This window comes from Pipra filicauda, unplaced genomic scaffold (genome assembly GCF_003945595.2).
Source record: "Pipra filicauda isolate LSUMZ 115617 unplaced genomic scaffold, ASM394559v2 scaffold30_size5312502_pilon, whole genome shotgun sequence".
In the NCBI taxonomy this organism is placed as follows: Eukaryota; Metazoa; Chordata; class Aves; order Passeriformes; family Pipridae; genus Pipra; species Pipra filicauda.
In genome coordinates, this window is record NW_024104432.1 from 4,154,400 (window position 1) to 4,226,488 (window position 72,089).

Consider the following 72,089-nt stretch of genomic DNA (forward strand, 5'->3'; position numbering starts at 1 on the left):
ATAGCCCAGACCATATGGCATCATACTCAGCATATAAAGCCAGGGAATAAGAGGGAAAGGGGGACACTTTGATGGTGTTTGCCTTCCGAAGTCACCATTACTTTGATGAAGCCCTGCATTCCTGGGGATGGCTGAACACCTGCCTGCCCATGGGAAGTGGGGAATTAATTCCTTGCTTTTCTTTGCTTGTGTGCACGACTTTTGCTTTATCTATTAAACTGTCTTTATCTCAGTCTACAAGTTTTCTCACTTTTCTGATTTTCTCCCTCATCCCACCATGGGGGAGTGATTGAGAGGTTGTGTGGGTCTTACTTGTCAGCTGAGGTTAAACCATGACACCCCTATAGATATTATTTTATTATAGTTATATGTTTTAATAGTCCAGACAACAGAAGCAAGAAAAGCTATCTTGGTGCTATAAATTGCACAGATTAGCTGTAATGTTATATTTAGTATTGCATAAAATAGATGTGCTAGCTAGTTCACTGAGACAGGGAACATTTTCTCTGTCTGCTTAGTGGACAACAAATCATCAGCCTAGCACTGTGCTTTGTGTTCTTAAAATCCCCCTTTAATTAATTTTTTTTTAACTTGCCCTCTTGTTGTGGACTCCTGTTGCAGATAAAACACATACTCTTGTGATGAGTTAACCATGGTCAAGGGCCAAATTCCCACCCGGCTTCTGATTTATGTCCTCTTCCTCATCACAACAGGGGAGAAAATACTATAAGAAAGCTCATGAGTTGAGATAGAGGGACATTACTTTATTCACAATCATTGGCAAAACAGGCTAAACTTGGGGAGCTTTATCAAGCATTGGAATGCTCTGCCCAGGAAAGTGATTGAGTCACCATCCCCGGAGGTATTTAAAAGACGTGTAGTTGTGGTACTTGCTGACATGGTTTAGTGATGGACTTGATGATCTTAAAGGTCCTTTCCAACCTAAATGATTCTACGATTCTATTCTTGCAAATTAAGCTAGATTTGGGTAGTGAGAAACAAAAAAAACCCCACCACCTTTCCTCTCCCAAGTGAAAACATCACTCCAACCCCACTTCAGGTATCAAAGGGGGAAATGGAGGGGGATAGTCAGTCCATGACAGCTTCTCTTGGCCTCTCACACTTTTATCCTGCTCCAGCACTGACTACCCCCAGGCTGTAGTGTTCCAGGAAAAGATCTTCAGCACAGGCTCTCCATGGGCAGCAATTCCTTCAGGAAATATCTATATGCGCCAATGTGGGCTTTTCCACACTCTGCAAGGGAACATCTGCTCCACCGTGGAGCATCTCTTCTGCCTTCCCTGACCTTGCTTCCTTCTGTTATTCCTCACTCTTTTCCCTCCTCCTCTGCCTGGCAGTGTTTTCTACCTTTTTTTGGTTGAGTTTTTGCAGAGATATCGCCCTTTTTACTGCCAGACTCAGCAGTGTCCTGAGGTGGGTCTGGTGTGGAACTGACTGTGTCCAGTATGAGGTAGCCCCTGAGCTCACCTTACAATGGCTTCCCTGCAGTTCTCCCCAAAAAAACCTTGCCACAGCCACCCAATACAGGTATACAACACTCTTCTGTTGTATTTAAACAATAATAGCTGCACAACTTGTTACAGCTCAGCCTTACTTGTTACATCCTCAGCCTCTTCAGAGTGCTTGCTGCTGCCTCCAACCCTAGTGTTCTATTTAGTGGTTGGGAAGGGCACTGGGACCCTGGAACCTCTAAGGAAGACATTTTGGAAACAGCTGGTATTTCCAGCATTTATTGTTCCCTGCCTGATAGGACATAACACTCATTTGATAACTTTATTTTGTGTCCCAAATCACAGATTCATAGAATTCTTTGAGTTGGAAGGGACCTTACAGACCATCTAGTTCCAACCTCTCTGCCATGGGCAGGGAACTTTTCACTAGACCAGATTACTCAGAGCTCATTCCAGCTGGTCTTGAACACTTCCAGGGATGTTGCATGTGAAAATATCACACTGGATCACATGAAAGTGTCTGGACATGAAAGGCAATGTTTGGGCAGCAGGGAGCTGCAGGGATGTCTGAGACGGGAGGAAGAGGCCGTGAGCTGCCCTGTGCTGTCACAGCTGTTTCCAACCCTTCTGAAAGAGGAGGGAACACCCTCTCTCCCTCCAAAATTTTACAGGAGTGTGTGGTGCAGCTGTAAGAAAGAGCAAGAACTGCCACAGGGAGGAGATGTGTGAAAAACCATGGGTTTGGGTTGTTGTTGTTGTTGGGGGCTGCTTCACATCAGAGGAGGGACCTCCCATGGAGAGTGCTGTGACCTGCATTGACTCACCTCAGGATGGGGATACCTGAGGGATTGTGACACTGGGGGACCTTCTCCCAGGGGCAGAGGTGCCCCTGAGGGACTGCAGCCTGCAGGAGATCATTGTGGGTTGGGTGAGGGACACTGAGGTGCTGTGCTGGAGCAGGAAGAGGCAAGGAGCAAGGTGGAAAGGAGTAAGAAGCAAGGAGCAGCAGGTGGAAATGGTTATTGCTGACCACAACTCCCTGAGCTGCTTCACAGAAGGAGTGGGATGGACTGAGTGTAGAAGGGGTCAGAGTCTGGGGAAGGGTGTCTCCTTAAGTTTTTATTAATCTTTTTCTTTCAATACCTGAATAAGTCATAAGGAGTTTATATTAATTGGTAGCAAGTTGACAGAAATGCTGCAAGTCAGGGCTGTGTTGCCATAATGGAGCCGGGGGGCAACACCAGGACCAGGTATTGCCTGGGGTTGGAGTTTGTTGGGTGCAAACTGTGTGTAAGCAGGGGACAATTCTGTGTTTAGATGAAGGTTGTGAGGGTATTGAAAGTGAAGCTTGTAATGGTTGTATACTCAGACAGTTCCTAAAAATGTGCTTCACAGACGCAAAGGGTGGAATGTGACCTGTGTGGGAGATGTCCACGAGCTGGTCGCAGCCCCTTCCAGAAATCCCACTGGTGCCAAAATACACATGATGAACCCTCTTCATCAAACATCTAGTGGGATTCTCTACATATGAGGTACCACACTCAGGGCTGATCATAAATTTTAAATTCAGAGATGTTATCTGTGGAGTGTGGTGTGGTTTATTTGTTTTTGTGGGGGTTTTAGCATGTGTGGTGTGGTGTGTTTTGTGGCTTTGATTTGGGTTCTTTTGTTGTTGTTGTTGTTGTGGTTTGTTTGCGTTTTTTTTGTGGGTTTTTTTTGGTTTTTGTTTTTGTGTTTTTGGTTTTTGGTTTTTTTTTTTGCCTAGGGGGTTTTGTGTGACTTTTGTTGTTTTTTAGTGGTTGGTTGGTTTGGTGTTGTGTTTGGTTTTTTGGTTGGTTGGTTGTTTTTTTTTTTTTTTTTGTGGGTGGTTTGTTTTTGGTTTTTTTGTTTTTTTGTTTTGTTTTGTTTTGTTTTGGGTTTTTTTTTGGGTTTTTGTTTGGTTTTGGTTTTTGTTTGTTTTTAAATCACTTAGCACAATTGCTGCCACTGACCAGTTTGGGAGCAGCCTGTGCTGTAAAGTGGACAGCTACCTTGCTCTCCCTATGCTTCTCCAGCAGTGGCTTAGATAAGATAATTTGGGATTTACTAGTGGAACCCTGCAAATTGTTGGATGTCACAAGAGCTAACCTGTGTGTTCCTATCTGATTTAGGGTCTTTGCTATCACACAAAAGGGAAAAAAAAGTGCTGTAATTTTGGTTATGAGGTCTGACATGGTCATTTGTGATGCGGTGCTGTATTACCATGATTTGATTTTATAGTGTGACAGTTATTTGAGATTAAAAACTGAATTAGTGTTAGGTTTTTAAAACTAGGGAATCATTGCTAGACTGTTAAATTTAACTTCCTGATAGCCTTGTGCTACAAACTTTCTTACTGCCTAGCTGCATTACATTATTGTTTATCCCTTCAAGCCCTTTTACACCTTATTGAGTGAATTATATTCTCAGTGGGAAACTAAACTGTGTGGGATATAATAAGGCTTCAGGTTTTCATTCTGATCAGTGCAAAAGTAATTTATAATTTACACTAGACACAAGAGGTTCAAAAATTTAGTAGCAATATATTGGAAACTTGCTATATGTCATGCTAAATCCTTTTCCCCTCCTGTGTAGTACTTAAAACAATTTGGTCCTCGACGTTCTGTACTTAGGGCTGTATCTGTGCTGGGTCATGTAGTAATCTGTGAATTTGCAAAATTTTGTACAGCATTTTATTTTATCATCTTAAGAAACCAATTTTCTACCAATAGGGTAATGAAATATGTTTCTTGGTATACAGAGTAGCGAGGGCAAAAATTGTTTTTTATTTTTAAATTTCATACTTCTGAATATAAAATGTGGAACTCAAAATTTGTGTGGTATTTTACAAAGTTTTTATTTCCTGAAAGGCATTAGTAGGATTTTTATTTTTTTTTCTTTATCTCTTTCCATTTTAGATATATATATATATATGCATACACTGGAAATAATTCTTAATTTTCTGAGAGCTAAAGGACTGTCAGAAGATAAAAATGAAGTATTATAAAAGAAACAACCCTAGTCCAACAACTTTTATATGTGGCTCAAATAAAAGTAAGAAAACCCCAACATTTTAATTACCTAATATTTACCTGTATGCCTTCAAAAGCAATGAAGGATGTGTTAGATGACCAAGTGACCAGGAATCTGAATTTTGAGAAATAATGCAACAAAAGTACATATTGCTTGAGTTGGCTTCCAAAGCCTCAAAAAGATGAGGAAGATAATGCACAATTTGTCATCTGCTACAGTAGTTAAAACTAAGGATGGATCAAGGGCATTGCCTTTGTTGCAACAAATGTTTATTACAATGTCATTTTGGGAGAAAAAGCCTTTTGCTTGTGGAAATCTATGAAAAAGAAAGGGTACATATAATTTTCTCTGAAGAAAGACATTTTAAAAATTTTAAATTAGGTATTTTTAATTTAAACGTGTGAAGTATGTACTGTAATTGTAAATATGCTTTGTAAATATGCTCTATAATATATTTAACATAAAATTGTGCTACTTACTATCTATATGAGACCAAACTTATAAGGAGATGTTGGGTCCCTACAACCACTGCCTCAGTTTTTTGGGGTTCTTTTGATACATGGAACATGATGTTTTAATATAACTTAATAGACTGGAATCTTTCCATACACTGCATAAATGTCTTCCTCATCATCAAAAGTGATGTGCAGCAGGCATGTTTATTCAACAAACATCCTTATTGCAAAAGGTTAAATCCTGCCATAAATCTCTTCCCTGAATTCTCTGGAGCAATTTTGCATATCTTGCCCCTTTGTTCTGTGTCCATAAAAAACTAATGCAGATTTATTAGAGAAGTGCTGTTTTTCTAAATCCTGACTATGGTCAGGACATTGTGGAGGCTCTCTCTGAAAATTTAAGCAAGCATTCTGCCTAAATGATGTAATAGATGCTGGCTTTCTGCTCATTCTGAATTGTGCTCAGCTGTGGGACTAGCTGGGGGTTGTGTGTGTGATTGTGTGCATGCTTGCAAGGATGTATTCCTGGAGGGAAAGGAAAGGAGGTTTTTTTACTCTGACCTGCAGTTGCTCCCACAGCCTTGCAGTAGTGCTGTCACCTCCACAGTCTTAAACTCAGCCCCACAGCAAGTCTCCAGCCAGCACAGCTCCCTGTGCCAGATTTGGGCTGCTGACCAATGCTCTGTGCTATGAACAGGGTGAGTGGTTGTGCTGTGGCAAAAGTGTGGGGGTAGGAGGTGATAACAAACCAAGAGATCTGCTTGGGCAGGTCAGAGGTCCCACCTTGTCATCTCACCTTTTGCATTCCCTACATACAACTCCACATCCATGTGCAGTCCTCAGGACCACCTGGATGAAGGGGCAAGAGGAAGCCTGAGCTGTTCTCATTCACATCGGACCTGTGCTGTTTCTGTGAGTATCTGCAAAATGTAGAAGTACAAGATTAGATTTGATTCCTTGACAGTGATTAATATTTTGTGGATGCCCCATCCCTGGAAGTATTCAAGTCTGGTTGGATGGGCCTTTGAGAAACCCGGTCTAGTGGAAGGTGTCCCTGCCCATGACAGGGGTGGGACTGGACAATTTTTAAGGTCCCTTCTGACCCCAACCATTCTGTGATTCTGTGATTCAAGGAGAAAAGTTACTTTGAAGCCTTACTGTGGATCAATGTTGTGGTTTAAGCAGAAATCAGGGCAGTCAACAATCAAGACAAAATTGTTTGTTGTTCTACAACTTACTGAATTTACTCTCTTGCTTCTGCTGGAGTTGAAGAACTGGATAGTTCTGATTCATCTGATGCTTTTCCAGGGTGGCATTTTAACTTCTTTTTAAAGATACAACCTCATTTCTTCAAAGCATTACAGAAGCTGTCAAAATCTGCCATATATTTGGATATTCAAATCCCATTTCCAAGGCTAGTCTGTTGTGGTTTGAGGCATTCTTTGCTCTCAGGCATGATATACTGTCAGCACAGTCACCAGAGTGACTGAAAGCCACAGCACAATGATATAAATGTAATGTTTCTTCAGGCATGGAGTCTAATCGAGTGCTGACTGGGAAAAGCATTGACATAAAGTTGAAGAGCACTGTTGTAAGTTGGATATTTGAGGTTCAGATTCAACTACAATGCTCCAGGAGTTGAAGTTTCCACGGTAGGCTTTTATGCAAGGCAATGCAGTATTTTGAATTGCCTGTGTTCAAAATGTGTCTGTGGAGGGGAACATAATTTGTCCCCTAAGCTTTTGACTGATAAAATTCCTCGAGAGGAAAGAATTACAGCTGAAGATTTCGGTGAGGAAACCTAGATACTGGGGACTTGGGACTTTAATCCAATATAAATTGAAGTTAATGAAGAAACATTGTCTTCCTGAGTGGATATGGAATTACTGATGTATTCTGTTAACTCTGAAAGTTCAGCCTATTTGCTGCTGGTGTTACACCTCGGCGTGTTATGGGCCAGGTTTAGCAGAGATAAGTTGCAGTTCTGCTTGACAGAAAACAGTGGCTCATATGTACCACTGTTGGTTTCTTAAACACTGGTCATTGTATTTCATCTACTTGTTGATTTCTTTCTTTCTTCTTTTTTTTTTTTTTTTTTAATTCCACAGAAGACTGTATTTCTGTGCAGGTTTTGGATTTTTTTTTTTAACTAACATTTCTATAACACAGGGGTTGTGAAGTCTCAAAATGTTTTTGCCTTTCTAGGAAGGAGCAGCTCAGCATACTCTTTTTCTAAATGTTGCAGCTTTTACTTTCCTTCCAATAGGTTATTTATTTAATTAATTATTTTCTGGTACCAGTCTCCATCCTGCTTGTACAGAACAGATTGAAGGCACGAGCTGGGGAAGGAGCTTGAGCCAAACAGTTGCTGGAGCTGATCATTAAGACAAAATTTGCTTTTTTCTGACAATATTTCATTCTTCCTTCTAGAAGTGACAAAGCAAAAAATTCCTATATGTTTAAAATACAAGTATAAGAAGGAAATCTTCTTAAATCTTGGTGTGGTTAATTAATGCTAAATTGTGACACTTATAAGCCTCAGGCCTTGTATCTGTTCCTGGCTGTGGCAGGGGGACTGTCTCATTGTCTGACTTCATTAGACCATAGCACTACTACTCCTTTACTTTTGTGCCTTGGGGAAAAACTCTGTCTTCCACCTTTTAGACAGGTTGTCAAGGCAGAAAATGTCTTTTTATTACTGTATGTGTACAAATGGTATATCTAACAGAACTGGGCTAGAATTTCAGATGAAATCTTGGATCCCAGATAATTCTCCTTTAGAAGGAACATGCTTTTCATAGGGAGTTGGATTTTTTCAGAATAATTCAGATTTTTTCTATTTGTTTTTTTTTCAGATGTACCTGTAAAATCTTCATGTGCATTAGTATATGTTTTACTTTCTGGATGCTTTTTAATAGAAAACCTTAATATCCCCTGCAACTTGTATTATTGCTGTGTTTTTCTAAAATATCATTTCTACTAAAATATGAATGCTCATCTCGGTAATAATTTTCATTTTTCACAAGAAAACAAGGTACACTTGCCATTGAAGTGGGCAGGTTTCAGTGAAAAATAGTTCAAAACTTGGCAACAGTGCAGGCTTTAGAGTTACTTTGCTATTCCAAAAGGTGCATGGATCAGCACGGGCACTCTTGGAAGCCTCCAAATATTATGAGTTCTATTAAATGTTTCATGATGTTATCTCAGTTACCGACTTACTGTTTCTTGTCTTCTCACGTAATTTTTGGTGCACAGTAATTTCATCAAATCTTCTTTGTTACTCTGCAGGGACTCCTAAACTGCAAATTCCTGCGTGGATGTGGCACTTGGGGACACGGTTTGGTGGTGGCCTTGGCAGTGCTGGGGGAACAGCTGGACTTGATCTTAAAAGTCTTTTCCAACACAAACAACTCTGTAATTCTAAGACCAGTGCTGAGATCTGGGAAGGAGGGATGGAAAAGTCATGGCTTCACTTTACCAGTCTGTGCTGTAATTGTTTATTTTCTTAACAATAGCTCTGCCAGGGCTGATGGATTAGGACTGACAGGCTCTCAAACAATCTATCCACCTCTGTGCCCTTACCATTGGAGTATCTGAGCCTAGTCCATTAAGTAAACAATGCCCATGTTCTCTCTCCTTCACTTCCTACTGTATCCAATCTCCCAGGCTGGGGGAATGCTCTGCCTTTTCTAAATGAAAGGATATGAAGGAACTGCTGAACTTGCAGGAAATCGTGGTCAGGCTTTTCATTTGACTCTTTAATGGTGTGAGCTCAGAGGTTGCTTTTATTCCTTCCGCCTTAGAAATTTTTGTTTGATCCACTTGCAACAGAAGTTCTCGCTCCCACCAGCATGACCTGCCCTACACCAGTCAGCCATATCATAATTTCAGAAAAGCCCAGCTTCCCAGAAAAGTAGTCAGAATTGTCCCTTTAAAAGGTTCTGACAATCAGCCCGGGATTCTGGCCAAGGTTCAGTAAGGAAGCAGCTGCACAGAGCAGCATCAGGTACACCTGGTTGTCTGTGCTCCTCCACTGACAAGATAGAATTTGCTGAAAAAAGCACAGTATCTTCAGGACATGAAAATTGTTCCCCTTGTACATAAAGTGGAACTGCTGAAAGGATCTAAAGTGGCTACAGTGGTCTTTGCTCTACCTGGAGAGGAATGACTGGCTACACAGGTAGAAGAGCACCAAACTCAGTGTTACAAATAAAGCATTTCTAATCAAACGAGACAAAGATGAGCTAAAGGACAGATGAAGGTGACAAAACTCCACAGAACTGTGCAGTGGGAAGAGAGATATCTTGACCTGAAATAATAGCTTGTGGAAGATTCAGAGCACATATACCACTGCAGTCCGTGGAGATGTTATGAATTCCGATTTCTTAAAGAGTTTTGGGCAGACTGTAAATGACACAGGCCTAAAAGAGCTTGTGAAAACCTGGTTTATTTCCACATACTCAAATTATGAGAATAGGAAGGAAAGCATGAATTCCCCAGAATGAAATGAAGTCATTTGAAGTATTAGTTTGAATGTATGTGTACATTCCTGAAGTGAACATTATTGTTGTTAAATAGTTCTTAGTAATTGTTCTTCTTGTAAATGCTTTCATTCACCAGCAAGTGACAGTTAAACTGGAAGTGGATGGTGCAACCAAGACAAACCTCAGTAGTGAAGCAGTGTTTTTTCCTGCCTATGTATAATTTATTTGGGTGTTTCAGGTTCAGCCACAGCTCTTAAACAACTAAAAGAAGAGCAAAGGTTATACCAATATAGCAGCAAAATTTCTGAAGGATTTATCTGGTCCACTGCAAAGTGAGTAGAAAAACTTAGGTATTGCATTCAGCTATATGTCTGAAATGTCACTTTAACAACCATAAATATAAAATAAAAACCTAAGAATGTCGATTTGCAAGATTTACTCTTCTGGTATTCAGTGTAAGCAATTGGCATTACTGCTTGTCATCAATCATCCTTTCGATGGGCTAAGCATGGCTAACAAATTAGTTGCTTGTTGCTTATTTGGCTGATATTTTGCTGCTGTGTCAGACTCTATTTGGATATTTAAACTGCAGTTTTTTCCAGGTACTACATCTTTCTCTCTGGATGGTGCTATAATTAGAATGTTTCTTTTGTTTCGTGCAGTTTTCATAATTGTCTGAAGCTCACAGTGTTAGTTAATTTGCCTTGTTTGGGTTTTATGTTGGCTGGTTGAATCTTTAATATTGAATTTGTGGTTTACAGAAGCACAGGCCAAGTTATCAAGTTACCTAGAGAACACCAGCATCTTAATCTCTTTAGATCTGATATAAAGTGAGGTATAGACCATGTACTCAGGAGTGTGAAATCTGAACAGACAAGATGAGACATGGACTCTCAGAGCAGAAGTGACTGGAGTGAGAATAGAGCAGAAATAGTACAATTACTTACCTTCCTATGAGAGGAGAAAGTGGATGAAAGCTGCCTCTTAGAGCTGTTTAAAAAATAAATTAAAAAAAAAAGTGCTACAACTGAGGGATAGTTGCATGTGTATAGATGGACAGGGTGGTAGTGAGTGATTCTAAAGAATTGAGTTTTCTTAGTGGATTTTTGGCACCAATAATTCTTAAATCATGTTTTAGTCATGAAATGACAAAGGCACTCAAGGAACAGCTTTTTGCTGGTGTAGGTATCAGCAAAGGGTTTAATCTTCTCACATTCTGTGAATGCAGATGGTTTTACAATGCTGAGTCTGTGTACCTCCTGGATACACTGACGGGTTATGCTTTGGGTTTTGGGTGTTTTGAGGATCTTTTTCTTTAAGGGCCTGCAAAATATTTCATTTGAGCACATAAACTCTCGTAGCTGCAGAAGAGTCCAAGGAATGTTATAAGAAAGATGGGAATACAGGGCACAGGACTTTGATCTTTGATTCATCCAGATCTGCCTCCAGGGCCAAATCACTTCATCCAGATGCAAAGTGCTGCCACTGACTGTATACAAGTGACAGGAATGCATTTGCTCAGGGAGGAAATCTGTGTTTTGGAGGTTAAAAGTTGAAAATATCCATACAAGCCTAGTGTCTCCTACCATATTTCTCTTCTTCTTATATAAAAAAATAGTCATTTAAATTAAGTTTTGGGTTGATTTTGGTATTTTAGGTGCTCAGATCTTCGGAACAAATCCCTGTATTTTGGGCGTTCAGCATCAGTGTTGTGTCCCTGGCACTGGTGTACAGTTATGGAGTGGTTTACTGATGAAATTGCAATTGTATGTGAAAGGCCCATGAGCTGAGTTAAAAAGGAGGGAAGAGTAACATCCCCAGCTGATTGAAAGGCAGCCCCATATTTGAGGGCTACAGTTTCCCAGTAGCTTGGTTATTTGTGCAGTGGGAAGAATGTCATGCTGTGACAGACTTTTGGGGTTTGAAAGCTTGTTTCCATTCCCATTAGAAGTAATCTGTCAGCATGAATTCTTTATGAGAGTGATTTCTTTTTTGGAGGGGAAAAAGGAAATTATTTGGGATTGACTGAAACATTGTGATAGGTGTAGGTGTAGGTAAATCCTAAGTATCCCTCTTTATACTCTAATCCTAACAACTAAAAAATAAATTCAAAACAAAAATTGAAGTGTTTTGCTTCTGGGAATTTGAAATGGTTCTAATGCATTTAAATGTTACCTGGTTTTTATTTTAAAACAGATTTTTGCTGAAATTTGCACTGATTTGGAAAACCTATGTTTATTAGAGCTTTATTTGTGATAAAAAGTGATTCACTCCCATCTTTTTTTTTTTTTTCTCAACCAGCTTTACATGGAAATTTCTTGATGCTGGATTAGGTGTAGATATCCTTTCTAGAGAGTTTACTGAATATATGTAAACTGTGATAAGACCTGGCAGCTGTATTTCAGCTATAATGTGGTAGAAGATGTTTAAGTGAAACAGAACAAGGCAGGACTATCTCAAGAGCCTGAATTCAAGGGAATATAAGGGACATGAGCACAGTGAAATGCTAAGTCTGTTACCAGAATAATTACAGCTCCTGACCTGTGAGCCTTGCTCACAGACAATCTGCAGAAGTAAGTTGGGTTTTCGTGGGTTTTTTTGTTTATTTGTTTTGTTGTGGGTTTTTTTCAGTAGGGGGAAGTTAGAAGAGAAAGAAGATCCATCCAGACTGCACGAGATAGCAGCCTGCCATCCACCTTTAAAAACAAAACAAAACAAAACAATGCCAAAAAATAACTTGAGGTGACTTATGACTTTGCTGTTGTTAAGAAGCCACAACTGTGACCATGTGCAATTTGTAAACATATTTAAATTACAGCTCAAGCTTTATGAAGTTGATTTACATGTAAATACCATAATTAAGAATTTAAGCAGCTCACAAAATAATTGTATTCAATATTAGAAATGCTCTTGCATTTAAAAAAAAAAACATGTTATTTTGGGAATATTGAAAAGGAAAAGCTGACCACTAACTTTCAGCAATAGTTGTCTACAGTTTTTCTAATCAAAATCCAAGAAAGCAATGCTGAATATGACTACATGTGATTTTATTTACTTGTCTTTACAGTAAGATTTACAATGCATAGAAATCCTTATTTGGTCAAGTAGGAAATACCCCTGTATCTAAATTGAACTTCATAACACCACAGAAAATGAGTAGAAGTGGAGACAGAGCAGTATAATTTCTTCAGTGACAGACAGAAGACAGTGTGTTAAATATTATAAACATAAGTAAGCATAAAATTGTACAAGGTACATATGTGTATTTCAAAAAAACCAAACAAAGCAAAGAGACTTAGGTGTTCCCCAAAGCTAGAAATTTAAATAATCTGCAGAAAAAATTAATTGTCCTGCTCACCTCTTGAATACCAGTTAAACAGCTGACAGGGAGGTGGCAGACTAACCTGTTAGAGAACACATTTGTTGGGAATACACACACACACATACACACACAGCTTTTAATAAAACTGGATCACAGTGCAGCCAACAATGCAAGGATAACAGTGTCATAAAAGCACCACAAAGTAGGAAAATGATTCTGTGGTGTAGGAGTTAAACTGTTGCCTTGTGAGTGTGACAGTGTGCTGTCTGGCTTCTGTTCCAGGGTAATCTGTCCAAGAACTGTTAAATGCCCAGGGGGGAGGAAAACCTGAGATTTGAAACCTGTAAAATTTTCTTCCAGTGCAAATGTATGGACTAAAGAGAAGTGCAGAACTGCTGAGGCTGGGAGAAGCTTCTTGAGGTTGTGTAGTTCCAACCTTCCTGCTCAATGCAAGGTCACCCAGAGCAAGATGCTCAGGGCCACAAGAAGCTGAACTTCGAGTATCTCAAAGGATGAAGACTCCACAAAATCTCTGGGCAAACGTGTTCCAGTCACACTCACAGTAGAAAGTGTGTGGTATTTTTCTCATGATTGAACTTTCAACCAAGTCTTCCAGTGACACCTACAGAAACTGCATTGACATTAAAAGCCAAAAATTTTCCTTTTGGCAATACTCAGAAATGTCTCTTCCTTCCTCTTGTACACCATGGCATGTACAGAGAGGAACCAACTGTACTGTGGATGTATCAGTGGGATTGTTCACTCACCACAGTGACTAAGGTAACTGAGTAATTAGTCAAGATATGAGTCAGGCCTTTCTCATTGCTAAATTAATCAATTTTTACATCTGGGCTGAACTTTTCAGCCAAAAATGCTACGCAGAAAGCTGCAAATTCACATTGATGAAGAAATAACACAACTTTCTTGTCAGTGCTAACAAGTACTTTCCATTAGAAAATTTGACCTTAAAAAAATCTGAGATAAATTGAAGTATTTAATTTAATCACATCTTGACTGCAAGGTTTTCAGCTTTATTAATCTAACTTTTTAATTATATAAAGCTTCTCTTGGTCCTCAAACTTCTAGGAGATATTAGTACAACAAAAAACTCAGATATTTTTGCAAGTACACAACTTTTCTTTACTTTTATTTTAAAATACCTATCTTACTTGCCTTAAAGTCCTGTTATAATACTGATCAATTTGAAGAATCACTTGATATTTTGGACAAATTGGTCAGTATCACTGGTCAAGGTTGTGGTGATGCCTGTTTATCTCAGTCAACGGGGGATGGAAAGATCTGTATGTTGTTGACTAATGAATAATAATTTAGATAGTAGGGATGTTAGGATGTTCTGTGCAAAAAATATTTTGTTTATTTAAATGATTTGTGGCTATTTGCTAAGACAACAGCCAGACCTAAAGGTCAAGAAGTTGAGGCACTCAGCAGGAGCTATGGAGAGTAAACCAAGCCATCAAAAACAGAGATTGTTTGCTTGTGAAGAAAACAAAAATATGGAAGAAGTGTGATCGTGGCTTGGAAAGGTAAGTTAAATAAATGCAGTTAAAGGCAGAGTAAAATTCCTTTTGTTTCTAGATTTGTATTATTCCTTCCTCACGTGGCTGTGATCATTACGAATAAACACCTGGTGGTTACCCCTGGCACTGGGTCTTAGCTGCAGTGTCTCATAATAAACCACATTCTGATGCATGAAAAACAGAAATACAGGGCTCTGATTCTCTACTTATGCTATGCAAAGCATTATATTTCACAGGAAAAGCCCAGAAACACAAATGTGATATGAAGTTTGTGCCTGACTAGTTGATTAAAACAACGCTTTAGTGGCTGCTGCACACTTTGTCCATCCTTAGTATCTTGCAATTGCACAATGAGAGCTTATCCAAATCCAATCTATTTCTAACATTGGCAGCAAGTTTAGTATCACGGGAAAATTATTAGAGACAGTTTAGCTACTGGGGATAAACTTAGTTCTGGCACTTCTTTGTTGTTCACCGTGGTCTAACATACTGCCCTGCAGCTTTCCTGTTTCTAAAAGAGGAAAGCCCTATGGCTGTATCGGGTGTCAGGGGTCACTTAACAGCAGACCATTGGCAGGGAATGCTTTTGTGACCTATAAATTCTCTGGTTTTACATCTAGATTATCACCATTTCCGGAAGTGGCTATTAAAAACTATTACTTGATTGTGACTGATTGAAGCACAACTTCACCTGTACTTTCACTGTACTGGGGGTCTGTACACGTGTAGGGTGTAGGTGGTGAATTTCTGTTTAATAACCATGGTCTTTATCCTTCATATTTAAATGAAATCCCCCCCAATGCACACCAAAACAAGAATGTTTAAATGGCCAGGAAATTTCCATGGAAAAGTACCTACCTGATAATGTAGCGAGAATACAAGGACCCTGTTGTGGTTTAACCCAGCAGGTAGCTAAACACAGGACAGCTGATCTCTCACTCCACCACAGTAGGATGGGAGAGAGAATGGGAATATGGTAAAGCTTGTGAATAGTGATAAAGACAATTTAATAGGGAAAAAAAGAAAGGGAAAATAATGATAAAAGAATATACAAAACAACTCGTAGGATCACAAAACTAGTGACAGAACAAGGTGCAATGGCCTTAACTGGAAGAGGGTAAGTTTAGATTACATATCAGGAACAAATTCTTCCCTGTGAGGGAGGTAAGGACCTGGCACTGGTTGCCCAGAGAAGCTGTGGATGCCCTGTCCCTGGAAATGTTCAAGGCCAGGTTGGATGAGCCTTGGAGCAACCTGGAATAGTGGAATGTGTCCCTGCCCATGGCAGGAGTTTGGAATAAGATGGTCTTTAGGGTCCTTCCAACCCAAACCATTCTGTGATACACAGTACACTTGCTCACCACCCACTGCCCAGCCAGTCCCTGAGCAGTGACTGCCACACCCAGCCAACTTTATACATCTCCTCTCCTGTCTATCCAAGCAGTTCAACCCTTTTTTAGCTATTTGTGGATTAGCCAGAAGCTGCAATTCCCAGGATATCTGAACAAATGGAATCAGTTTGTTTACCCTGTCTAGGCTACTTTATTTCCTGCTAAACTTTTGTGACTCAGGTCTCATCCTTTCCTTGACTCCTGGCTCATTGACAAAACACAGCATCTCATTGTAGGCTTAAAATAAATATTGCAATCCCTATTACTAAGTGCAACTTTCACCACTCAAGCTGTTTCTCCCATGTTGGTTCCTGCAGGTATTTTTTAGCAACCTTCTAAATGGATATTACCCCTGATCTTCACTTTCTGTCTGAACAGGCATCTTCTTCTTTTTTTCTCCTGTTAAGTGACCCCTGACATCTGATAGAACCATAGCCATTCCACTTTTTGATACCCAATACTTGCCACTGGAGAATAAAATCATCAAGTCTCCTATGAAACACCTTTCCCTGAGATACAGTCCCTGAGACAGCTGAATATAGGCTGCTTTCACAGGTAGGCACAAGAAAACCTTTGGAAAGATACTGTGAAATGACCTGCTCACAGAGGGGATTTCTGCTAAATCCCCATTAAAATTAGCTTAAGCCCCAAAGCATGTCAGTTTAATCTTCTTCAAGTCCTGTCATCTCTTTTTAATATTTATAACTGAGCATTTAAATGGGTAACAGGAATACTCAATCACTTTTTAATCCAGTTAAACCTAACAATATCTTGTGGTAAAGAGTTCCACAACAGAGCATTCTGTTGCAAACTATTCACTTTTAATCAATTCTAAAATTGGCCATATGAGACCTTTTTTGTTTGCAAAGGTTTTGGATTATGGATGAACTTGGAGCAATGCCTGATATGAAAAAAAATGAGCAATTTGAGTTCTGAATCAAGATCTGGAACACTGTGGCTACCCTTTTTTGCATCAACATTTGCTCTTTCTGCATGCTTGTTTTAGCTCATGTTTTCTGTCTCTCTTGGCTCCTTCATCAACAGTGAGAATCTTTGAAGAAGGGCAAAAAAGAAGAGAGGGGGGAACGCTAGAAAGGAACCTATAAGTAGGCAAGAGGGGAGAGGAGTTAAAAGGCATACACTCACTTCTTGCTCTGAAAAAGAAAGGTCAAACAGAAGAATATGTCTTATTTTTTCTGTTTATACTTTTTCTGTCTTGTTCCTGAGGGTGTAGTTATCTTGTAATTCCATCGCCTCTGAGCTACAAAAGGAGTAGGAAACTACAGTTAACATAATAAACCCCACCTAAAGAGTGTAAAAGAAGCTTCGTGTTTCAAAAGTGTCAAGAGAATTTGGGAAAAACTATTAAATCTTGTACAGGGCTGTAGAAGGGAGGAGGGCAGTAGAGGCAGTGCATCCCTTTTTGTGGCAGTGTCGAGCACAATTCTGCAGAGGAACAACACTCTGGACAAAGACCACTAGGACAGAGTGCTGTTTTATCTAGACCAGGGTTATGCCTGTTTCAAGGTTAGACTTACGTTAATTCCAAATATTCTTTCAAGATTTATAGAACATAAAGACTACAGTTTGAAGCTACAGTGATTGCATTACTGTGTACTCTCTTCAGGTAGTATTTCAGTGAGGATATGCCTTAGGATATACCTTGGTGTGATACTTTTCTTCTTGAAACTACATCATTCCATACTTGTGTTTGAATGCATATATTTAATTTTCAAAGGTAAAGCCAGGTCTCTGCCTGTGATTCCGTGTATCCATGTTTCTTAGAGCCCACTTTTTAATTGACTTTTTAGATAACTTTTCATGTCCATAGAATATGTGTCCTAAGTACAGTTAAGTGAGCTTGCTTTATTCAGTTCCTGACCAAGGATGTGTAGAGGTCTGGAGGACGGGTGTCACAGAGGGATGGGTGGGTGTGTAGGTGTATAGGTAATTATATAAATATGTATGTGTTTGTTTGAATAGTGTTAATTCTTTGGGTATCCTATAATGTTATAGGATAGCCATCCATTCCCTATTGGAAATGAAGTCATGACATAGTTACTGCGTGATTGTATAAACTCTAGTTCTTCATACATGAGGGGATGATAGAAACTTTGAAAGCATGTTCTGCTGCACAAGTAACAGTTATGGGTGTAAACCATGAGTTTGAAGCTTGGCTTTTCTTTTGCCTAAGTTTTCACACTATGCTCATACCTCTTACATCTGTCCTATAGTTTAAGCAACATAATTGACTTTGTGTACCTACTGACTTCTCTTTCCTTACAGACTAACATGCTGGAAATGGAGTATCATGTCTTGACACAGGTTTAAGTAATGATGTAATAATATACACTTGCACCTGGAACAGAAGGTGGTAAGAACTCTGTCATTATTGGATGTCTACAGGCTGGTTTGGGACAACATGGAATGCTTTGGTTGATTTAAGTTGACCTGGCAGCATTAGCTAAAAATTGTAAGGTGGTTTGGCCTTGCAAAACAGGTGGAACAGCAACCACAGCTGACAAATAGAAAAATCTGTCAATCAAAATGGTTAAAGCATGTGAGTGATTTCCCTTAGGTAATGAAAAATAGATGAAGAGAGATTAGAAAAGCCGTAGAGAGTACCACCATTTACACAGAAATTACAAATTATCAGAGAATGTCCCTGTGTGCGTTTTGAACAAGCGTCATCAACAACCAAGCACAGAGACTTCCAGTCCTTCACACCTGGTGCACGTTGCACAAATATATCACCATTTCCCAGGCTGGAAAGAGTCATGTGCCTAAAACCCTACAACCTCATATTTGTTCAGTGTTCAATTGTTTTAGCAAATCTTTTGTTGATCCCTCTGTACTGACTTGATTAGTTTCATCCTTCCAAGGGCTACCCTTTTATTTTGCTTCTGCCTTCCTTTGGCAAACCAGATATTAATTCTTACTGTTTTCATCCTGTCACTGATTAACTCTTTTTCTCAAAGAGCATTCAAGCATACTGTAGTGCGGTACAACACTGTCATATCTGGAGCTTCTCCCTGGAGCATGTTTCCTATTCTATTTTATTTTAAATAGCCAAACTACTCTATTTTATGATGAGAGAGTTTTGCATTTTTCTCTGCTATGCATATTCAAGGAATATAAAACCTGAAGAAAAATAATGTGGTTTGCTTTCATCCTGTGTTTTCCCCGCTTTTCAGTTATCTGTGTAAATAAACAGAGAAATTATAGTAGTCCTGTAGCCACAAAAGAATTCAGGTTAGGAAAGAGCAAAGTTGCACAGAAGCAGTTGTTCTTAAGACCTTCCAAGACAACTTTACTTAACTCTAACATAAGTAGAATACTTGGCTGTGGTAGGCGAAGTGAGAAGTATGAAGCTAAACTGCATTATGAGAGGATGAGGTGGAAGTAATTTTAAATTAGTCCCCCTAAGTTCTGGAAATTACTTTCTCATTTATATCCTATCGCTGATTATGGCACAATTTGTTTATTAAGTACTATGAAGTGCAAAGGGTTCTGCCATTATCCAGGTGCTTTCCAAACTCAAGGTTAATACTGAAATTTGCTCATTGATTTCCAGGGTCAAGTCTAAATACACTCTGGGCTGTTTTCAATGTATCTTTGAATTTTAATGTTGAGTTAATAGAATCTATTTTAAGGTTTACAGCAGATTTCACACCTGGCTTGGTCCCAGTTCTAGGTTTTTAAATGATTTCCATAAGGAACAGCCATTGTGTCCCTCAAGAGCTGAATGAAGAGAATCTGTTTTACTCTGGGTTGTTCATGAAGACTTTGCTGCTGTGCTCTGCAAAGGCTTGAGCTCACATGTCCTTTTCCATGGGAGCATTGATAAGGTCTCCCTCTTGCACCATCTGTTAGAGAGGGAATTAATGGTGACATAAGCTTTTTCTTGGAGAAGACACGTGAAAGAAGACAAGTCTTGGAAGGAGGCACTCCATGTTGGAGCAGGGATACTTTGGATGGTACTTGTGGACTATGGCCTTAGCAGGAACAACTCTGAGGGACTATGGGCGACTTACACTAGAGCAGAAGAAAACAGTTCAGGAGTGAAGAGCAGTGGAGGAAAATAAGTCAAGTGGGGACTGGCAGAAAACAACCATTGTGCACTGACCTGACCTCCTGAACTGCCCATTACCACACAGGAGGGGTTAGACAGGACTGAGGGTAACAGAGGGCAAAAAAATGAGGTGCAGACATAGAGCAGAGGTGTTGTAGTGGAATCTGGAGCGGTCTTTTCCTATATTGTCTGTATAATTGTAATTTGTTGGTTTGTTTTTTTCTCCTAGATACCAGGCTCAGTGATCAAAAGTCTTTGCTGTTTGGCAAGAAATTAAATTAAGTAAAACTCCCTCATCAAGACTGTTTTGCTTCTGACATGTGTATAAGGAGTTTCTGCACCTTTCTTTAGTTTTAACTGGAGTCCTATTAACTCCAGACTTTTTGTGTAATTGCAGGACAAGCTTGAATCCCAAAGCACTGATAATTTGTAGATATTTTTCTTTCTTCACTGCATCCCAGGATGTATTTTGGAGACTCTCTATGTATTTTTCTACTTCTTATTGTGACACAACAAGAAAATTTGCAATGGATTCAGTTTTTGAATATTGTTTCCAAAAAGTCATCCTTAGGATTAGAGGGTTTGGTACCTGTTCACCAGCTCTTCAGTCCTCCCTTCCCAGTTTGCAGGCCTAGAAAATAGTATTTGAAATTAACTTTGCCTTGCTGTTGGCCAGATAATAATAACCCTTCTGAGACAGAATACAAAAAGCTCTTTTTCCCTTCAGTGTAGGAGGGGGGATGTGTGGACTTCTAAAGGGAGACAGCTGTTGCACAGGAGTGTGAAAGAATTTCATTGTGATACAGGATTGCTCTCTTCCCCTTAAACTATTGATTGTTTTGTTTGCTTGCCTTGAGTGCCAAAAAAGAGAACAGAGAACTGGTGCAGAACTGCAAAGAAACACCGCAAACTAAATAAATAACAACCTTGAGCATTTGTGAGCTGCTTCTGCAGTAAAACCCCATAACCTCTGTCTGGTTGGTGATGTTGACCTTGGGTCTGCAACATCACCCAATAACTTTATATTTTTCACTAGCTGACTAGTGAAAAATATAAAGCTGGAATGTTTGGGCTTGCACTTCGAGAACTGATTTGTCTTCAAACAAATAACATTTCTAAGCTTTTGAATCTTTGCCATTTCCATTGTATTTTCCCCAGTGTAGCCCTGATTCTGTGCAACCTTAAATATCTGGTCTGCAGGCTTTTGTTGCATATGCCTCCAATATAGTTGGCATGAAGAGCTTTCTTAAAAGCTGACTTTAATTTACTGATGCTGCATTGCCCAGATCAATATTATTGCATTTGGAAGGTCTATCCTGCCATTAGATTTACCAACCAGAAAATGGGGACCACTAAAAGGCTTGACTTCAATCCACATTTCTTATAAATCTCCTACAAATGTGGATTATGATGCAGCATTTTTTTGTTCTTTTGAAATACTAAGGGGATTCTCCAGTATTTCACTGGGACCACTGTGTCATTGCCACATGTGATCCTTCAGGGTGGGATTAAGTAATTGTGTGTGTCTTGCAGTGATTTAAAGCTAATGCTTGTCACTTTATTCAGAAAAAGAGATTCAAGAGGTGTAATGGGACTGCCCAGGACTGAAGCAAGGAGAACTCGGCCTATGACATCTATTTATAGAGTTTACTTTCTTCTCTTTGTATACTTAATTTTCTGAATACCATTAGCCAGTAAACGTGTAAAAGAAATGGCCATCCTCTATTTACATGTTCCAATTTGTCACTTTGGTCACAGAGGGCACATTCCCTGGCTGTTACTCAACATTAATGGCTGAATTAAAATAGGCAGTTGCCAAAAAACACTTCTGAGACCTGCCTCTGATTGTCCATTAATCCAGGATAATCACTTTTACTTTTCTTCTTTACCTGCATTCTCAGGTCATGTTCCCCTTTGGCATTTCCTCTTTTTGTTGATTTCCTTTGACTGTGAAGTCACTAAACTCCATTCAGTGAAAGAGGACAACTCAGAGGAGAAACTTATGCAAGTCTGACATGTTGCACTTGTGTTACCACAGTGGTGACCCTGACTCCCCTTCAATATGAAGATTTGTATATGATGAACAAGCAGGTTGTGCTGCTGAATAGCAAAGTGATGGAGACATATTTCTACCTCTAATAAAAACATTTTCAAACAAATGTTTTAAAGTTATACGAAAGCTTTTCATTAAAATTTTAGATATTCACCTCATAACTAGTAGAAATTGGTTTTTGTACTGGTAGTTAACAATTTGCTGTGCTTAATATATTTGTATTTGCAATGAATACCTAGAGTCTTCTTTTTTCCCTCTATTGGCTTCTGAATTTGTTAGGGTGGGTTTTTTTGGTGGAGAAGGTAGATAATAGTTAATGATCGATTTCTAAGTATCAAAGCATGACTGTGGCATGCTAATTTCTAATAGATAATCCCCATCTGCAGAGCTAAAAGGAATTAGCAAGCTATAAAAAGCAAATCTTGGCTGCCTTCAAATCCAGTGACCATCTACCTGGTGCTGCCTTTAAATCTATATCCTGGAGTTTCCCAATAGATCTGTAAATGTCTATATACATTCTACAAACAGAAATACACAGCTCTAAGGTTAAAGGAATATAATTTGTAATTATACCCTTTAGAATAGTATCATTTCTTTCCAAGAGTTATTGGACTCCAAGCACTTTTATGCCATACAGATATATATATATTCCCTTTGTTATGAAAATTCCAATGTAAATACCTGCACCTTCTTTTTTTGGACCTTTTGGCCTGAAAGTTTTAGACATCCTGCATGATATTAAATTACATATCAGTAAAAATTGAAAATTTTCTCATGTGAATGGGTTAATTCTGCTGCTTTCCATTTAACTCAAACTGATATGTCCTTTCCTCTAATTTTTTAAAATTAATTAATCATTCCAATGACATAGCAATAGAATGTTAAACTCATTAAAACGATTAATAATTCATCTTTGGTTGCTTTAGGACTTTTTTGGTTTTGTTTGTTTGCTTGTTTTTTTACCTGGAACTACAGTCCATAAAAGTTCAGCGACAACAAACTTCATCCAGCACCACAAAAATGGTACTGGGTCCTTTATATCTTCCCTTCTTTGCAGTCAGTATTTTTCTACATGCTACAGGATTCATGAATTGCAGTGACTGACAGAAAAGACAAATTACAGGTTCTTTATCACTGTCTTTGGTAGACACACATATATATAGAACTTCTATCTCCATCTAAAAAAGATGCTGGGAAAACATGCTAAATACTTGTTTATAATTAGAAAGATGCTCAGTGTAGTAGCACAGTAGCAAGAAGACTGAACTTCTTGGCTTCTAGTACCTAGGATGGCTATTCAAAACACAAGTTCTGCTACAGATTTCTCTTGGTTCATTCCACAGTTTTGCATCTAAATGTGCCACGACTTTATAGACAGTGATCAGAACTTGAGTGGTGGAACAGGTCTCACGGAGCAGCCCAGCTAGGAAACAACTCACCAGTTTCCCTGTTGGTTATTTAGCCCCTCTCTGCAGTCGGTAGCTCTTACTGAGATGTGTGTGAACAGTGATTGTTCAGCTCATTTCAAAATCACGTTAGTTGTGCAGACAAGTCCTGGAAGTTCTGGGACCACCCAGAGTTAAAAATAAATGTAGCCAGACAAGCCAAATAATTGCTCAGGTTCTCTTGCTCCTGGGGTTCCTCTTGAGAACAGCTGCCTGCTCCAGCAAATTGTCTTTCATCAGCTGATTTGTGGCAACCGATGCTTCCATATTCTCACCTGCTGTTTATAATTTAGGGCTTCCAACTTAATCTTCCTTGGAGTGCTCTAACACAGAGTACTGACCTTGGTGTACATTTGATTAGTACAAGAAGCTGAGGGAGCCTCTCTGCCAGATACCAGTTCTATCTGAACACTAGCAAAAGTGATTAAACACTGAATTGTTCTTTGCCTATAAATGAGCTATGTGCTTCATGCTTGTTACTCTTTTAATTCAGGCCTGATGAATTAGGTTTGATTTTCTTTATTGTTTTCATTTATTTTTTTCCTGGAGATGGTCTGCTTGTTGTGTCTGGTGGCAAATGAGGACATAACATTCATTTAAGTTTCCTGTAATATTCAATTATAGGAACATCTAGGTCTTTTTTAATATGCACCACTTTTCCCCTTTGAATGTGTTCTGAGTTGTTTAAATGTGTGTTTTATTGATCCACTATTAAAGGGGTCGTGGCTTTGTCCAGGAAAAACAATGTCTGTCAGCAGAACTTATAGAGATAGAGGAACCAATGGGTTGTGGCTTTTGCCTTTTAAATCTTAAAACATAATGATAGTCAGTATGATAACCACTCACTCCTAGGCTGGACAGCAAGTACTAGTTGTACTTTCTTTTACTTCTCTGTCCCTAACTTCTTTCTTTTCTTCAACTTTTCTAACAATATATCAAGATTCCCATCCATAGGTCATTGAAGGAAGGGCACACTGATTTGTGTAATTTGATAAATTACTTCTTGTAATATGATTTAACTTTCAAAATGTTCTTCATTCCACCAGTGTTTCTCTCCTCACTTGTTCCATATGTTCACTTTCTGTCATCACCAGCTGTAAGAAATGTTTTTGGCTCTTGACTCCAAGATATGTCCATTTACGAGCACTGCCTTCTAGGTTGCACACTTATTAAAATACAGTCTTCATTTTTACCTTTTCTTTGCCAGTCCTGCTGTTCATTTACCTCTGTGACTCAGATGTTGAATATTCCACTGGTTACTGTTTCTGAAATAGGAATAATAGTTGTTGGTTTTTTAATTCCTCTTCTGTTTTTTGTTTTGGGTGTTTGTTTTTTTTTTCAAATCTCATCTTTCTTCTAGTGTTGGACACTATCAGTGAAAGAGTCTAGAACTCACCTTACATAGTCTGATTTTATGCTACTGTTCATGACACTTACATGTCAAAGGATTCAGAAATCTAGTGACTATGAAAGAGCAGAGTTTTTACTTCAACAGTAATTAATTTAGTCCAAAGAACTACTATTATGGTTCTCAGGGCTGGATAAAGTTAAATGCCTTTTCTTGATCTCTACTTTCTTAATATATTGACTCAGTCCATTTGGTACCTGAAACAGAGAAGATAAAAAGAAAATCTAACAGTTATTACTCATATTGAACACTGAAAATCATTCCACTTCTCTATAATAATTTATGACCCCTGTAAAGTCTGATATATACTTGTACTGGTTTTGGCTGGAGTAATTTTCTTCCCAGTGGCTGGTATGGGGCTGTGTTTTGGGTTTGTGCTGAACACAAGGTTGATGATATAGTGAAATTTTAGTTATTGCTGAGCAGGGCTTATACAGAGCCAAGGCCTTTTCCTGCTTCTCCCCCCTCAGTGGGGAGGATGTTGGGGTGGTTTGCCAATGCATGGGAAATAGGGAGGAGACACGGACAGAATAGGTGACTCCAACTCCTCAGAGGGACACTCCAGACTACATGACATCCTGCTGAGTATATAAAGCTCTGGGAGGAAGGAGGAAGAAGGAAGGAAGCTGGGAGTGATGACCTTTGTTTTCCCAAATAACTGTGACATGTGATGGGGCCCTGTTCTCCTGGGGATGGCTGAACACCTCCCTGCCCATGGGAAGAGGTGAATTAATTCCTTGTTTTGCTTTGCTTGTGTGCTTTTGCTTTCCCTATTAAACTGTTTTTATCTCAACCCATGAGTTTTCTGCCTTTTACCCTTCCAGTTCTCTCCCCAATCCCACTGATGGGAGAGCAAAGGAGCGGCTGTGTGGGCCTTGGTTGATGGTTGGGTTTAAACCAGGACAAAAGTTTTCTCTGATGAGCAAATCTCCTGTTGATATGGATTTTTGAACTATCATCCTAACCTCATCATTAAACTTAAAACATGGATTCTATAATGTCCAGATTTAAGGAAAATTTCTTTCTTCCTCTTGCTGGGAGTGAGTCAAGCACCAAAATATTAACTGCTCAGGAGTCTTTGGAAAAAGTCAAGTAAGAGAATCAAGATTCCTTATCCATTCGGCTAATAGTATCTTGATGTCACTTCTCTATGTAAAAGCTCGTGTTTCCTCACAGTACTTTGTTTCTTAAGACTCTCACCCTCCACTCTCTCACCTCTATTGCAGCCCTGGGTGCATTCAAACATTACTATACAGTGGTTTGCCAAGTGTTTTGAGCTGAACAGAATGATGGAATTACCACACAATTAATCTGCATGCTGTGAATGAAGGCTTCTATCAATATAAATCAGTGTTCCACCTATGAAACTAATTCATAATATGGAACAGCATCCAGCACTGAGCATTAGCACCATCAGCTTGTCTCAGAAATAACACAGGACGCGCTTCTACAAGGAGATTATCATATATTTGTTGACACTACAAGGAGTTATACTTTGTCCAAGTTTTAGAGAGCTTTGTTGGAGACATTTCTTTATGTTTCAATGATGTAAGTACATGTTGTTGAAACCCATGCCTAATAATCTCAAAAAGGTTTTGGATTCTTCAACATAAAGAGGAGAATTTCTCTCTGGGAAAATTTCGAAGGGAATAATGATACAGAAAGAGGCTGCCTGTGGGAATGAACAAAGGAGATGAGACTAATTAAGCAATAAAACAAAGCTGTTTGAAAAACAGTGATGGACTAAAAAGAGGTGGTGGCAAGGAAAAGAAAAATAAGTTTTAATTTTTAGATGGTCATGGAATAAAAGTCAACTCTCCAGTAGAACTTTTCGATTTCTAAAGTCTTACAGCAGTTATTGGTGTGCCACAAATGGTTTTGTTGTTATTCTTATAAATAAAAGCCCATAAGTTTATTTCCATTTTTTTCCCCCAATAATCTGTAAAACGTATGTATCTGCATATAGTTGAAAATCTTGTGGTGAATTACATTTTTTTTCTAAAAACTGAAGAGCTGGAGAGATGGAACAAACTACAAGATTACTCAGATGAAGGAAAAGAGAAGCATTAATATCGGAATAAAAAACCTGTTTGAAATGCAGATATTTGCTTAGACTGATGACTCTCCCGCATCTGATTTGGACCAGAGACTATATATTCAGTTTTGAAAATTCAATGAGCATCCTTATCACTAAGCTGTTGAGTGCTTTGAAATATAAATGGGCCATAAATGGAACAAATGTAAATGCTCCATCAGACAGCTTCAGATAAATAGCTGAACTGGATGCCTTTCTTCTTGTTCTGACAAGAAATCTCTGCTATTAAGGGTATTCTGTAGATGCTATGGAAGATTTGCTGGTGTCCCAGTGTTTGCAGCACTCACCTGGGGTAGTGGAGACGGGTTCAAGCCTTTGGAGTAAATAAAACTGAGGATGGGCATTAACATCCCCCAGGTTGTGGCAAATGCTTTAAGTGCCTCTTCTGAAATAGGCATTTATTTTAACCTTCGAAGACCTAAAATTTATCTCTCTGCAGACTGGGAGAATATTCACAGCCTAGGAAAAGCATTCATCATCACCTGGCTAGACATCTGAAAAGTCTGCCTTTGCATTCTGACCTGAAAAATATGATCTGAATAGTTGCTCTGGGTTGGAGTTTCCAAGCACAGTGAGCAAGGCTGATTCAAATGCCTTAAGCTTCCATTTTAGGAATTTACTACTCTTTGTCTGGTGGGAGCCCAGTTAACCCTCCCTCTTTGGAATTTACAGTACTAATAGTGTTGAGTCAGCTGTGGAGATGGTTAATGCCACAGGTGCCATTTTGTGTGTTATAAGTGAACCTATAACACAAAAATTCTAAGGAGTGAGATCTTGTGCTAAAAAAAAAAAACAAAACAAAACAAAAAAATTATTTAATGTTGAATTCGTATCCTTTCATAAGAGAAATTTTTCTGAAGCAGATTGGAAACAGGAAAGGATTTTCAGGGTGGCAAGAAGCAGACAAGCAAATAGCAAGTCAGTTCTTTTAACCACTATTGTAGAGTTTAATTGTCTTCTTCAGTGCTAAATATGTCAAGTGGCAGGCTTTCTCCAGCTTCCATTAGCTGCTTTTAAATGGTGTCATTAGCAGAAGGGGAGGTCAGGGAAAAAAAACCACAAGTAAAAGCTATCTTAGCTCAAAGCTCCACATAAAAGCATGTTACAGATGAGAATCTATAGTATCCCCAGATTACTGAGCAAAGAAGTGAGCCAGGACAGAAGGAAGAATCCTGACTGTTCTGTTAAGTGAATTTGTGTTTTAGAAATCAAATCTTCTTTCTCCATCTCTTTGTATAATGGCTGAGTTTACTCCCATTGTAAAACATCAGAAGGATGAAAATTCAGATTTTTTTCAAGGATAATGAAATCTGTTAAATACTGGAAAGGATTCTGATTTTTTTTAATTAAAACAAAGATGGTTTTCTGGAATTTGGGGAGGGAAGTAAGACTTAGACATATCCTGGTTAAAGTAGTTCAGAGAATTAGTTGAATTACTTACTGACAAAAGAGATGCAGGATGAAAACTGCCTTGTTAATGAGGTAAATTAGAATGTGAAAGTACCAGTCTTCATAGGATAGAACAAATATAAAGCTAATGGAGACCTAAATTAAAAGTACTTTAAAACTTGTCATGTTACTCAGTTGAAATCCAGCAAAATCAGGCTCTTAATGATAGGATAAGAAGTAAATACTAATGTATGTTTTCAGATCAAAACATTTCAAGAAAAAAGATCAGTAGACAACTAAGTCAAAGCTGCTTTTTAAATCGATCTAAGTCCAATTAAGTTTGCCTGGATTATTCAGGGAAAAGGGAAGGAAAAAAGAAATCCCTATTGATGTACTCTTAAACAAATGTAAATATGTTACTTTCTAGTTCAGTGTTTTTAAATCCAAAAAGGTTTTTTAGGTAATAACGTTCTGGTGTGTTCCAGAGGTGCTGGTTTGCACTGTACATTAGATTATTAGTACTGCTTTTGTATGTTGTGTGAGTGGATGTCCTGTCTGCTTGTGTGCCTAGATTCCTTCTCCTTCCCCTTGTCCACTCCTTCTGAGTTTATTGCCTTATTTCTGTCAATGGTGAAAGAGTGGGAATTTTTTTTTTTTAAAAAAGGAATTGTGTATTTGGCATGTTTTAAATTTTTCTTAAGAGAATAAATAGTGGAGATCACTCAAGATCTATATTATAGTACCTGAGGCTTTTCCCTGTGTATTAGTACAGAACCTACATTGAGGAGGGAAGAGAAGTGAGGAAGGATTTGGATGGAGATATGGTGAGTGTACTAGCAGCAAGCAGGTCTTGCACGAGGATAATTCAGTATTGACTCATTCACAGACAAAGGAAGAAAAGCTTCACCATTCTTGTGGCTTGTGCCCCTTTCTTCTGCAGTGACATGAGGTTGCAGTGCTGTATCTTCAGCAGGTGTATCTTGGGGTTCAGTTCAAGGAGTACTACAGTACATGTCTTAAAATATTTTCCCTTTGTTCCTGTGAGACTCACCTGCCACTTCGAAGCAGGCTGGGCAGAAATTAATCACTTATTTCCCAATGATTTTCATATGTGTCGTTGCAATGTCGCTGCACATATGGCATAAATTCTAATTCCTAATAGATGGAGCAATAGATGGAGAGATGACCTAGAAAGAGAGATGGTAGGAAGAGAAAGATTTTCTCTTTTTAGAGAAAATGTTCAGTTTATCCTTACTATTTTTATACACTGCTTATGTAAATAGGAAATGTCTATTAAGATTGCAAAGACAAGAATTTAAAGTTGTGATAATATGGGTAGAAAAAAAGCCCTGCTGTTTAAGATCAGCCTGTAGCTTTCTTGCTGTGCATGCAAAGCTGTGCCATCTGATGTATATTTTGAAGTCCTATCTATAATAATCAGTTCCACTGCAGTTAGCACAAAAAAGAAAGCAAAAAAAAAATTCCCCAAATCCCCAAAAGTCAAGTCATCATCTCTTTATTAGTTTGCACTGCAACAAATGGATTGGAGAGTTTGCCATGTAGATTTTGATGGAAGAGTGTTTAAAGAACAAGGACTCTTTTTTTGTATAGGAGGAGACAAAAAAGTGAATAGGATATTTTAATTATTACCATCATAAACATCTTCCTGTAAAAAGTAGAAGGCTGTTGGATATAAAATTTGTATTTTCAATTTATATTATCAGTGAGGGAAATTTTCTCATTGCATCAATTCAGCCTGAGATATAAAGCTTCTGAAAATGCTAGAGGCATGAGAATAAAACCATATTTATTGGTTTTGGTGTTACAGTTTTATCAGGACAAGAACAGGGAATTTGAAGAAAAATGAAGTTATGTAAAAACTGCTTGCTTATTGGCACAAGAGTCTATATATTTCTATAATGAAAAAAGTTATTAAATAATAAAAAAAATTCAATAGTAAAAATTTCTCTCTAGCACATTGAATGTAGTGCTGGGTATTTTTATGAAATTAATATAAAGTCTTTCCATCTTACATTTAAACAGTTATCCAGCATTGAAAATACAACTGGCTTTATACTGAAGCTAATTAATGTGGAGTTTGAGTCTGCTTTCCTGGAAGAAAAAAAGACATACCTGTATGCTTCCTTTGCCATAATAACTTCTGGATTCTACCTATTTCAACTAAATTTAGTAGAGGAGCTCAAGACAAGATGTTCCTAAGGGAACTAAGCAATCATGTAGCAGAGAGGTACCAAGGTTCATGGCCTTTACTTCACTACAGGAAATGTCATAAAACTATCTAAAAACTTCATTAGAAATCAGGAAATGTGCTAGTGGAAAAGAAGTTATTACTGTCCCTATTCATGAGAAAAGCTTAAATTGGAGTTTACAGGTTACTAATTTTATTAAAGTTCATTGCTGGAATGCAGAATTAGGAAAAAAAGATTCATAAATACACATTGATATTAACATGTTTGAAAGAATGGGAATAATATTAAAAACAGAACCAATATTGGTGGCTTAAAAAGGAGGTTTTGCCATGGAGCCAAGAAGTGAAAAGCAAGAGATTAAAAGTTTTAATGTAGTTGCTTAACAAAGTTGTGTGTTTAGAGGAAAACAGAAGCTTGAAATTTGTATATTTGGATACCTTACTCAGCATCCTGTTTCAGCCAAAAGCTGGTGTTTCAGGTGAATCAGAGGAATCAAACTATCAGTTATCCCTGATTGCAGCCATTTTCTAGCTCAAGTTCTTCCAGAGAACACAGTGGCTTCTGTGTGAGCTTCCAGCATCTGCAGCTTTCTTTGGAAGGGATTCCACAGGTCAGGCTGACAAAAGTCAGCCTTCTGGTTTTTTTCTTCTTTACCATTTAGTTGGATCAGTCTGTGGTCATTAGTTCTTCTGTGGAAGGAGCCAACATCATTCTTTCCTTCTTCATCTTCCCTTGTCACTCACAATTTTATACCTTTTCTTCACTTACTGCCTCATACTTTTTCCAATATGAGACAGAGTGATAATGACACCACCTGTCTAATACACCCTCACTGTGATTCTTTGCCTTTTTCCCAGTGATCTGGTGTTGTTCCTGGGGTGGCAGACCCTACCCATGTAGTTTTTGAGATAAAAGTTAGCTCAGGATTTATATAATGGCATAAGGTTATCCCCTACTCCTTTTCTGATGATCCTATGCTTAATTTTCTTTGCACACTAAGATTAAGTCTGAGAGCTCATTCTTATTCTAGAAAAAATATTTTTTTTATTAAAGTTGATTTTGATTTTCCTAAAAGTGTACTTTTTTGTAATATTATTTGAAACTGTGTGGAGGAGGAATGGGCAGGAGATATTCTTGTCCTCCAGAGGTACATTTGCTACCAATGTAGTGATTATGGCCTGAAAAACACCCCAAAAATAAACCAATTGTTCTGATGCTGTCAAAATGTTTTGTTTAAGCTTATACTATTACATTCATAGGCTAAGTTATATCTCATTCTGTATCAGACAGCTGGGAATAGAATCCAAATTGATTGAAACAGTAAGATCTAACAGATTTAAACAGTACCATCTAAAAATTACTTCCTCCGGCCTGAGGTATTAGACTAATAATGATGTAAAGAAAATAGCTTTTATTTTGAAACTGAAAGAGCCAACACTTTGGTTTATTGTTTTTTATGGGCTTGGTCATTTGGGGGTTTTATTTTTTTTTTTAATTTTCAAAGCAATTTCTGTCAAGTTAAGCCATCTTACTCTTTGGAACTGAGCACAAAAAAATCTAACATATACACCAGTTTATTGCATGTATGCATGTCTTTTTGAGAAGTCACAGGAGAAAGCATAAAAATAACCACTGAGAAAAGCCAAAGCACAAAATGAGACACAATCACCAAGGGCCATCAAGAGTTATGAGTAAATTAGTACTAACAGAAAAGTTGGTAAAGTATCTAGGTAATATTCAGAAGAGGAACAAAAATAGCAGATCAGTATACTGGTTTGGCTGAAACATTTTCAACTTTTTTCCCTCATCTATCTTAATTCTAGGGGGAAAAAAACCCCAAGACATCACTGGGCACTCTGTTACACAGAGTCAGCCACTGAGAAACACACAGAATACATTAACATTTTCTAATTGTAATTTAGAGGCTTTTAAACATCTGCACCCAGTAAACTTCACTCTATGTACTTAAAAGGTGCCAATGATCCCTAAAAGCAGTTTGGGAAACAGATGAGGTACCAGAGGACTGGCAAAGGGAGAATTTGCTGTTGATCTTTAAAAAGAGCAAGGGAGGGGAGGAAATGCTCAGAGTTGTGGGTTGATTAGCTCCAGGTTCCTTCTATAAAAAAAAAAGGGCAGAAAAGTAAGTTATTCCTATAACTGCCGTGAAAACAAGGAGTTGAATAATTATGATGGATTTAGGTCAATTGATCCTGTTTCCACCTGCAACACATTAACAACTGCTAGAGACAAAGGAGAGTGTCAGAAACAGCAGTTCTGTGAGCAGGAGTTTTCACCCTTTAGTAAGTAATGATAACAACTTTAGTAAATCTTTCCACCTGACATTCTCAGCAGCAGCCCAGGGATCCATGCCCTGAATAAAATTTGAAGTATGCCGAGGTGGATACAGAACTGTCTTGAAAAACATATGGAGAGTAGTTATCAGAGATTTATTATCAAAACAGAAGAATATATTAAGAAAAGTTTCTTGGAGTTGCTGGATTTGATACTAATCAATACTGGAGTCAGTTTTTCAGATGATAGATCAGAGCCTGTGGTCATTAGATTTTCAGGGCTGCAGATGCACTGAAAGAAGAACAAAATTTCAAATTAATTTTGGCAGTTTTAACATACAATCTGAAAATCTTTAAAGGTTGCTATTAACTACAGAAAAATGCAAGGTTTTTCTTTGATACAGAAATAATGAGTCGAAAAAATCTGACAGAGGGAACAGCCAGAAACCCTGTAACGCTTATGTAAGTGTTATGGTTTGGGGTGTAGTATTTAAAGAAGGACAGAGAACATTTGAGTCTGGGGAAGAATAAGGGTCTGTAAATCATTAACTATGAGGAGTGACAGAATGACCTGAGGCTGTTGTAATTCAGAAGTGATTTTAATGAAATATATTAAAAAAATTGAGAATATAAAATCTTCAGTAGTGCAGAAAAGGTGATTGTGGGATGATTATTCAACTTTCTCTTTTCATGTAATGAATAACTAACCTGCAGAATTTTCAAAGGATGTTATGGAATCCAAAAACATTAACAGGTTTGAGAAAAATACAAATTTTGAAACTAGTGTCAGGAATCTCTGGACTGCAGTTGCTGAAGTTTTGAAGAATAGTGCAAGGGAGGTCTCTCTTTCCATAATGGTTTTTACAGGATTTTTGTAACCCATGTGTTACTGACAGCTACTGGAAAGAAAATATTACTATAGTTGGCTGTTTGGTCTGGCACAATTTGGCCTTCTAGATGTTTCTATGCTCTGAAAAGAGAGTTAGTGTGATGGGCTGCAGTAAGTGTGGTATCTCCTGTATGTGGACATATAAAAGAAGAATGTTTTCCTACTCATCAGGTGCTGCTTGCAAAGCAGTGACTTAACTTTTGGGACTAGGAAAATTCGTATTAGTCATTTGGAGGGGGAAGAGCCACTAAAATTGAAGGGCTGGTATAATGAACTGCTAGAAAATATTCAGCCTTGCTGCCAACTTTGGAGACTTTTGAGAACAGGTTGGAAAAATAACTGTCATGAAGAATTGCAGGTAGAGCTGATGCTGCTTTGGAGGAGGATAAGCAGCAAGATTTCTTGAGTCCCTTCAATCCTATCAATCGGTGATGAAACTCCCCCTCAGTCTCAGAGAAAACAGATCATGGATAGTGTAATCAAACCCTCAAGATTTAGGGGATTTTCAGTGAGGTGATAACTGAGTGATGACTTGTCAAACCTGTCTCTGGTCGGCCAGTTGGCAGGAATATTGGCAAAGAGCTCAGTTCCCCTTTTGACACCAAAATGGATATCTGGATTTTCCCTAAGTGTGGAGTTGTTTGATATGAAGCTCTGTTCAATAATCTTAGTCTCAGGATGAGAGGTGTTTGGGGTTAAGCAATTTTGCAGTCAGATATGAAGCTGATGTGTAACATCTTTCCATTCTCCCTGAACTGTAAAAAGAATTAGGAGTTCTTCATTATCTCATATATTGGAGTGATTCATGTGGTAAGACTCTGCTCATAAATCCCCATTTTCTTCCAAAATATGCATCTCACATAGATTAAATACTTAAAAAGAACTCCAAATAAAATTCTCTCCCTTTTTCTGAGGTTTTCTTTTCTGCCTATACTTACATTTCAAGCACGACAAAGGCAAACAATAAGTAAGGTTGAAGGTGGATATCAATGTTACACACCTGTATTAACAATTAGAGTACAAAAATATACACTTTATTTCATTATGGAATCTCATGGCATAGGAGTGTCAGCAGGAGAATACTTCAGATTAGTTCTGTAGATTCTTAACTGTGCAAATGTGAATTTGCTGTTTGCTTTGAATTTTAATACCCTGAAAGATTAAATAATATTTTTTTCCTTTTGGAAGGCAGAGATTTTATTTTAAAACCTGTAGAGAAAATAAACAATGAAATGCTCACCTAGGGCCTGCTTTAATTCACATGAAAGCTGAGGCAAAGGCTTTTGTTGTCTCTGCTAAAAGTTAGCTTATTGCATAGTTTAGTAACTTTCTTTAATTTAGTCAATTAAAGTGGGACTACTGTGATCTCTGGGAGGGGCTTGACATAAAGATGCAGTTCAGAAGAATGTCCTTCTGTTGGATTTTCGCTTTTCTACTGAGTTTGACTGTGTGGAACAGCCACTGATTCAGCTTCATGTCAGGTTTTACATCTAACCTAAATCATGCTTTGTCATTTGTTTGCATTTGTTTAAAATTTTGTGGATTTGAATCTTACCTACTACTGAGAATACCAACACAGATTAGAAGAGCATCAGGGTTGCTCAGTTTGTTACAAGACACTTAGAGCTGGATCTGTGATTTTGAAAAAACCCCAAGCAACCAACTAAAAAAAAATAAAAACAAACAAACGAATAAATGAAACCACAACCAAAAAAAATCACAAAAACCAAAACCCACAACCCCTCCTCACAAACAAACTAAAACCCAAACAAACAAAACCTGAAACTTCTCAAAACCAAACACCCCTACCCACAGTCACAAATAAACCCTCTGTTGGGTGCATCTCTCTGTACTACTTGCAAATATTTAGATGTCTCATGCTTGATCCAACTATATATGTTAAGTTTTGGAATAAAAACTTCTCACACAAGAAATCCAGCAGGTCCTCCTCTTTCTACCACTACCTGTCAGGGGATTCTTAAGTAAAAAGTAATGACTTCAGAAAACTTTGTAGTGGGAATGATTCTGTATGCACCAGATAATTAGTTTGATATTTGAAGGATGTGCTATGTTCATAGCTATAATGCATTACCTGAAGTGGTGTATTTATCCCACAGGTTGCTCAGAAGCAGCTCACAGCCACAGCTCAGACAGCAGCTACACTACGTGGCCTCTGTGGGATCACAGCCTTATTTTCTAACAGACTGCACTTCACAGCACAGTGTAACTGAAAGTGCTGTTTCACTTGGGATTGAAGTTGTCAGTCACATCTCCACTGCACAGGAATGATCACCAGGTACAGTTCTTACCTATGGCCAGAATAATTAGGACTGACCACTTTATTGTGAACACTGTAAAAAAAAGTAATGTCTCAAGGAAGTACACCAGCCTGCAGCAAACTCAGCAGAAGGTACCCTGATGCTGAATTTGAAATGCAGATGTAATCTGTAAAATTATATGACAGGAAAAAATATCTGAGTACAAAATGTTGTAACAGTTGAGAAAGCAAATGGCTGGCCTGTCTCTCAGTAGAATATTTCATAAGTTCCTGAATTTCCCAGGTCTTCAAAGAGCCAGACTAAAATGCTCCTCTGCTAAAATGATCTGTTTGTGCAGTATTAAAAATACTTGGAAAAAGTTTTGCGAGAACAGAGAGTGGCTTTCAGAAAATGCCTGCAGTTCTTACATTTCCTCAAGGAACTGAATTCTGCAGGACTTCAAATCTTTATATGCCCTTGTCTGGCCTAAAAGGGACAAACATATTTAGTTCACTAACATGAGCCACACTCATAGAAGGTGTAGGTTGTTTTCTGTTCCCAAATTAAGCTGAAATAATAAAATGCAGGCTATACTGCACTAGAGGTGCTCTAGTCCTTTACCTGACCCTTGAAAAAGTCAGTCCTCCATTAGCCCAGGAGAGAGGCAAGAGAGTTTTACTTTAAAAGAAAACTAATGATAAATTAGCGGTATTTTACCAAATCTTTGTCTACCTTGCTTCATCTGACCAATCAACCCCGCAGCAAAGAAGGCTCAGAGGAGATGGACAAGGATGATGTGCCATGAAGCTCAAGGAATAATGCAAGATGGGGCCACAGCTGTGGCAAAACTGACTTTATCTCAAAACAGAGGAGTCTATGGCCATTGGTTTAAATCACCAGCTGTCAAAGCTGAGCAGATCAACTGGTGGTACAAATATTTCTCCCTGATTTCATTAAAAGAATATGGATTTCTCCCTGAGTTAACCAGACCAGAATGCTGGGGAATCAATATGGGGCTCAGCCCAACATAAAGTATAAAAACCGAACAACTAAAAAAAATTTTTTGAAGACGGCACTGGGCTTAAGGTGACTTCAGACCTGATGGATTAGGGATATCCAGTGTTGTGATGCCAAGCATATTTTAGAGGCTGGTAATGGCAGCTATTCTGATATCTTGATTGGACTGTTATACTTAGCAATATATAGCAATTGCTACTCACACTTGAATAGTGGTTTTTTGCTATATTTTGTATCAATGTGCTAAATCAGAAATGTCATGTAACATTAACAGTCTTCTAATAAGTAAATTTTATAGTAAGCATTTCATCCTCCATGTGTGGAATATCCAAAAGAGTCAGGCCAGAGTATTGAACCTTATTAACAGTGAGTGTCATCAGGGGAGCCCAGTTTGTTTCCACAGGATGCCACCTCTCATTTAACCACAGATGATATAGTTTTATCTAAGGATTGTATTACTGAGTTCCTGTGGCTTGTATTGCAGGTTTATAGATTAAATAAAAGAGGAAATTCTGTTAAAAATTGACCACCAAGGTCTTTGTAAATACGTCATCTTAAAAATAAAAGCTATACAGTCTATGTTTGCTTAGGTTCACACTGTTACTCTCTGAATACCTTCTTCGTCCTTGCACTATTTTTCATCTAAAAAAAAAAAACAAACCAAATTAAACAAACAAACAACAACAACAAAAAAAACCACAACAAAAAAAAAAAACCAAACCAACCAACCAACCAAAAAAACAAAACAAAAACTCTTTTTTACAAACTAGCATGTCAGGAACAGAGTAGGTAATATCCCACATGAGTGGGATATATCTGACCCTGTTCAGGTGTTACAAACACTATAACTCATTAACAAGGAACTCCAATTTGTCACTACTCATCTGTGATACAGGATTTGAATCATCCATGTACAGCAACATCTTTTCTCATATTTGAGCCGGTTCAAATATTGCAGAGGGTCATGTTGGCATTCACTTGCCAGAAGCCTTTAGCGCGGGAGAAATCCCATTGCAGGTCCCTCCAACTCACTTTTTTCCACCGGACATTCTCCAGTCCTTTAATAAACAGCGAGTTGTGGTGCAAACACTTTTTCTTTTCCGAGGGTTTTCATGAAAGAACGAGCTTTCTGATGGGAATGACTAATGATGGCAATTTGGAGACAGTTGTGTAATTGCTTTTTTTGAAATATTTTTCACATTGGTTTCTGTGAGCGTGGAATTACTATTGGTATATTTTCTGCTTAATAAGTAATTCTTCAAGACGTTACCTAACCAATTAAACAATCAGTTATGCATCTCCTGAGAGCAATAGTAGTATAACTAATGGAAACCTCCAGGTATGATGCTGAAAGTGGGCCACTAAATATTCTTTACTGCTCCCTCAAAATTGCTCAGGGTGGTGGATGCCTTTTTCCTTGCTACCAGGAGGACAAAATTATTTGATTTATTATTATTCTTTCCTAAACATAGCTAGTGAACCTTCTTATGCAGGAACATAATGGGTTAGAGACATTCTTGTGGTATGTATCCATATGCCTACCTGTTTTATGCAGCTCTAACTATTTCTTCCTGGTTTGTATACAAAATTTTCATATTTTTCAGTTTCAATCTAAAGCAAAAATGAAATTGGATATAGCATTTCCCTCCACAATATACAATAAGGACAAAAAGTTTAACCTGGTGATGTCTAGTTGGAATTTTGACCTTAAATATTTACAAAAATGTGCACCTGCTTGCCTAATTCCAGTCTACACTCCCATTGTGGCAATGTTCTATGGATGGACAAAGAAAGGTCAGAGAGTTAATCATTGTCTAGTGCAGCCAAAGGGAGCATTCAGTGTGTTTCTAGAACACACTGGAGTGTGTGGAAAGTGCGTGGAGAGTCTGGAAAGGATTCATCTGTGCAACTGTTGAATCAGTGGTTTACACCCTCTGGCAGTAATTATTGTAGGTGCTAAAACAGCACTGCACCAGAAGAATTACTACTGGCTGGAGAGACTCAAACCCCTAAACCCATGGTGTGCTAAAGGGGTTCTGTTAGTCTGTGGAGGATGTTTCTAATGAATGATCACCTCTTAAAGCCTCTCTAACTCCTCGCTGCCTCATTAGAATGAGGAGTTGGACCAGATGCTCTCCAGAGATCCCTTCCAACCCCCTCTTGCTTAAGCTTTTACGATTTCTAAGTGTATGTGTACGCAGAAAATACTTGGAGACTTTACAAGTGTAAATGGATTTCTGGGCTGAAAGAGTTTACAGAAGGAAATGGCACCTACAGTATCTTATGTGGGACAATGTGGAGGGGTTTTACTGGTGAGGAACAAGTTCAGCAGTGGTTTCTGTCAGAAAGGCACTTAAAATAACTACAGATGAGGAGCAGGAAAATCCTTGAAGAAGAGGAGTATATGAATTGCTAGTACATAGGTACAAGGCAGTACCTATTCTAAGGACAGAAGTAATCTCACCACATATTTGAGTAGCTATCTAAAGCTGTAAAGACTTAAGATAGTTCTCTAGACCCACTCTTTAATCAGTGGAAAGGTAATAATTTAGAGGACAATTTGTATTGTGTTAAAACAGCTGTAAGTTGGGATAGTCACTGATAATAAGATTTGTTAGCATCACGATAGTATTTTCAATTATGAGCTTTTTTTTTAACAGTGATATCCGTGCCAAGGGTTGCAGTTAATTTAAAATATTTTATAATGTTAACCTGATTTCTGTTTAAATACATTTAAGAATCCCATTACTCTAAGTTGCAGAAACAACCTATTACTTAATGACAGATTTGAAGCTGGAAATCTTTGGAGGAATTCTACTTGATAAGCAAGTCTAACATTTCTTAGTTTTTCTGTTGTTCAGGTAATAATGGGAAGAGATGAGAAATTCAAGTCCAGTAGTACATTATATAAAATAAATGACAGAATCACAGAGCAGCTAAGGTTGGAAGGGACCTTTGGAGGTCATTTGGTCCATCCCCCCTGCTCAAACAGGGCCACCCAGAACCAGTTGCTCAGGACTGTGTCCAGATGCCTTTTGATATCTCCAAGAATGGAGATATTCAACCTCCCAGGGTAATCAGTACCAGTGCTCAGTTGCTGTCACAGTCCAAAAATGCTTCTTGATGTTCAGAGGGACCTCCTGTGTTTCAGTGTGTGCCTGTTGTCCCTTGTCCTGTCCCTGGGCTCCAATGAAATGAGCCTGGCTCTGCCCTCTTTGCACCCTCCCCTCAGTTTTTTGTAGGCAGCAATAAGATCACCCCTGAGCCTCCTCTTCTCCAGGCTGAACAATCCCAGCTCTCTCAGCCTTTCCTTAGAGGACAGATGCTCCAGTCCCTTCACCATCTCTGTTGCTCTTCACTGGACTCTCCAGTATGTCTGTGCCTCTCTTGTACTGGGGAGCCCAGAACTGGACACAGCACTTCAGTCATGTCCTCATCAGTGTTGAGTAAAGAGAGAGGGTTGACCTCCCTTAAACTGCTGACAAGTGTGATGGAAGCTTTTGGTATTGCTGGAGACACTCTAACCTTAGTCAAAGGTTGTTTTCCACGGGCAGTACATTGTTTAGGCATTCCCCAGCAGCACAATGTATGCAGATACTTTTTTGTTTCCACGTAAGCAATCAGCCTTAGGGGAGCAGTTGGTTTTATCTGGTCACCTCTTGTGTGTCATTCCTCTCTTCTGTCAAAAAATAGAAGTGCACAGTAGTGTTTCGGGTGAGAGTAATGTTTTTGTTCTACGAAAAATGTGTTAAAGTTTCAAAATTTCTGCACCTCAGGGAAATGGTTACTCTTCATATTTTCATGGGCAGGTGGTGACTAGAGAAGAAGCCTTGCCTGTGTGAGAACCACCTTCAGTTCTTTATGGTACTTGACTCAAAGAAGAGGCTTTTACCTGGCTCCTTAGCATAGCACCTGGATTGAGACTATGGGGTTAATGACTTTTATATTCCCACTTATTTCTGTCTCAGAGCAGAAGTTTTGGGGTGGGCTAAAAATATTCTCCAATCCAAAAGTTTGGGTTTTGGTTTTGGGGGGTTTTTTACATCTCTTATTTTATCAATTAGATCTCAGTGGAAACCTCAACCTTTTTTTCCAGACCTCAACAGTGGTAAGAAAGGAACTGAAGTGAAACCTTAACCATCAAGCACTGACTCCCCTTCCATCTAGAAATGGCTCATGTTTGCTTTATGAGCATCTGAATTCAATTGGAGTGTGAGAAGCTGGTTAAAGTTACGGGTGTATCCATCATGAATAGATGAACCTCTTAGTCAACTAGCTGAGATTTTTAAGAGAAACAGCTAAATTTTGAATGATTAAATTGGAATTACAAATGCCTGGTACCAAGATAACTATATCCATAGTACAGTTTAATGCTATGATCACCTAGGTAATGACATTAGAAATTTGGGTATGGATGTAACAAAAAAAAAAAAGTAAAAAAAAAAAAAAAAAAAAAAAAAAAGAAATAAAAAGAAGTATTTATCACAGGGCTGCTAATTTCAGTGGACAGAGGGGCAGAGAAGCCTGGATAGAAGTATGGCCATGGGAAAATGGAGGGTGGGAAGCATAAAGGGTGTTGGTTGCATGTTAGCAAGCTGCTGGTCACTGCTTTTCTGTCTGAGCCCTGTGCCTGACCACCACAGCCTGCTCCAGCTGCTTATTAAAGTAATAACTATTCCTAAATATTTTTGGTGTGAGTATGATTTTTATCTTTGTGTATGTCTTTTATGTGCTGTCACCTGCAGACTGGGCTAACCAGGAGGTTGGATACAGGATCTGGATGTCCAGCAACTGAATGCACCTTGGTGGGAACGCTGCTATACAGATCACACCTGAGACTGCTGGTGTGACCTGGGTGTACGTGTGGGTTTATGTTTTGATACCAAATTTCGAGCTGTTCTAGACAGTGAGGACACCTCACTGAAAAGATCCAAGGCCTGAGATAGTAACTGGGAAAGGGGGCTGAGTCCGTGGCCCCTTGGTCCATGGGAATGTGGATAAACTTAAAAGTCTGTGCTGGTGTTGTAGGCACCCATGAATGAGTGTGCATACCTGTTAAATGTGCAATTATTCGCTCTTAATGGATTAGAAAAGCTGAATGTATTAGCTTTGAATATGTAATATAGCTTTATTATTTATGTGTAAAAGTTTTCTCTCCTTTTTCAGCATGAGTGGTATGGCACTTCACTTGAAGAAATTTGTACTGCTATAACATTTGAGGATTTTAAATAGTATTTTCAGGTTTGATTTATTTGTTAAGTAAAATGTGTAATTTGTTTTTATTCAAGGTGAAATCATTTTGACTTGCTCAGCTGTCACTAAAACACATCTGATGATTACCTTGCAGCTAAAAGGACTAATAATGAACAAACTGTTAAATCCACAAATTAATGAGTGCTGAGAGTTAAAACAGGTGTATTATGGATACTACCATATGTTTTGAATGGCATTTTGTTCAGAATTCCTATAAATTTCTCCTGGTATTAAATAGTAAACTGATTCTCATCTGTAACAATCTGACATGCTCAGATAACAGATGGCTTGAGAGGCCTTACAGGTTCTTTTTCCTCTATAAGGAAGCGTTAAAAATGAAGTGTATCATCTATTATTTTTCTGTGCCCTTTTATATCACTTTCTGACCAAACAGAAAAGTGATGTATTACAGGGCAGTTGCCCACATTGTGACATTTCAGATGTGATTATCAAAATGCAGCACACTGGGGTTTGAGGTTTCTCAAATGGATGTGACAGGAGTTAGCATTTCACATTTCCCTGTAATCTCAGCACTGCAGTAATTCAGTGGCTTGTCTGCATGCCACAGTGGAGTTCCCACAACTCCATGGCACAAATTTTAAAGTTCCTGATCTGTACAAATCCACAGGCTGCTATTGGTGACTTTCTCAAATTATTCTTAGACTGTTTGTTTTAAAGGCAGCAAACTTGACCAGTTGAGGCTCTCATCTAAGCTGAAGTTCAACCAGCTCCTTGTACCCAGTGCCCCTCAGCAGCTGCACCTTTGAACTATGAAAACTTTTATCAAAACCTGGATAACTTTTATCAATCTCTATTTGCCAGTTGGTCAGGCACAGCAACATGGCAAAGGGAATTGTGTTGATTATCAAGAGAAGAGACTGGAAAGACCAGGAAACAATAGCATCACTGAAAATCACTCAGGCTGGGACACAAGAAAGTAGAAAAACTCACTCGCTTTGAGTATTGCTCAGAAGAAAATTCTGTTACTGTCACTTTCCATCACTTCTTGAGGGAAGTTAAGACCAAAAACTACAGGGAGAGAAAATCCCCTACTTCTCAGATTATTCCTCTGTCTGGATGTATACTCATATCTGACCTCCAGTTTATACAGACGTTCCTAACACAGATCTCATCCATCAGTAATGGAAAATAAAAGGAGTATCTTGTCTGCTTATACAAGTCAGCTGCTCACAAGGCAAACCATGGGCTGTCTGTACATTCTTGCACAACATCAACCTGAATCATGTATTGAACTGTGTCTCTGATTCTGCCACTGACAGAAACATCCCATTACTCTCTTGGAGCTGCTACTGATGTATCTCTCTCAGAGTTTTTTAGCTTTTTTGTTTCTCAAACTCTGTATGTTTCTTGGCATTCCCAAATAGCTATTTCACAGCTGTTTTGTGTCAGAGGTGTGAGGGGGTCTGAGGGAGATGACCAGTGACCCACTGTTTCAGTCGGTATCTCTTTATAATCCTTTTATATACAGTGTTTTGTATTCATGGGGGAGTGCTGTTCAAACAAAAATCTTTTTGCATAAAACTATTTAATTTGAGGGCTTTTTGCATCTTCCAAGGAAGATGGACTTTCTTCTTCCATTTCAGCTTATTCAAGGGAGATTTTTGAGGCATATTATGAGACAGAGTATTTAGTGCTGTCTAGTGGAGGGATTAGAGCACACAGGCGATGAAAGTACCAAAAACTCCCCAAGATCAGCTGTGACTGTAAGTTAAAGTCAGCTCTGGGCTACTTAAATCTTTCATTTGTCTTCCTTTGTTTCTTACAGGATGAAGGCTTTTGCACTGAACTAACAGTGATATTACAATAATTGTTTTTGCCAGCAGGGTAGGTCATTCTAAGAAGAGTCAGACACAAGTTGGTGCCAATTTCTTATGTCAAATTGAGTACCTTTTATCTTTTAAGCTCTGATTAAAATATAAAAGCACATACGTAATTCCCCCATTTTAAGCCAGAAGTGAGTCAAGACATACATAAAGATTGTCTATTGCTTCCAAGTGTCTTCAGTATTATAGCATGGTAAAAAATTATTTCAGATATCTTCTGCTTCTTGGGCTGTTTGCTTCTAGGAATAAAGCAAACTCTCTGATATCCAAAGAAGTCAGGAAGACACATTTTATTATTACTAAACAAATTGTAGCAAAGTAATGTTATAGATTTATATTTAAATGGAAATATTTTTTCCCCCCAATGATACATAAAATCTGTAAATAATGCATTAGAAGACCACAATAGAACTATTCAAAGTCATATGAAAATGTGGTTGTAAAATGCAGAAGAGGAGAAACTGGTGATGGGAGCCCTTTGTGAATGTTCAGCTCTATTGTAAGTAACAGGCAGGTTTCTATTAGCACTGCAATCCAACACTAGTTTTATGGGGACACTAAGCCTTCTGAGAGTGACTTTGATAAACTAATGTGTGTCATTTAGAAAATCCTGACTGCAACCAAAAAACAATGTTTGGAGAAGATGTTCGTCTACTGAAAGCATAAAATAAGGGTAGGATAAGACAAATTGGTCATGTGTCCTCCCTTCCCTTAGGAACACCTAATTCATTTTCTGTATTTTAACAGCCTGAGGAAATACAGTCTATAACCTTACACTTTATTCTAAAGGCACCGTCTACTGTACAGTTACTTTGACAATAAAATTATAGTTCTGCTTAGATGATGAAATCTTACAGAAATAGCAATTTTTTCAACTCTTCAACATAAAAGTTACCTCTGGAAGTGGAATTGTGGAGGGTGTATGCACTGTTGGAAGAATTGAAAGGAATTGAGACTTTTACTGGGAGGGAGAGGAGCATTACGAGATCTTTCCTGACCCACCATCTCTCCCGTCATAACTCTTTCAATTAACTATATCCCAAACTACTGTGAACTGTCTTTTCCAAAACCAATACTTTAGAAAGAATGTGTGGGATATTTTTCCTGGATTTTTCTGTTTGGTTGGTTGGTTTGGTTTTGGTTTTTTGTTTTTTTTTTTTTAGAAAAGTGTTGTGTTAAAGAATTCAAAATTTTGCAGCATTAGAAAAAATCTTTACCAACCTTCATTTTTAGATATAATAGCATAGTATATTAGGTCTACTGAAATGCACCAAGATCCTGCAGTGTACACATGGAAATCCAAATTTTTATATCTTTAAATGTTCATACACACATATCATAATCTATTTGATTTCACAGTTCAGCAAACTGAAAGCATCCCTTCTACCCCACCGTAAGAAACACATTAGCAGCTGGGGAATCCAGAATCCAAACATCAGTGTTGTAAATTATTAAAGGAGGGTTGTTTGTGCATTTTGATGGGTTGAACCCATACATCTACAAGTTCTGTCAAAATGAGTTATTCATGAAGAGTAGGCCAATATCTGCCCAGAATCCTGATTTCATCAGAAATCCTACGGTAAGCAAAATGATTTCCACTGTTACTATATAATTAAAAACTGGGGATTTTAGGCTTCATCATATTTTCTATGTGTTTGTGAAAAAAATCATTAGTAGAAGAAAATCTTTACGTGTTGCAAAAGTTCTGCTCCAGCATGGATAACAGGTGATCATGAATTTTGTGTTGATTCGTGATGATTTTGGTACCTCTGTGTTGATTCCTGTTTTAATTTGCATGCTGACAGTATTCATGCCAACTGAGAACTTAGATTCTGTTCTTGGGTTATTATTCAGGTGGATGTTTTGGTATTTCCAACATCAGGCTGTGCATTTACAATGCACTGCTTTGCAGTGTCCCATTGTAGGCATCAGTGGCATCCCAGTTACTGGTCACACTGATATGATTATATGTGCTTTGACTATTTTCTTTTTTTTAGTCATTATTTTTTAGCAATGAAAAGGGCACGAGTTGTCCGTATTGCAGTTTTTAATTGTTTTTCTGCCTTCTTATTTAGCCTCTGTTTCAAAAGCAGCTTTTTACAAAATCTTCATTTTTGCATGGAAGGGAAAAGAAAACCAAATGGAAAATGAAACATTACATAGATTTCTGTTTTTTAGTACACTTACAGAAGAAAATACAATCACCATAATCACAGCTAGTGTTAGTGCTGTTCACTGCATTGCAACAAGGTAAAGGCACTAAGGTGATGACATATATCATAAGTGAAAGTTTATATAAGTGAAACATATGAGTCGGAGCTGAGACACAGATCAGAATTTCCTTTGCAGATTGACATTTTAGCCACCAGAAACCAAGTCAACAATGTCAATAAATGCAGTTCAGAGTACAAACCCTGGTGATAAATCGACTCACAGCTGGTTGAGGAGCTCACTGAGATAGACCTGCTGCTCACAAGATCTGATGATAATGGCAGCTTTGACACTGTGGGGTAGATTCCTGAATTTTGGTGAATGTTTTCCACGGTCTATAACAAGAGGAATAAGGCCTTCTCTGCATTCACCTGAAAACTAGTTCCTCTAGTTATACCACCTATCTTTTCTTGGGTTTTGACAGAGGGAGAAAGAAAGAGGAGTTAAGGGGAAAACTCATGCTAAAGGGGAGCCAGACTGAAGGACCATGTGGCAAGGCAAATAAATAAAATCCTTTAAAAGGTTAAAATTATCCACTGCCCTTGGCATTTTCCTTCATCTTGTTCAAAATTTAAGTCCGAGGGAACAAGCTCCAGTGCAGAATTCAGAGAAGTTATACTAAAGGCTTGGGAGGTGAGGTAGAATTTGCACTAGTATAAATGACTGATTTTTACAAAAATACTTTGTTGTGTTTTTCCTTATTCTTTCCTGATGTGGCATTCCCTCCCTATAATTTTTTCTCATCATTCAGTGAAGTGATCCTTTGTAGTGGGAACTGACAAATGCATATTAGCCAAGTGAATATGCAAGCAGGTTACTTTATAAAATTAATTATTCAGGGGAATGTGAGGCAGAAAGCCAGCCTAGTAAAACAATCAGGTAAATGAGCAATTTATTTCCCTGGGAGAAGAAGTTTTAAAGTTTGGCTCTAAGAAAGTAAGCAGCTCTTCTCACAGTAGTAAAGAGTAAGGAATGGTACACATTCAGCTAATAACTCTCTGAATATAAAAGCAGAAGTTAATGCATGGGAGCTAGTGTACATCACAGAGTGGTTTACTATATGCTTCTTTATTGCTGTAAATTATTATTAAAATATGAATGGGGTAGAGAGAAAAGGAACTGAAGTGTAGATGTGACCTGTCATTTTCATCTCTGCAAGAAGGGGAATTTCTTCTGCAATGCTTTTACCCTCATTAGAAAACATGATGTTAAGTGCATATATTCATATGGATGTGTATGATTTCCTCTTGAGAAAGGTTTATAAATGACTGAATCCATGCACTGTGGGAGGAGGGCCATAAACATTAGTAACAGAGAACACAAATGCCTTCCAATGCAGTCGAGTGCTCCTTCCCACACTGCAGTTCTGCTCCCTGCAGAGGAGCTGTCAGTGGTTTGCTGGCAATGCTCTTGTTCCCTCTCAACATGCAGAAGCACAAGCCCATTGTCAACACAGCTTCTGAAGAGGATCAGTAGCCAAAATTACCCCCTTTCCTCTGTTTCTGATAGACAACTGAACATAGGTTGAGCTTCCTCTGTACTTGTGCAGTTCTCCATTTTCCTATGAACGGTATCTTCCCCTGTGAAAAATCCTTTAAATGGGGGCTTAAGGGCTTTCCTGCCTTTACTGTAGAAAGAGCTGGCAGGATTCAGGCCCAAAGGGCATGCAGTGTATAAATGTCATGTATTAAGATGAAAGAAGGAAAAAAAGCTCTGGATGACACTGTGAGGGAAACTGGTCTCTTCACCTTAATGCTGGCTTAGATCAGGTGATGTTTGATGTTATGAAGTAGTTGTCTCAGGTTAACAGTACTGCCCTGTTTGAAAGGATTGACACTTAATCCTGCTGCTCACAAACCTAAGCTGTGCTACTGCTGAGAGTTTTGGAGCTAACATCGTGTAGGCAACAAACAGCACCAAAGTCCCACAGATCCAAGCCCTAAGGCTCATAGGATCTTTTTCTTCTGCTTTTCCAGTTGTGTAAGTGTTTGGGATGGCTAAACTGGCCTTGATCACCAGTGTGAAATCCAGCTTAATGTTAAATTATCTTTTGTGCCCAGTAGCAGTGTGCTAGCAGGGAATTAGCCCTGTGATCACAACAACCCAGCCCACGTCTCCGGACAGTGCAGTGACAGTCTCTCGTGTGGTATGACACCAGACTGAAAAGTGCTGGAGCAAATGTCAGGTCCTGTTAGGTCAAATTATAATGAAGGTTTTGCTGGACTGTGTCATGTTCTGTTTGACCAAATGACATCTAGCAGAACTGTTATCTTTATTACTTTGTCCTGCTTAGCCCGTGTGCTACAAGTATAAACAGCAGTGTCAGAAATTGTTACTCTCAGTAAGGTTATTTGTCACCTAGTGAACTCAAAGAAAAGGTTTGTTCAGAAGGAATCTGTATTCTTTTTATGTAGTTGTGTCTTAAGTGATGTTCAACAATCCGATTCTAACTGGAAGGCTACATTTGCTGAGATTCCTGTATCATATCCTTTTCCCATCTTAAAATAGTGTCAAATGTCTGAATACATAGGCTGTGTCTTATTCCTTGCTAATTTTGGCAAAATAAATTTTAAAAGAGAAAAATTCAATGAAACTCCTAAACTTCTCTTCAATTATATTTACTACCATCACTTTCTGGCTCACATATGGCCTCCAAATTTAAAAAAATAGCTTCAAACTGATGTCCAGACCCATCCAAGAAATTACATTGAGGAACAAGAAAAACTAAAGAGGTTTGGGAACCAGAGGTTGCTCTTGGGTCTTTGAAACGTGCTATCTTGCATGTGGAATGATTTTAAATAAATAGTATGTGCTGGGAAGAGGCAGGAGCCATCAGCTGATGGTGTTTTCTGGAGGTGTCACAACACTAGGATGGTTCAGCCTCAGAAGGGATCCCTCTCAAAGGGGGAACCTGTAGACTTCATTAGATAATCACAGTACTTTACAAATGTCTTTCAACCATGATGTAATAGAATAGGAAGTTCATGGGAAAAGGAAGTAGAAAAATGATGATGCGATAGTTGGAGTGCTCCAAAGTTGTATGAAAGGACAGGCAAACAGAGGTCAACTCCTGAAAGTGGTCTCTGGCCTTAAACTTGGAAAAGATTAATAGTTTCATATTTCAAAGTAACTACAGGGTGGAGTGAAAGAATCAAGATTAACCCTTAGTTAAATTTGTTCCATCTCACTGGGAACATGTAAGTGAAAATTTGTAGCAGATAGAGCCTTTCCCATCTTTTTAATTGTAATGCTAGAGCTGTATTGATTAGCTCCTCACAGTTTAATAGCTGACCTGACTCCAAGCCAACAGTTGCGACAGAATATTTTGTCACCGTGTATTTTCTCTTCCCCTGTTGTGAACATTTTAATAAATGTGAACTGAATCCCACATAAAAAGCCACAATTTGAAGAGGAGAATGAGAAAGCAGTGTTTGAAGACTTGTCCTCCTGCATCAGATCAGAGTTTCCAGCAGCCTTAACCATGTAATCTCATGTCTGTCACAGTGGCCAACACTCTTGCTCAGGGAGGAAACATGAGAAAAAAGACAAGTGTAGTATAACCATAACATGCCTTTCAGCAGTGAGGAAGGTGGGGATTTCAAAGTTGGAGACTGTCTGGGTTCCTTCTTATCTATAGGTAGTAATTTCTTCAGTTATAGAATGATAAAATATCCTGAGTTGGAAGGGACCAACAAGGGTCATCCAGTCCAACTCCTGGCGCTGCACAGGACCATGTCCAAGAGTAACACCATGTGCCTGAGACAATTGTCCAAACAGTTCTTGAACTCTGGCAGGTTGGTGCCACGACCACGTCCCTGGGGAGCCTGTTCCAGTGTCCAACCACCTTCTGGTGGATGAAAAACCTTTTTCTAATATCCAGGCTAAACTTCCCTAGGTCCATTCCCTTGTGTCCTGTGGCTGGTTCCCACAGAGAAGAGATCAGTGCCTGCCCCTCCTCTTCCCCTCAGGAGGAAGCTGTAACTGCAGTGAGGTCTCCCCTCAGTCTCCTCTTCTCCAGCTGAACTGACCAAGTGCCCTCAGCCACTCCTTGTATGGCTTCCCCTCTATACCCTTATTATATATATATAGAGAGAGATATAGATATGCATCCTTATAGATATGTTTCCTTATAAATATATATCCTTATATAGAGAGAGACTCAATGGATTTATTTTACCAGCCACAGGAATTGCTCATTTAACTTGATTGGTAGGCATCTACCAGGGAGTTTGGATTTGATGTTCGTTGGCACTGCCTGAAGTGCCTGGAAATCTAGGGATCACACTGACTTTGCCCAGGCTCTTGTTAGTGAAGTTCTTTCATTCTACTCCCTTCAGTAAGAAATCTCAGTAACAATCTTGAGTGCAAAACTCCTTTTTTTGCCTTCTCCCTCTGCCTACCACTCACCAGTAAAAAATAAGACTTGACTATCCATGGCTAACAAATAAAATTAAGAAAGTGAGTGCCACTTAATGATTTTATGAATGATTGCCTACCACTGCAATAAATAATTATCACTTTTGTGCTTTAGCGGATTTAATTATATATGTCAGCTTAAACAAGTGCAATTCCATAGCTACACATTGAGAAGCAGTGGTGGCTAAAAGGGCAGGGGTACCACGTCCTTTTCCTACGATTTATAGAGGGAATGTGCAGATTTGAATGCATTCGTTGTACTCACCTCTCCTTTCCTGAAACAGATGTCCAGTTAAAAACATCCCCTTTAAGCATCTAGAGACACTGAATATGAAAAACTCAATGCTGAAAATGTTGCCACCTGACTTCCTAGTGGAGAAATAAAATATGACCAAATGTATGGGAATAGTGGGTGATTTAGATTGCTTCAAGCTTGGGACATAATCAGACAGAAAGACGTGGCATCACCAATGTTTAGGGCATTTAATACCAAATATTCAGAGAGGCATTTAATATCAAATATTGGAGAACTGAAATTGCAACCCTAATTACCAAACACATCCCATCAGTTTCTGTCACTCACAGGACAAATGTGAAAAGTTGGCAGGGTTAGAGCACTTCACTACCCTGTTTACTGAGGGGCAATCTTTATGAATTTACCTCTGGAGAGTAAAAGACTTGTGACTTTTCCATTGCTACATTAGCTTCTGCTTTCTACTGCATACAAATATTTTCCTGATGCTTTATGATGAAGTGAACTGCTTTAGAAGTCGCCATCACTTTCGTATGAGTAACAGTGCTGAATGATTAAATCCTATTGTCTGCACTTTCTATAAAAGTCATTAAAGTGGAAAAGAGCTACCTCTAAATTGAAATTCTGTCTTCAAGGTCATTATCATTTTACCTCTTCTGCCTTGTCTGACACATACTGGTGTATACTCTAATAGTGTAAAAATATACCCAATTTTCAATTATGAAAACAAAGCAATACAATCTCTGTCAAGTCAGAAAATGGGAAAATATCCATCAACACATTGCTTTGACAGCCTTTAGCTTTCATGTCAATGACCCATAAAGCTGTTCTCAAATTCTCTATTCCCTCTTTTTTTCCCTATATTATTGCTTGTTCATCATTCAATTCTTACAGCTGTGATGGTGAAGATCGGTCTGATTCTGTATCCTTCAGCAGAATAACCCCAGAACCATACTTTGAAATGCAGGGAGGCATATGTCCTTTAAGCTTTAATTGTTCACCTGTTCCTTAGATTCATTACCAATCCTGAATGCTGATTACAGTGATTTCAATGAGATTTTAATAGGTTTGGTGGGTAATATCTGATTCAGCACTAAAATGGAAATGATCCTGTGTATTAGCTAGCATGCACCAGCAGCTGGGATTTTCTAGTATTAAATATGGGTTTAATAAGGTAAAGAAAAATAAAACATGCCAGTGCCCTCATACACCAAGTCTGTTTCTGCAGAAAATTACTGGAGCATGTTCAGTGGAATTGGTCTATCTGAGAGTGAGAAATCTCTTTTGTCAGTCTAGCAAAGTAATCAGTCAAGAACTGAAGTATCCTGTACAGATTCTTTATACCACAGCACTGGCTGAATATAAATAGATAAAATATATGCCCAGTTTGCTTGTACCTAAAGGAACAGCCTGAGGGAACTCACTCTCACAAAACCCTTATCATCTTATCCTATCTCATAAAATGAAAGAAATGTCATGAGGAGAAGCTGAATTATCCAACTGGCAGGGCATTGGATAAGAACCCTGGAAAGTTGGAACTAAATTAATCTTATGCAAAGGGGAATCTAAACAACAGATGTCTCTGAAGTGACTGCCCTGATTACTTCAAGGGAACAGTACATGCGACCTGAGACATCTACTTCAGATATGATTTTCTTCTCTCCATGTATTGATTATAAAGGATGTAGTAGCTTTAATTTAAACCATATATTTAGGCAATGAAGGAAAAGCAGGAAAGTCCTGCTTACCTGCTCTCACCAGCATTTTGCAATTCTCCTTGTTTCTTCGCCGCCTTTTGCTTGTCTTTATTTAGAGCTGAAGCTCATCCAGGGCAGAGGAGACTGACTTCCTTTAAGAGGCCTGTTGCAATGGATTACAATCTCTTTTTTCATACCTGGAGGTTATTGTAATACAAAATGCAACAAAAGCCCGTCTTTAAATTTATCTCAAGACTTAGTTTGTATATATGCCACATTGACACACCTATATATTAAAACACATATATATGAAATAAAATTTCGTGTGCTTGCTAAGGTCAATGTTTTCTGCACAGGAAAATCTGACATTTAGTATCTCAACATACATACAAGAAATGCATAACCCTTAGAGTGAATTACAACTGTTGCAAAAGATAAGTATTTGGTGAATAGCAAACAGAGACAGAGTGCATGGATGGTGCACATAAAATACCTGAACGTTCGAGAAAATAAAAATTGGAATTATTGCTGGTGTAACTTTCTTTATTCTTCAAATCACGAGCGTTCAATATCTTCCTAGAAATGACAAAATGCTCTTACCTGGATGGTTAAATGCTTAAAGAGTGATCCACAAAATGATAAAAAGCTTACTAAAGACTTTTAGTTAGGGATCCTTCCAAACACAGTGTTTGGCCTACCTTTCCTCCATCACAGTTATTGGGAATTTTGCCATGATTTCAGTGGCAATGGTCTTATACTTTTTGTACAAAAGGAAAGAGAATCAGAGCAGTGCTGTCAACTCAGAAATACTCCAGTGCTGAACTCACATGCATTTCAGCACAACTGAATTTCTAAATCAGTCTATGGAAGTCACTGCCCAGACTGATTGTTTCAGCCTATGCCCATGTTCTCTTCATCTTCCTGAGCAACCTTGGGCATGATCAGATCATGAACTCTGAAGCAGATAATTTCTCTTTAAATCTAGTCTTTTCTGCTTTGCATGTCAGGGATACAGTAAGGAAATATATGACTTACCATACTATAAACATCTCTGTTTTTTTCTTCAATCAACATAGTTTGTCTCTCAGACATTGTGAGTTTAATCATCTGGAATGGACTTAGTGTTAGAAGGAATGCTTGAATTTAAATCACTCCATTCTCATCTCTATGAAAAATATGACAGCAGGAAGGATAATTTCACCTCTGGCTGTATTGGTTCCCCTAATCTGGCCAAAAACCCAATAATCTCGATGTACCCCATAGAGATACTCTTTGCTTTGCAAGAATAAGTTTATAGGAGGTTCACTGAGTGCAGACTCCATGAGACAGTAACTAGAGTGGTAGCTGAGGGTTTCTTTTATTTATTTATTCTTGAATTTCAATTTCAGGTAGCATGAATATGTGAGAAAATGGAATTTGACTCTATAATAAAACTTCCTAATCATCAGCACTGAAGTGTCTGTTTCCAATAGGTTTTGTTTTGGGGGTCTTTGGGTTTTGATTGGGTTTTTTTGGTGTTGGTTTGTTGGGTTTTTTTAAGAGATTTATTTATCTCTCATTACTGGGATTCAATTTTATTTTTTTTTCTGGAATGTGGAGATGGTCAGGTTGTGGTGATTTTTTTATTTGGATTTCTTCTGGAAAGCATGCTACTTTTAATATTCTATGTTAAAAAATGGTACACAGCAATTTTCTGCAATGACTTTCAAACATTCATAGTATAGCTGGGCCTTATAACAGTTTTAACCAGCTGCTTATTTAGAATGCCATTTCACATTCAGCTACCGGAGTTAAAACAGAGATGAACAGGGTTATTTCTGGAGTGGCTGCAGAGCAGCTGAGATCACACCTGGCCTAGTCTGCAAAGGAGTCTAAATACTCCCGGACATCAACCAGCTGTGGCTTCTTTCTGGCATTATGGCTTTTTACAGAGATGCTGCTCATATGAGGACCTGTTTCTGCTTAAATCAAGACCTGACTTACCTGTTCTCGGTGTCTAATTGGAACCATCACAATGTTCACAAAGTGCTTAGGTTCTTTGAAGTCTGCTCACATGGAAGGATTTTTTTTCCTTCCTTTTCCTTTCGGTGGAGTGTATTGGTACTTGTTTATTGTCAGATTTATCTTTCGATTTTTAGTCTCCCTTCCCAGTTGCATGCTATTATCACCTCTTTATGCTAATGCTCTCCCCAGCTGCCTGTATTATCACCCCTCCATTTATCTCCTTATCGTGTGTGATCTACGGTGCTCATTAACTTCCTATTCTCAGATCACTTTTTGCCTTCTCAGCATGCAAGATGACCCTTTTATCACTCTGCTATGTTTCACAATCAGGCCAGATAAGGCTTCAAACTTCCTCACTATTCCTTAGCTTTTATTTTCGTGCCGCTTGTTTCCTCTCGCCATTCATTTCTCTTCAACAAGGCTTGTTTTAATGCTTATTCAATTACCCCAGGTTTTTGCTAGTGCTCTATCAGTCGCCTTCATTGCCTGGGTAGTACATTATTGATTTTCATGGTTCAATATATCAGAGTATATAATTCCTAGCAAACTTCTTTCTCCATCAAGTTTATTTAATCCACCCTCTTGCCAGTCTCCTCTTCACGGCCAGACTTCATATTCATGAGGCCAACAGTACATTAACTGCTTAACTCATTGATTCTTACACCTTACAAAGTGCTTCATCCATAATCTTACTCATTCTGCCTGAATTCAGCCAACTTGTAATTCTTGCTCTGGATACGGCTACTTAGAGCACTTCTTTAATGTGTATTTTAGACAATTTATATGCCTGACTTGATACTTTTGCAGCCACTGCATAAGATGTTTTCAGCTCATTGGCTCCAAGGTACTTAAACTTCTATTTCCCAAAGCTCCTTTCAGGTTTTATGATTGCTCATGTTAAATAATGAACTTTAAACAAAGAGGATGGTGGTTGTTGTTGTTTTATCCTAAAGATCTTTTCATTAACAGTGAGACTTTGAGGGGCTGGGAGACCTGTAGACTTTTATACATGAATCCTTTTCAAAAAGAAACCTTCCTTGGTTCTATGTGAAACCCCCCAGTCTTGTGGGGTTTTTGATAAGATAACTGCTCAGCTATCTGTAAATTTAATCTTCCATATGAAGTTCCAACTGCCATGTGCAAAAAAAAAAAATCTGGATATTGCGTAAACCCCCATAAACTGTTCAATGTGATAAGAGAATAAATGGAAAAGAAGATGACTTAAAGACATTTTTTGATAAAGAGGTCAATTATTGAGCCATGAAGTTTACATACTTCATGAGTTGTAAGGCTATAAAGAACAATCTCAGGAACTGATAATATGGCTTTAGTTTTCCTGTTATTTTGAAAGATTCCCAAAGTAGTGGAACCTTTTCAGTTCTGGATTATGCGGGAATATAATAAATAACACAGACTCCTCTTTGGACCTTATCTTTGAATGGCTACCCTAAAATATATTTTGAATCTTTTTGTTTTAAGAGTTCTTTCATGTTTGATCATCCTCCTGGGTTTGGAGAACTACTGTGATTATGGAAAGGACGTGGTTGAGCCACTTCAGAACTTTGCTGAAGAAATAACTAAGTTCTACAGAAAAAGAGAGTCCAGCAGTGTAAAAAGTATTGACTAAATGGCTCAACATTGAAGATAATTCCTTTCAATTTCCAAATTATGGCTCCATGTGCATATAAAACAACCGGGTCACAAATCGATTTCAATGTTTCTTATTCCTCTCACAAATTACTATCAGAATAGAAGGAAAGTTTTTGGCTACAAAGCACATGTGAGGCTAAATCCTGCATAGTTAAGGCTGGACTATCTGATTATAGATATTTTTATCATGTCCTATTTTCTGTACTGTGCTTTATCCAGAGGCAATAACAGGGGTCAAGAGGGTGGCATATAAGTTTAGTAGTCATTTGTTCATCTTCTCTTCCTGTCAGACAGGTGACACATGGGGTTTTGGTCATCATCATCATCATTAAACACCTGGAATATATTGCATTTGTCTGATAGGAAAATGTCTAATTCTCTTACCGTGATGATTAAGGGGGAGAGGTTTTAAAGATATAAGTTCATCAAAGGGGATAAAAAATTAGAGACCCTTGTTTTGGTGTTAATAATGAAGCATAACCAAGATGACTGAAAACAGCAGCTCCCATTTAGAGGTGGATTACCACTGGAGAAGGAGGAATTGGAATCTTTCATAATTTATAAAATTGCCTTGACTTTGTGGTTAGAAGCACTTCGTTAGCACTCTTACAGGATGCACTTACAGGCTGCCCTCAGACACAAGTGGTAGACACCAGTCTAACCTTGAAGCTATTCTAGTTCTCTGGTTCTGAAAACTCCTGTTTCAGGGTAAAAAGGAAGTAAATTAAACCTGCTTTTGAAATTCGCAATATTTTTTTTTTCATCCAAGGAGGCAACAACCTGCATCTGAAGGAAACAGCTAAATCATCTCAGTCATTACTCTTATTACTGCCATTACAGCTGAGATGATCTTCCAGCCATCGTAGATGATCTCATGGACATTGTTGTCTAAAGGAAGGATAAAAGCAAACCTCATGTTTTTCAGGTCATGGCTCCTTTCCCCATTCAAAGTGTCATGAAAGGGCTGTGGTGTTACACAAGAACCTTACTAATTTCTCCCCAGGAGGACAAACATATGCAGAGAAGATGCATTCACATATGCACCACTCTACAGTGGAAACTTAAGGTATTTTCTTCCCTTATCCATCTGGTGATGAGTGGCAACAGTAGTCTATTTTTTCAGGACTGTTTGCAAAACTTAGGATCTAACATAGGTATGTTAGTGGCTTTCCCCATGCAGAGAAAATGCAAAAGAGGACATCTGCTATTGTAAATCTTTGATTTTCCCATCAGCAACAGTCTTTCTGAAATTAAAGATGAAAGCTGCAGAAAGGAGGTGCTTTGCATAAATTGGGTTTTCTTTCCCCCCATGAAATAAATGCAGGCCATGGCTAATGAAATGCATATTTGTATAGGGTTGAAAATCACTGCAAATTCCCATTTCACTCATCCAAATTATTTGATTTCTCACATTAGCCATGGATCAATAAGTACCTGTGGGACTGCTCTTGTAGACAAAGGTTCAAAAATCAAAACAGAAATTCAAATGTGTTTTGATCCCTGTTGTTTCTCCCAGCACATACATATATTTCCTTCAGAAGTGTCAGATGTACAGCAGCATTAAAGAATTTCAGCTCATGTTACATATTCAATCATCAAATGTGTGAATAACAGGTCTACTTCTTATCACCACATAAAATACATAAAGGACCAGATGGAAATCAATGGAAATTTATCTTGACAGAAATTTTATTTTTTTTTATACAAATAGTTGTAATAAAGACAACTTTTTACCCAAAGGGATCTGTGAAATAATTCACAGGCTAATGTACAGGTCATGTAGTATTAGAACCTGCTCCAGCTCTGCTGCCATATTGTTATTGAATACTCAATATTATTGAGTATTGTTATTAGATTCTGAGATTCACAGCTCAGTTAAAGGAGATGTGGTTGTATTATAGACCCCTAGAGCTCTGACAACATATGCTAAGGAAGTGGGGAAAAAATAGCTCATTCTTTTTGCCCCATTCAGCCCTTGACCTCTTTGGAACTTTCTAACTTAAAGATCAGCACTTTGTAGCTGTTGCCCTGTTGTTCTCTTTGATAGGAATCAATCCTCTGGGCATGGATGTAGATCACAACTGGTGTTTTTTTAGAGAAGTACTCAATGGAGTGAGACCAGGCAACATTTTGTCCTTCTTTGTCCTCAGTTACTGTGTTCCCTGCTCACCCTGTTCCTTGACGGTCATTGTGCTGGTGGAGACACACAGAGAGATGCTGGAGCTCATTGTCTCACCTGTGGACATGGAGGTAAATGAACAGTTACATGCTGTATCAATGCCACTAACAAAAGCAGATAAACATTAAATTATTTGCCTCCAAACACACTGGTATGAAGATGAATTGTTGCCCTGCAAACGGCTTCTCAAAATGTTGTTGCAACACCAGCCAGCCTGTGTGATTTGACTCTTTTCCCTGCCATTTTTTTTTTCCTGCTGACTTTCCTAAACTTTTTTTCCCCCAAGTCATATCACTGGTGACCCTGTTATATGTGGAGATTGTATAATGCATGCTGTACACAAGATAAATTCATTTGGTATGTGACAAAGATATTGTAGAACAACACACAACTGAGGTGTAATTTTTCTGGTGTACTCTTCTGAATTTTAACTCTGCTCCCATGGAAGCACAGGGAATGCTTGCCTTTCACATTAGAGAGGCTAGAACAGTTAAAAACAAGTGAGTTGATTTAATAATTAGGTACCTGATGTTTCCAAGTGTTCTGAATTCAATTTACAATTCTATGTGGATGAAGAGAAAATGTGTGAATAACCATAAACTTTAAGGAAGGGTACTCATCACGAAAAATTGGAAGCTAAACATGCATGAATCTATCTTACAAGTTTTAAATATATATATAAAATAGATATCTTAAATATATAAATATATGAAAATATATCTTGAGTTTTAAAAGTATAACTGTGTAATGTTGCAACACATGTGCATAAAATGATACCACTTCATCACGCCTATGTTTTTTTTAATTAAATAAATCAGTGCTCTGTTTGAAAGGTCTATACAGCACAACTGTAAGCACATGCAAATTAGGTTCTCATATGCCATATAATACCTCTTATTTGGGCTTTTGCACAAGAGGTGATACACACAACATCCCAGGGATGAGGAGAAATATTTTTATCCCTTTTCTGCAGAAAACTGTCTGAGGTGTGGAACAGCCAGGGGCCAACTCTGAAGTGCTCCAAAAGAAAGTGCAGACCTGCAGACAGGGTTGGCTGTTTAGCTTCAAACATGTTTTTCGTTTCCTAGGACTGAAAATTCAAATAACAGATAAAGGTTTTCTGTTTGTCTACAAAACTACCTGTCCTGACAAGTTCGTTGACAAGTCTCACTGGATTTCCAAGTGAGATGGCACCTAAGTCCTGTGAGGTACTGGCACAACATTACACAGCTTCACAACAAACCCTTTATAAAAGTGAGACCTGTCCTGGCAGCCGTTACTGAGACATATAAAAACAAAAAAGGATCCCAAAGAGTTCAACATTTCCTGTTGGTTATTTCTATCCGACTTCCTTCAAATGGCAGAATATGTTTTTATTTTTATTTCTGAAGGCACTGATTCTTCTCGCACAATTTTTAGAAAGTCATGACCCTGAGATCTGCTTTATTAGTTACCTCTTCTGTCTGGAGTCAAGTTCCTGAAATGTAGTTGTTAATACATGTGGCAGATGTAAAATGAATCTCACCCCATGAGATTCCCCACGATGTGCACAATCTGTGGCAGAGGAAGGTGAGGTTTAGCCATTTCTCCTTCTGTGTCTTTTTTTCTTGTCTTCTCCATACCAGGGAGGCCTCTGAACACACTTCCTCCAAGTGATCAGGAGGTGTCTTCAATGCCTGATATCAAACTGGCATCCTTCAACCTAACACACAGAACAACTCAGAAGAGCCATGTAGGATGTAAATAGATTTAGAAACAGAAACATGGCCATGTTTCACAAAACTACAGCAAATCCAAGGATGTGCCCTTGTGCTCTGGGATGTTGATCCCATATAACTCTTTAAAATAAATCTCCTCACCCTTCCTCTGACAAGCTTGATCTGTGTTTTAGAAAGAGGATTCACCCACTGTTACTCATTCACATCGTCTGTCAGCCATCAGGTGATAAAGGGCTTCTGACTGCGATGGGCCCAGACATCCTTTGAACTGACAACAAGAGGTTAAAGGCTTCTCATCCACTTTAGTGGGATTGTTTGTAATACATCAGGGATCAATTAATACCTGTTCAGGCCTGGGCACACACACAGAACAAAAGGAATTCATCACACACAAATAAAAACAACGGGAATCTTGTTGACACTGCTCACTTATTTGACCCTTTAAGCTAACAGGTGTTTAGTTTCACTGGGACCTAAAAATCAACACTGAATAGGATTCCCAGGGAGTTTTACATTCCTTGGCAGGTAACCAGATGACACGCTCACTATGCGTCTAGTAAACTCATTTCCACACAACATTAGGAATTTATCAAAGCAAGTCGGATCACTTCTCTACAAAAATGAAGGAATCTTGAGAGAATTTTGTGTCTGTGTCTTTAGTTCTTTTTCTGTTTCTGGTTATGATTTATTATTTCCTTGAATTAATAATGAATTCAAAATTAGACTTCATCCATAGTTTTATATATATATATATATATATATATATATATGTAATTTCCTTTTTTTGTAAAAAAATTACTCTGGAATCACTGTACTATAGAGCTCAACTAAATTGAAGCACTAAATTGCCATATATGTAATTCAAAGCTGTATGCCACATTTCTGCAAACTAATCTGAAATACCTTCAGATCATTGTTTGTCAGAAACAGAACTTTATCTCTTTACATTTTCTTCTGAAAGCAGCACTATTCTGTACTACAGGAAACGGTGACAAAGGGAGATTTGTTATTCATATCTTAATAGATTTTAGGCTTTTTCAAAGTCTTGTAAATGACATGACTTCAAAATAGTAATTTCCGAAAGAAAGGAAAAGAAAGGTAACCTACATATGAGCTAGTGAATGTGCTTTTTAGTGTGAGGTTTGCCAGCATTCATTGCAATTTCAAATACTTGGCTGTTTCCATAGTATTTTGCTGACTATTAAATTCCTGTGTTCATTTCAGTGTGTCTGTAAATGGATTCTTGATTTACCTGTAGTGACTGACAGAGGGCAGGTTTAGATTAAATAGAAGGAAAAAATTCTTCCCTGTGAGGGTGGTGAGGCCCTGGCACAGGTTGCCCAGAGAAGCAGTGGCTGCCTCATCTCTGGAAGTGTCCAAGGCCAGGTTGGACAGGGCTTGAAGCAACCTGGGATAATAGAAAGTGTCCCTGCCCATGGCAGGGGGTTGGAACAAAAGGATATTTAATGTCCCTTCCAACCCAAACCATTCTATAATTCTGTGAATAGTAAAATTGTCAAAACCAATGCAAGTGTCCTCCAAATCTCTAGTAGATTAGCATTTTATTCTTTCTCTGCAGAAGAAAGAAAGGAAATGAAAGAAGGAAGGGAATGAGGAGAGCCTTAGAAGACAGAGCTTGTAGGTCCCACCAGTGCAACAAATCCTTTAGATTTGGCATTGCTTCTCCCCTCCTGCCCTGCTGCAGTAGTGGCTTCCATTCCACGCATTTAATTTTTTGTGATGTTTTGTGGGGAGTTTTTTAAGCATCTGAAACCACGCAAGAAGTGCTGCGTTTGCACTGCTGTCCTAAAAAGTGCTGATTTTACCTAATGCTTTATAATATTTTATAAGGAGTTTTTAAACTAATCTAATAATTAGATTAGAAAAATTTGCTAAATGAATTATTTCAATCTCAGCAGGAGATGCATGCATTCTGAATTGTGCTCCATAGCAAGTAATGGATCTTATTTATTAGGGAAGACTATCCCTAGTTAACCCCATATCGCTTATATGAAATTATAAATTATGTATGGATATATGAAAAAATGTGTATTACACTGTTGTTTGGCCTATGGTAGGATTTATATGACAGAAATAGAGGGTACTGACAGAAGCACTTCATGGCAAGGAGATGATCAGCACTGCTTTGAAATGCACTGGAACGTAGGATCTTAATTCTTTCATCTTTTTATTCCTTTTTTTCCCCTGACTTTTACAATTGTTCCCATACCTCAGGCAAAGATCAGATTCCTGGCAGAATCAAATGCTCTGTTATGAACCTCTGGAAGGTTTGCCTTTTCTATCTTAAAGTGCAAACCAGGCTCTTTTGGTTTTTCTAAATCTTTACAGTTCCAAAATCTGTTCTTTTCAGTTTGTTCTGAGGGCAGGCTTTCACTGCTTTTCTTCAGCTTTAAGCTGTTTTACTCATTTTCTTTTTTGAGCTGTATCCTTTTTTCTTTTTTTTTTTTCAGGCTTTTCTTCATTGTATTTTTATTGTCAACCTTGTCTTCTTGCCTTAGTGGCTTTGTTTTGCAGCTTAAATCTTCTGAGTGACATTCCTTCATAACTAAGGCTGATTTATCATTGGTAGACCTAAAATTCTCACTCTTCAGATTTAAAAAACCAAATCCAAGAGGAAGACCATGATTCTGAGTCAGCAACGCTGCCAAGTACCTTTTCTATGCACTATTACTCAATTGAAAATTATTACGTGGCTGCAAGTGGTTGAGAAGTAAAAATTACACTGTAGGGCATAATTGTTTTTTGTTTCTTTCAATGTTACTTGGCCAGATATGAGATCTTGAAAACTATGGAAGCTACAAAGTCCATTGCAGTGGAATCTACCTGTCCATTATGATCATCCTGAAGGAGGAAAACTCCACAACCTACATCATATAACTGGATATCTCACATAATGTGCATCCTTACCCAATGGCTACTACATGTGAGGTCTTTTCAATATGTATACACATCACAAAATAAACATTTTTATTAAATGTTACTGATTTGATATAGTTCTCCAACATTATCTTTTAGTACTCTCTAGAGGAGTCTTTCAAATTAATATATTTCAAGTACAACATTCATTATTGTAAGCCCATATTTCAGATTTTAACTTAGTTCTGATTTATCCTGTCTGCTGTTTGTTTTCTCTGTTGCCCAGGATATTGCCTGTACCAGTAAATGTGTCAGTGTACTTCAGTGCAGAGAATCTGTGATGAGATACTAAAATTGTCCTTTCCAGACTGACTGCTAGACACTTCAGATATTGCATGTATTGTGACTTATTCTTTCTCAACTAATGAGCAAGCTATTCTTCCTTTTGTATGTAAAGTTGATAACAGGGTACTTTTTGTTAAGTTTTTTCTTTTTTCCTTCTGAAAAACATCTATGTGTGGTTTCAATTTGGAAAAGATTCTGCTTTTTTAAAGCTGCTTCCACTCACTTTTTTAGTTGGCAGCACATGTTCTCAAAAGGCCTCAATTTTAAGCCTCTTCTCTGTAAAATAAGTTAAGATTTTCTTTTTACATCCAAATGCTCCATGTTCCTGGAGGGAGGCCAGGCATTGTTGTGTATTAATCTGGCTAGTTAGCTGACATCAACTCTCACCTTTCCTGATCTCCTGGCTTTAAATTCATCAGGGTTAAGAGATGTCTTTCCTCCTTTAAGGATTTGCCTCTGAGTAGATATCTCAGTAAGAACACATTTTTTTAGAAAGAGGTTTTATTGCAAAGCACAGGGCGAGGTTCTTAAGTTTTCTTATTTATTATCTTTTCTTGTTTCTTATATGCTCCTTCAACCTGAAGTTTTTACATTCATACTCTTTCAGTAAGCATTTAGTTCTGTCTGTCTTTACATTACTTTCTTTTATTTCTTAATTCTTACTTAGTAGCCCCCAAAAACTGCATCCTGGACTGGAGATCCAGTGTTTGAGATGAGGAAAATAAAGTCTTGTTTAATAGAAAATAAGTTTGAGTTTTTTCTTTTCTTTTTTTTTTTTTTTTTTTCTAATTTAAATCCATCTGGTCAGTACAGACTGAAGATTTAACTCAGGTTTTAAAGCTGGGTTTCTGCTCTGTACAGTAGAGCTATAAATAATGGAACAAACAACACAGAAGGAGAGAAAAAAATCTTGCCAGCATATTTGCACCTATATCACTATTATTTTTTTCTAAATGAAGAAATGTAATTCTTATTATATTAGTGAAGAGAAATCCAAGAGAGAAGAACTCATTGAGGGAGAACAGAAGGGAAGGAAAAGAAAAAGAGGGAAAAGAAAGAGAACACACCCTCATGTCACTGAATCTTCACAGCCTGTACATCCTTCAGTGAAACTTCTAGACCTGGGGGCTTGAAGTCTGCGAGTTTGGCTGCAGTCACCGAGTCCTTCAGCAGATACCAGGTGGTGCTTCCTTCTCTGGGCTGCTTTACAGCAGCAGAGACGCTGAGAAAGAAATCATTTGTGGAGTATTTCCTCCAAGGACTGCCCCATCACACAGAGGCAGTTTTCACAGCGTTATCAAATGTTTGAAAGCCAAATGTAAAAGGGGATGACAGCCTTGCAGATTCCAGCTTACTCAAAGGGACTTTAAAGTCACCCCTAAAGCACTTCATGCATGTTTGAATTTGAATCTCTCTAAACAGACTGTTTGTGCTGTTAATAATTCCAGCTAATTACAGGAAATGTTACCTTTCAACATCATCATCTTAAAAGATTGAAAGATGATAGATAAAAAAAGTTCAACATTAAAATAAAGTATCTAAAATAGAGGATTGTAACTAAGACCAGAGCCCACAAGAGAAACCTTCCTCTTCTTCTTGCCACACTGCTAAAGCATTTAGGATCCCAAGCAAGTCAGCTTCAGGTAAAGATGTAACTTCTCTACTTGGACTTGCCTTCTTACAAATGCCAACACTGTTATCCCTATATTTTGTGTTAGTAAAATGTGTGCACTTGGAAAATAATCTCACATTACAAAATTTCCTTTTTTTTTTTTTTTTTTTTTTTTTTCAAATAAATAGGTCTGATACTGATATATTTTTGGGAAAAAGTGGTGTTTTCATACAGTATTTCTTCTGATTTACCAGTTAGGGTATGTTGTAAGAAGAGCGTTTGGAGGATTTTTGCTTGATATGAGCTCATTTTTTCTCTTTCTGGTGTACTAAGGAGAAGCTACTTGAACAATTTGTCAGGTGAGATTAAACAGCAGTCAGGCAGTTTTGTCTGTAGAGGCATCCTGGTGAAAGGTGAACAGCTGTCAATTCATTCTGTATTTTGTAGCTCATTTCAGTTGGATTAAATAATGTCCTTTTCATTTGGGGCTGCTGCCTTCAAGATCTCAGAAGGCATCGTAGGGGTCCTCCACTCAGTCCAGAATTCACAGGTGTTAGTGAGCTTAGCAAAACCTTCATGACATCAGTGGTATAAGTGAAAATAGCATGGTGGTTTGCACAATCTCATCCTAAAGCATTTTTGCTTCTGTCCACTGAGACATGTGGAGTTCAGATGGAACTGGACTGAACTATAACATTTGTTTTGAAACTGCCCATTATTGCCACTATGTCCCTGAGAAGATAAAAACATACTTCCCCACCCAGACTTACCTGCATTACTTACAATTTTCCAGAATGGGCTTATTTGTTTTTTTTAACATTGTTCCTCTGCGTACAAATGTTAAATGTCCATTTGTGTACTATGAAATTTTACTTAAAGGGCTTTATTTTGTAATCCTGAGAAGAACTTAAATTTGTCACCTGTTTGGGAGGACCGATAAAGAGAAAATAGAGAGTAACGTTTTATTCTCTCCTTTTCTGCAGAGTTGCTTTGTCATGGCCTCCTCATTTGTGTTGCTCATAACTATCTGAAACTGGTCATCTGAAAATGAGTCAGTTTGTAAAGCTTTTTTTCTCTCCTACTAGAACAGCAATAAAGGGCTATGGAGCAGGCTGAAAAGTACAGGGTGTTGACTCTTTAAATATGAATATCCATAGAAACCTGTATTTATTTAATAGCACTATTGCTGCTATGGCAATAATAAAGGCTATATAAGACTTTTCTAGGTGGTCATTTTGTTTGTTTATCCATTCACATTGCTTTGGAATCACACAGTTTTTCCTCCTCAACCTATTTTTGCAAGAGCTATTAAATAGCTTCAAGCATATTCCAGCAGAATTGCTGATGTTTTTATTTTTATTTCTTTGATTTATCCTTTATAATTCCCTGTGACCACTGGGATGTGACAAACAATTTGTATTTTTTTTTTAGCCCTGATAATGGGTTTGTGTTATTCAGTAAAACTAATGGTAAATTTCTTTCCTTTATCATCCTCTTCCATCAAGTCCACCTGCTGTGCTAATTGTGATGTTGTGTTATGAGTTTAACCATGTGAGAAGATAAACAAAGGTAAATGTGTGTGTGTGTGTGTATAAATATATACATGAATAAACTAAACGGAGTCATCTGATTCTGTTCCTGCAAGTCTGGATTCAGGTCAGGAGTTACCCCTTTGCTCCCTGGACCTAAAAACAGTGGAATTGTGATAATTGCAAAATTTAACTCTGAGTTGTATCGTTTGGACCTCTCATTTTTTTCTCTCAGGTTTTAGCCTTTTCTCCTTCTTTGCAGACACAGAATTGAGGTAAATGCCAAGCTTCAAAGATGGACTAAAATCTGCAATGCTGTTACACTATTTCTCATTTAGAAATGTTGATCAATTGCTTGCCAGTACTTGTATTTGTTTGGATTTCCTGTGATGAAATTTATTTTTAATTTTAAGGTCACATTCTTCTTCAGGAAGGGCAAAAAGGGGCACTGTGTGTAAAGTCCATGATGTCGTCCACTTTTATGCCTCTTTTTTACAGTTGCAAAAAGAAGGTAGAAGACTTTTTTCTCAGCTTTTGTGGTTTCTCTCTGTCTGAAGAGATGCAGAATCACCTTCAGAATAAAAGTCAGCTGGCAACTCAGACCTATACGGAGTTAACCAGAATATAGATATCAGTCCTTGCAGAAGCTCTGAAGTTTGTGTTTGGCTCCTCAAGGACAAGTTTTATCAAAACAAAAGCCATATTGGTGGAGCTTGAGGTGAACATTCTATTAACAATAGATATATTCTGCCTTCCTGAGCTCCCTGCATAATAAATGGAGATGCACTTACCCTGTTCAACATCATTTGCAAGCAGTTCAAATATTCATCTTGCTTTGGTTTGCTCGTACTGGCGATATGAACAGTCGGTATCAAAATTGACAGTGAGCTTTTTTACCTCCTTCTCCCGTTGTCTGTGAGACACCCCTTTAACTGCCACTGCAGATGGGGCTGAAATATCTGATACTCGATAATAAAACCTTTGCTCTTGTTTGCATCTGGTATTAAATCAGCCCTAACAAGTAATGAGATCTGAGTAAAACTGTTGCTCAAGAGCAGAAGGAAATAGCTTTCTGCTGTACGTTATTTCTCTCACTTAGGGTGAAAATAATGCTGCAGAGAAGCAGCAGAGTGGATCTGGACTGCTGAAACCCCTACAATTAGAAGAAAAGAGACAGGCTAAAAGAATTTTCTTACTCTTGTTTTGGCCCCTAGTGCACAGATGGATGCCATTGTTGTGTAACACCTGCGTGGACAGGTACACAGCTGTTCTTTGACATGTCCTTCTCAGGTCTGTTTTATATTTCCTATTTTTCATCATTACTGTCCTACTATTCTTTACAGATTGCAGGAAGGAGGCATAAGGAAAAACTGGGATGTCTTTCTCCAAGAGAACTGAGATAGTCATGTGAGAGCTCTTAGAGGAATAAAGTGAAACCTTGTGAGATGAAGTCCATTGAACAGGTCTCAGGAACCCAAACTTTTAGTTTAATTTCCATACACCTGTGCAAAGACTTTAAATGAAAATATCAACTCACTTAATCTCATATTTTGCTTGGAAGGTGCCATGACCATGTAAAGTGGGAATTCACCTTTTATTTCAGTGGATGCTGGAGTAGGTTTCATAAGTTTAAACTGCTTGCTATTTGGCTCACCAAGTGACCCAAATTCCTTTGGCACTGGACTTTATCTTTCCTCTCTTCTCCTGCTTTTGTGTGGACGAGCTGCCCTTAAACTGCCCTTTAACTAATCAAGGCAAATTAGCCTTTGGTCTGTGTTGTAGGCACTGCTGTCCTGTAGGAAGGAAATGGCAGATGGGGATGAATACAACTCTTTGTCCAATGTATGGTTTCTTGTTTTGCTCAGGCATGTGAACCCATATCTGCAAACTAGAGGGTAAATCAAGTAATTCTTTAAATAGGTTAAAAATCTGCATGAAAGGAGGGAAGTTGCTCTGAGTACTTTCATTGTTCCTGTTTCCATTTGCAATCTAATGCCTAGCACTTCAATCTGTCTTAATTAAGGATGTTTACATTGAGGTGCAGAATGTGTTTCATCTGTATTTCCATTAATCACATCCTCATTAACTATCATAAAGACATTTGCCTCAAAACCACTAGTGTTTTGTTTTTGATCTAGAGGGTTTTTTTCCCCCACCCATAGTGGGTAAACCAGTAAGTGTGGAAGAATTAACAAATAGAAAGGTTATTTGGGAAATTTTTAAGCATTTTATAGATTTCAAGAGACCAAGAATCAGGAAGAAGTTTGATAAGTGAACATAACCAATGGAAAAGCAAACACACAAACTAAAAAATAATAAATAAAATTAATAGATAATTAAAACAGTTAGAGCCATTGTGACATCCTGCATAACATGGGCCATAGGACTGCTCCTGAAATAATTCCTTTATCTTGGCAATTAGCTAACATTGAAATTGGCAATTATTTTATATTATTTATTTGGTCTTACTTTTAAAATTGTTTAAATGAATGGAGAATCAACCATGGCACTGATCAAGTTTTTCACTATTAAATTATCTTCTCTATTAAAAGCACAGATTTTATCTATTGCCCATGTGAAATTATCTACAACATTCATTCATCAAACGTTATCATTATGGAAATGTCTTAAAAAGGATTTCAAGAGGGTTTCTTGTCCGTCCTTCAGTTTCTTGGTAGAATTAAATATAAGCTTTTCTTTCCTCAGGGCAGGATCAACTCTATCTAAACCATTCTTAGCTACAGTTTGTCTAAACTATTCTTGAAAGGCACAAGTGATTCTGTGATGCACAATCTCCCCAGTAAATCTATGCCAGTACTTAACTGTACTTATCTTTAGAAAGCTTTTTCCTGAGGCCTCACTGAAGTCTCTATTTCAGAAATATAAGCCTCTTATTACTTGTTCTATCCATTATGAAGAAGGAAAACAAATTAGTTCTTCTTTGTTCCAGGAGTCTCATACAGTTGAAAACTATGTGCCTGCCCTTCCCCCCACAATGATCAGCTTTTATGTGCTAGAGTTAAATTTCCTGTACTATAAATATTTATCAGCTTCTTAATTCTGTAATCATGATTCTGGTCTTCTTTGGAATCTCTCCATATTTCCAATATAAGTGGTAAGCCAGCAGACTTGATCTATTATCCATAAAAGAATATGGCTCTTATTTTTTACTATTTTGTAACATATTTGTTGCTAACATTTTCCTGTTGAGTTACAGTAAGGTGCTTAAATTGACTTCATTAGCCAAAGAGGCAAAGTCTCCTGTTCTGTAGATGTGGTTTGTGTTAATTTGTCATAGATAAAACCCAGTTTTCAAGGGACTGAATTCAGTTTTACTGCCTTCAGAAGAGGAACTCTTTTGTTTCAGGACAATCACAAAGGAAACAAGATCCAGGTTCTCAGGGAACTTTTTTTTTTTTTTTTATGATCTTGTAGGTTTGAAACATTTCTTCCCCCACAGTGTAAGAAAAACTTATACCAAGCTACCATCAACTTTTTAGAAGTGAGTGCTACATCATTCACTAAAAGCACCATACAGGTGGGCTTACAGTGGCTGAGAAATGCCATAAAAATCTTCCAAGCTTATTAAACAGGCCCACCATCAAGCCCTTAATGTTTTTTGTCGTTCAAATATAGCCATTCCCAAGATGTGCTACATTTTCACCTTATGGTCGTCCTATATGAGCTGGCAGAGGACTGACACATCTTTGGATACAGCTGTTTCTAAGGTGAGATAAACCTTATCTGATACTTTAAACAGTACCATAAAAGGTGAAGGAGGGGGAGAGAAAGCTTTGGAGGTTCCTTCTTTGGAATGCTCTCAATTTGTGAAGAACATCTTCAGATGTTCTTGCAAGATTGTGGTCACGGTCAAGGACTAGGTTGAAGGGAGGGTCATAGAAGGAGCAGGAATAGCAGTCAAACAGGAGGTCTGAAGCTATCTGAATAAAGTAGCAGCATTTTTAAGGTGGTATTCTAGTAAAGAATTATGAAGTTTAGGAAGGAAAGTGAAGTGTCTGTCCTATGAAGTACCTGAATCAAGAATAGGGATAAATGTGATATTTGAAAGTTGCTGTGGAAAAAAGCACTCATATCATCCACAAAAGTTGGTGTCTGTGTAACACATCTAGAAGGAGATATAAACATATTTCTCCTACCTTCTTCGTGCTACCTAATAGAGACAAGCTTATCTCAGGCCATCAAATATCTGTCCCTTCCTGTAAAACCTATGACCAATTTAAAAGCAGCAGCACAGTATGCTGAAGTGTCAGAAACTGAAATGCTGCCTGAGAGGAGATCAAGGGAAATCAATGGCAGCTCAGGCTCCTGTAGCAGCAGGAAATGTGTCAGATGAAAATGCTCCAGTGAAACACACCTCTTGGTGTGAACACCCCATTTCAGGGCCAGTACCTTGACTGTCACGTTTTCAGCCTGCTCACTGTTTCATCCCCTCCTAGAGCTAAAAACTTTCACCTAAACTTCCTTCTTAAGGACAGGCCTTTTCTTCCAGTCCTCGTATTTTGAGACAGAGTAATTTCCTCCTTTCGTTCCTATCCTTACCTTGAAGATATTTATAGACTGAGATCATGTCGCCCCTGGGCTTTTGCTCTTCTGGACTCCATAAATTTAACTTCCTTACTATCTCACCTTATGTCTTATGATCTTCTGGTTCTTATATCAGTTTGGTTTCCTCATTTGCTGTTTCCCTAAGTCTCTTCTGTTCTTTCCAAACAGTGGAAAAATGGGTTCCCAAAATATTGTTCTGATGTTTTTTTCTGTTATTATGCCATTCTGTTTTTTCATTATTTAATCCAATTTTTTATACATAATTATTATTATGGTCTTCCTATTAAAAACAAGCAAATAGCGGATGACAAACTTTTCAGAGATGTCTAATTATTGAAGAGGACAGCATAATTTAATGTGTATGAAACAGAACTCTTCAAAGCTGCATTTTTTTTAATTTAGTCACCTATAATGAAGTTCTCAGTTATGAAGTCTCCTGAAATCTCTTTTCTGATAACAATCTCCAAAGCTCCTTTACAGTTCATATTTCTGTATTCATGTCACAAAGTCTTACAGAAAGGTAGATAAATATAAGTTATTAGGATCTTTACAAGGGTAATCAGATACAAATACTCATCTTTATTACATAGAAAATTACACACATTTAACTAGTGGTCTCTTCTGGTTTCAAATTCAGTGAAAGGTATTAAATCCCTTGTCTTAACACTCTCATGGTGAATGTAACAGTTTAGGCCTAATTTTTAAGCTTCAAAGGCTATGATAGAAAAGGTTGCTCTTCCTCTTAGTTATTTAATGGCAGGTGAGAAGCTGATGAATCTGTGATAGCTTCCACTTCAAGGTCTTGAACATTTAACTCAAAGAGTAATATTTCAGTTTTATCATATTGTTTATCCCTGCCTGAAATCTCACTGTCAGACCAGGAAAAAATTGACTTCATGCAAGAATTAGGAGGCTTTCCAAACAAATTAAAAAAGAAAACCTTAATTAAAGGAAATTTAATATTGAAAGGCTTTTATTAGTATTATTTCTAAAAGCTTTGGGTTTAAAAATATTCTTTGGGAACTTAATAAATTTGGAACAGGAAGCCTCTAAATTCTTATTTATGAGATACAGTGGGATCACAACTGAGATTAA